Source organism: Syzygium oleosum, unplaced genomic scaffold, assembly GCF_021117445.2.
Source record: "Syzygium oleosum isolate NSW1041296 unplaced genomic scaffold, Sole_v2.1 Sole_v2.30, whole genome shotgun sequence".
In the NCBI taxonomy this organism is placed as follows: Eukaryota; Viridiplantae; Streptophyta; class Magnoliopsida; order Myrtales; family Myrtaceae; genus Syzygium; species Syzygium oleosum.
The window spans coordinates 3,761,491-3,833,579 of NW_026607514.1; the positions used below are offsets into that span (position 1 = coordinate 3,761,491).

Genomic DNA, 72,089 nt, shown 5'->3' on the forward strand with positions numbered 1-72,089 from the left:
AAGGACACTATAAGTGCCATAACTTGTGTACGGAGATCACTTTGGTGCCATAACTTTTTTTCGGATCACTTTGGTGCCAAGTCGGAGGAAAAACGATCACTTAAGTGTCATAAAATTTTTTTGGATCACTTCAGTGCTAAAATTTTTAAAAAACGATCACTTAAGTGCTAAAATTTTTTAAAATCGATCATTTAAGTGCTAAATTTTTTGAAAAATGATTACTTAAGTGCCAATCTCCGATGAACCACGTCAGCTTCAGAAATTAATAAAAAAAATGCCACGTCGGATTTCCGGCGAAAAATTGTGTACGGCACTGGAGTTGGCACTTAAGTGATCGTTTTTCAAAAATTTTAGCACTAAAGTGATCCAAAAAAAACTTATGGCACCAAAGTGAGCGCCGTACACAAGTTATGGCACTTGTAGTGTTGTTTTGCCCTTTTTAAAATTGAAATGCAAAAAGCAAGAAAATGAGTGGCTAATGCTAATTCAAATGCTAAATGACTCTTTTTGGTTGAGAATTGGGTTCCGTCGCGATCATAAACCCTAATAGCATCAGCTAAAATTCAGGTATCAACAATAGGGAGCCAATAATGATTGTGACCTAAATCGATCATAGGAAGATTGCCAACTTGATTTATCACGCGAGAATCATCCACCTTATCCCCGACCGGATCTATGAACTCTAGAATTACATCCACCCTGAGATCCTCAAAATGGTGGACTGGGTGAAGTGGCAAGACCGATCAAAGTATGGTGAATATTAGATGAAGATGACTCACTCGATTTTCGGAGAAATCGTTCTTCTTGGATGAGGAGGCGTGATCGTAGATCACCAAAGGAGAGAATGTAGGTCCGTTTGTGACCATGGTGACAAAAGGATCATAATCATATGAGAGCCCATTGACGGCTTGAATCACCAAGTCCTTATCAGGTTACATGCCTTGATAAAGGCATTTCAAGTTACAGCAGTATCATCAGGAAATACTATTCCCTTCGTCGCCTTCCACCAGTGACTGGTGTTACCCTGTAACTGGTACATTGCCAACATCACTTTATCTTTATCAGAGCACCTTAGAAGTGCAAATATCTTTTGTAACTCGTCGATCCACGATTCAGCTTCTTTGGGATCTCCTGTTTTGACAAATCTTAGCGGTTGCAGCTTTAGAAGCTGCTCAACTAGTCCCTGCATGGGACGTTCGCCATTTCCATTTCTATTTCCAGTCACAGAGGCATTTCCAGAAGCAGAGGCCACTTGTTGCTAAGCCTGCTGCTCGATTAGACTCCCAATGGTCGTGAGAGCTTGCGGAATTCCGTTTAGTTGGGGGTCCTGCTTCGACTTTCCTTTTGAAGTCGACTAGCCCTAAGTACCCATGCTATCCTATAGGCTAGCTTGATAATTACAAGAATTTTATAAGTAGCTTTTCTAAACCATAATCAAAGGTTAGTAGTCAAAATCTACAGTCACACAGGAATTCAATCAAACAAGCACATATGCAGGGTGTTTTCCTAACTAACTATCCCATGACTTTTAGCGCACCTTATCACTCTAGGTAATAACCCCTCTCAAATACCAAAACTGTAACGACCTCACTTCGGGGGTTATTGGTGCGACATGCCAGACGCGTCGCCGACCCAGTTCTTTTTATCTTTTTGTTACGATCATGCGGAAGCATGTACAATAACAAACGCCCAGACAACACAACAAACAAGCGGCTAGGAAAACACCATACATAACACACTACTTCTATATTGCCTCAGTACATTTACAAGCCCCTTTTTCTACAGGCTATTGTGCCGCGCTTTTGGTCTAAATTCGTAAATTAAGCCCGATTTTGACACATTTTTTTAGATTTAACCTCAAAATTGAATTCCTTGGCACATTTTGCATCAAAACATGAGATTTTCTCTAATTTTTGTCATAACTAAACCAACTATTCCCAAATTTTAAAATCCGAGTCACTAGGGTTCTATTCAATCCGATACCTAAATGACCTGATTGAACAAAAAATGATGCCAAAATTAGATTACCCATGACTGATTAACCCTAGAAATGATGGTACCAAGGTTCGACAATTTCAAATTGATCATGATCCCCAATTTGGGCTAAAAATCCTAATTTTCAATTGAATTTTGGGACTTTTTAATTTCTTCAGCAAATTGTGCAATTGGACTGACCATTAAGCAATTCAAGGTCCCAAAATCATTTGTTGTGAAGACACTATGACTGAAAAATGACTAGAAATAAATTAATTGAATTTTTTATTCAATTTGGGCTTGTTTTTACCCAAATTTGGGAAAAACACATTCCCAATTGAAATTTTCTAAAATTGATACTGTATTAATGAAATTGGATTGAAGATAAGACTAATGACTATTTTTATGGAATTTTTAGACTCCATTTGCTATTTTTCTTGATTTTCACCCTTATTTTGACACGAAGAAATTAAAGAAAAATTCAGAAAAATTTTTAAAAAATTATTTTTGGTTTAGAAATAGATTCCTAAGCTTGGCCAAAGTTGCTAATCCTAATTTTGTGATTTTTGGAAAAATCTGAAAAAATGAGCTAAAATTCAAGTGTCAATAGCCGCCCCTTTTTGAGATTGAGCTTGTTAGAGGTTGATCTCACAGACAAGGTGACACCTAAGCTTTTAATAAACTCTATGGACAAAACAAATGGAAATTTCACAACAACTAATTAGGAATCTTGCTTGAAATTCATGATCCAACCCAAATTTTCCTCTTTTGAATGCATCTGAGAGGTTTCTAATGATTGACGGATAGAGAAACTTATCTGTTTGCGAGCAGTTTCCTTGTTGATTATCTCCAAAGTGTGAATTGATGGTAGTGATGATAATGATTATGATGAATTGATTTATGATCTCGTGGTTTAAGGATATATCCAAGAACCATGAGCGCCCGAGGCTCCTCGCCTGAGTACTTGATGATTTTCCTAGTGGCTCCTCGCCAATAGGACTTGTGATTTGCCTAGTGGTTACTAACCATTAGGACTTGGATTTGCCTAATGGCTCCTCGCTAGTACGACTTGGATCTGCCTAATGGCTTCTTGCCAGTGGGACTTTGTATGGTTTTTAGTTGACTAAAAACTATTTGAAATGTGGTTTTAAGTTTACCACAAACTACTTGGTTTAAAGTTGACAAAAAACTATTTGAAATGTGGATTTGGGAAACATGCATTCTTTGTGCCAATGTATTCAAATAATCAAATTTCTTATCTGAGGAAGTATTTGAGCAAATTGCTTGCAATCTTTCAAGAAATGCTTGAAATAATCATTTGAAAAACCTTCATTAGAAAGGATTTATCTCAATCTATGAACTTGGTTTTTTTTGCTAATTGAAATGGGAATCATCTTGAGACCCTTAATTCATCTCTCTTAATCGATCCTCAGGTACTCAGAGATGTTCGCAATGTATATAATCCAATTGATCCAATAAGGTCTTTTAAAAGATTGTAATGTATGCTTGGTCAATGGCTATTCAAAGGATAAACATTTTGAGACCAAGAAAAGAATTTCATCATATTTCTTTCGACTCACTTCGGGTCTACAAGTTAAGAACCTTGAGGACAAGACAAGACATTATTGCATACACTCCTTTGAGTGATGACTTCTTGTCATACAATCATATTTTCACTCTCAACATCTCAATCTGAAGAGTCTTTGGGGAGAGGTTGTAATATTGGTATTGGGTAGGCTCAAAAGGCTCATTTATTTTTGCATTCAGGGCTTTTGTGAAATTGGTGATTTTCTTGGCATCACCACCTCTTTTCCTCTTATCCGCTAGGGATCTTTTTCTTTCATGACCATAAGAGTCCTCTAAACACTCATCATGATCTTTTTTCTTTTCTCTTTTTATTGTGCTGCTTGTGGTGATCTTTGATCATTTTGAGCTTTCTTTCGAACTGTCATTTTCTTTTCTTTATTTTCTTAGGCATTTGGCTTTACTTTTACCAGGCATACTGTTTTTTCATGCCCCTGATTCTTTCATATTTTCTAAATCTTTTGGCTTCTGACCTTTTTGAGTTCTAAGGACTCTGTGTCATGCCTTTTGTTTCTTATTTATCCAAAGTTGATCATATACTCATGCTCCAGTATGAAGAGATGATCACCAATTTAGGGTTCTGAAATGAATATTCAAGCTCAATCGAGCTTTGTAAAAAGGTAATGTGTTTAGGGGTAAGAAATGAAATGCTCTTCTTCTTCTTGGGATGTTGCGAGCTTCCATATGACTTTATCTAAAGTTCTCACATAAAGATTGATACAAGTGTATGCAATAAAATCTTTCTTGATCCTTTTCTCCGTAAACATCAATCACAAACCTCCTAATTTGCCCTAATGTGGGGTGGTTCTTAACAGGATTGTTTTGAAAAACTTATCCATTGTTTAGGCTCAAATTTAGTTTACAAGGGATAATCATATGTTTGGGATAGTGAAACGATTGCCTTGCATCATTTCAATCCATGTAATCATTGCGAACATCCCCCATGTCCTTAGGATGAGGTTTTTCTCACTTTTAGCACTTATTCTTTTCATTCCACTCGAGTGTATTGGGGACGTGTTTGGACATGGCTTACCTTTCATCATTTGAAGGTCTTTCCATTTAGTTTCATCCAAACGTTTTCTTTGAAATCTTCCAAAGCTTTTTGTCAAATCATCCTTTTTAGGGAATTCTGATGTTCAGTGCATGCTCAATGAATGTATGTTTCAAAACTTTTTTGGTTGAAACTCTTTGAGATGATCTTTTAAACAAATTGTTTTGTTTTGTTTAGCTTTTACGTCAACCCGCGTGGGGAAAAATAAGTTCAATCTTTCCATAATGGTAAACTCTTTAAAACCCAAACTGTTTTGTTTTTTTTTTTGTTCAAATACCCGATCACTTTGATGAAATTCCTTTTTGACTTGATGAAAGTCCTGCAAAATTAGAAATCAACTGTTAAAATTCATTTGAGCAATTCTTAACAACAATTGAAACGATTACCGCCAATTCCCTTGTATGTTTCCACTTTGATTCTACTGGGGGATTTTCTTTTCATTGCTTTCTATCTTTGAGCTCCTTGGGAATGACAAAAATGAAGAACATATTAAAAGATGACATCAAGGAAAGTAAATGGGGAACGATACTTTCCTTTATCTTTTGTCAACTCCGTTGGGGATTTTAGAGATCTTTGATCATCTTAAACTCCTTTTGTTTTATTCTGTAAAAATAACAAACATGTTTATGAAATGCATGATATGCACATGTTCTAGAGTGACCCAAATCATTTCATTTCATGGGAAGAATATCTTGACAGCATCTACATTTACAGGTTGGGCCAATTCTGTTCCATCCATATCTACAAGAATCAATGCTCCTCCAGGAAGAACTTTCTTGACAACGTATGGACCTTCATAATTTGAGGTGAATTTCCCACGGGGATCTGAATTATTGGGAACGACTTTTTTCATTACCAAATCTTCCACCTTAAATGCCTTGGTTTCACTTTTCGATTAAAAGATTTGGCAATTCTCTTGTTATAGGCTTGTCCATGACATATAGCCTTCAACCTCTTTTCATTGATTATGTTGAGTTGTTCACATTTTTGCTGAATCCATTCAGTTTCTGAAAGCTTCAATTGAGATAAAATCCTTAATGAAGAAATTTTCACTTCAATGGGTACCACTTCCATCCCATAAACTAGGAAAAATGGAATTGCTCCAATTGATGTTCGAATTGAAGTTCGGTATGCCATTAGAGCATATAGTAGCCTTTCATGCCAGTCACGATAATTCTCAGCTGTCTTAGATAATATCTTCTTAATGTTCTTATTTGCCGCCTCCACTACTCCGTTCATTTGTGGACGATACGGGGATGAGTTCAAATGTCGAACGTGGAAATGTTCATGCAAATCATCCGCAATCTTGTTATTTAGATTTGAGCCGTTGTCAGTAATGATTGCTTCTGAAACTCCATATCTGGTAATGATGTCTTGCTAATGAATTTGCGACATTCTTGGCGGTGACATTTTATATAAGAATTTGCTTCAATCCACTTGATGAAATAATCAATTGCCACCAAGATGAAGCGATGCCCATTCGAGGCCTTAGGATTGATTGAGCCAATCATGTCAATGCCCCACATCGAGAATCGCCATGGCTCTGACATTTGGTGCAGCTTATTCGACGGTGCATTGATTCTGTCTCCATAATCTTGACATTGATGACAACATTTCATATGTTGGATGCAATCTGTTTCTATTATCATCCAATAGTATCCTAACTTCATGATCTTTCGGGCTAGGAGATGGCCATTCATATATGACCCACATTCGCCTTCATGGATTTCTTTCATAATCTGTTTAGCTTCTTTAGCATCAACACATCTTAATAGGACTGAATCAAATGATTTCTTGTAAAGAGTTTGACCGCTGAGGAAGAATTTAGTGACTGAATCATAATCTATTTTTATGGAATTTTTAGACTCCATTTGCTATTTTTCTTTATTTTCTCCCTTATTTTGACACGAAGAAATTAAAGAAAAATTCAGGAAAATTTTTAAAAAATTATTTTTGGTTTAGAAATAGTTTCCTAAGCTTCGACAAGGTTCATAATACTAATTTTGTGATTTTTCAAAAAAATTTGAAAAAATGAGCTAAAAATCAAGTGCCAACACGGGCACTTCTTGTTTTCATTATCCTCATATCCAAAAATGTAGGCCGGGGGATTCCTATATCCTTTAGCAAAGCTACAAATTCAAAATCTGTACACCATGACGAATAGGAGGTGAGACGTCCATACCTACAAGTTTGAAAGACAATGGAGTGAGTCGAAGACTCAGTAAGTAAAATCACTAATCCTGAGTTAGGAGGACGTCTCATTGTCAAACTCAGCATGCGAACATCACTCGCACCACAGCATCAATGGCATATCAATAGCAATACATTGTTGTACCTCGACTATATGCATATGATCAATTCCGGCTTACAGTCAAGGTATGATTTACCTTCGGATTATCAATAAACTTAAATAACACACATCAAGATGCATCAAAGGTTCATTAATCGTCTCACACTGTTCTTCCCATACTTTTAGGGGCTTCCAGCCTCAGGCTGAGCATCCGGAATCCACTGGACATCCCATACTCTCACGGGCTTCCAGCTTTAAGCTGGGCATTCAAAATCCACCGAGCATCCCATACTTTCAGGGGCGTCCAGCTTCAAGCTGGGCATCTGAAATCCACCAGGCAACGTCCCCAAAATCCATTGGCGATGGCTATTTTCTTTATGTGACCACTCAATAAGTATTCACGCAAGCCGGATTCTTATCTTTGTTTCTTAGCCAATGCAAACAAAGCCCAAAGGCGTGCTCATACAAGTGTGTATATGTGTCATGGGTTATAAAATCACAGCTAAACTGATGAAACGAGTGCAACATGTGACTCGTGGCTTGAGCCGACATGCATTGATGTTGGTTCGAAGTTGAGCGAGTCTTGAATCGACACGCCTCAATGCCAATCTAATGCCAAGCGAGGCCCGAACCATCATGCCTCAATGCCGATTCCCATAACTGAGCGAACTCATTCACGACTCGGGGCGTGTTTATCCTCATGAATGCAAAACATGAGCAAACCATACAAAAACATTCCTCATTATACACACGACAAAGTATAGGTGAGCATGAGAGAGAACTTGATGTAAGCACCTACATCATCGGGCAAGAGTTTCTCGTGTTTATCCACGATCTACTACCCTATTCGGACCGAGATTCATGGCTAATTCGCAACTAGGCATAGCTGGATGTGGCTGACCCTAACCAACGTGGCTGGGTCCAGTGGTTGGAATTAGACAGGCGCAGGGTTGGATCCGTGACTTGAACTGACCGAGTGCACGATTGGATTCGTGGCTGGTCCATGATCTCTCGCAAAAGATCTAAGGCCTGGTTCATAATCGAACCATGATCGAGCATAGTCGATCCGTGGTTGACCCTTGGCTATCATGTAATTGCGCGGAATCGATCAATCCACAGCCGACACATGGTGGCATGGAATCGGTCCATGGTTGCCCGCAACTGATGCACGACCAAGCGGAATCACTAGCGGCCGGTGCATGGCCGCGCGGAATCGATCCATGATCTTCCGTCGATCGATCCGTGATGATACGTGATCGTTTCATGACCGACCCTCATGTTCGAGTGGTCGATCCACGGCCGAATAGCTCTGGTTGACTTGCATGATCAGTGGATCGATTCACCGCCAATCCCTTGGCCAATTCATGGCCTATCCTTTGATTGAATCATGGTTGGTCCTCAGTCGCCCTTTCCGACCAGGGCCTTTTCGACCGGGCCGATTGGTTCATGACTAATCCCTGGATGGGTTCATGGCTGATCCCTACTATCAACACACTAATTCCCTAGCTGTTTCCCACAATCGATACAGGGGCCAGACCCGTGAATGTTACAGTATTGATCTATCTTTACCTAGGTGGAATAGGAGGTATTGACCACTGTAGTGCCAGTTTGATCATTGATAAGCTTTGGCGGACACGGAAAACAACCATCCACATAGCCCAGCAGATCATTGCAGATTAAAATAGATTCAAACCGAGATTTCCACAAAAGATAATTGTCTGCATCGAGTTTGATGGAGACGAGATTTGTGATGATGGGAAGAACAAGATTTTGATGAGGATGATTGCACAGCCGTAAGTTGAGCAGCAGTAGCAGAGATCATAGCAGCAGAGAAGAGGGATGAAAAGGTGAAAGCGGGCGCAATATTATCGAGAGGCGATGGGAAATTGGGATTAACCAATAAAGAAGATGGCGGGTAAAGAAATGGTAGAGAAGAACAAAATTTAGAGACGTATTAGACATTGTTGAGATAGTAATTGGAGCAAAGGAAGGGTTGGGGGTAGAAATGTTGAAGAATTCAATCTATTTTCCTGCTTTGATACAATGTTGATGTTTTGAGTTAGAGAGAAAACAACGAGAAAGTGTTTATGGTGGCTCAACCTCAATTAGAGTTGTATGATATGTATTTATATGAGTGACTAATTACAGGAAGGAATCATAGTTACAGAAATACTCATAATACATATAAATTACACATTAATACCTAGGTGACCGGCGCTCCAGCGTCCGTCCAGCTCCTTTGAGCCACACCAATGTCCATCTAGCTCTAGATCCGCAAGTTGAAGATGAACAGTTGTAAGGGCAAGACTAGAATAATTAAATATAAGTTGGGAAAATTTTGGAAGGAAAAAAATCATTAACCTTGAAATCTGCCTTGAAAGCCCCAGGCAAGGGCTTTCAGCTTTGCCTATGCTATTATTTCCCCAAAGTGTTTCCATAAAAATTTGCCAAAACTCTAGCATTTATCTAAAGATCTTTGGAGCCCCAAAGCCCATTTGCAAAGCTAAACCAAATGCACCCTAAAGACTGTATGCATGGATATGAATGGCTCATATTATTTAAGTTAAATTCACAATAATGTTGGCTCATTTCCTATCTACTGAAGGGCTAATCAAAAGTATATCTCCTACTATATTTTGCTCGATGCAATCTCTGCAACATTGAGAAAATAATTCCTTTAGGTATATTATGGTAATTTGCTTTTGATTATCGAAGATTTGGAATGTCCTGTACTTTCAAAATTTTTGTTGTATATCAAATGAAATTTTAACTTTTATTATAGAAAAACCTCCGATTAATTCTTTATATACTAGAGATTCGGATATTTAGTACAGATGCAAACATTCTCTTTATGTGCATTGGGCAAGTATTCATGGTCGTTAGAGGTGATGATATGGTGGGTCAGATCAATTTCGATTTTGTTTATTTCAATTTCATATCCTATTTGGATACGAGACATTTTGATTAGAAAATTTTCAAGTATAGGTAAGTGTTGTATATTTTAAAACTTATTTGAAATATTGAAAGTTATTGTTTTTGTAATGGTTTTTTATTGTCATCAATTTGTAATGGTTTTTATCCGTCGTTAATCTATAACGATTCTATAAAGTTTTATAACGGTTTTGTAACTGTCTCAAATGCTATCAATTTACAACGAATTTGTAATGTTTTTCATTTAAATGCAATTATTGATAATGAAAAACGACTCTCTCTTTATTTTACCTATAAATTGTTACTCCGAACATAATTAAAAAGTGATATATACATATCAAAATAAGAGTATTCTTTTTTCTTTTTACATATCTTTTCTTTTTTTTTGCTGAGTTATACAGATAACGTTATTTTTATTCCTTTTATTATTCAGTATGGAATAAAGAAGAAGGTCCATTGTATCTTAGGAAGATAGCTGTTAGAGCCTATCGCACTGAGTTTCGTACTCCGAAGGATGAGATAATCATTAAGGACAATGCTTGCATACCTCAAATATTTTGATCTTAATGTTTCATCTTTTTCAACAGATTTCTAACAATTTTAATTTTTTTATCTAAAATTTTTCAACAATCTTAAGGATAATCAACTTATGGATTCCCAAACTAATACTGCCTCTGCTATCACCACTATTGGAATTGAATGAGGACTCGGAGATGTTGAAAGACTGTTGGAGAAACATCTCTAAATGATTTTGATAATACCCAAACTATCCTTGGTATAATATCTACATTGTCTAGATGCAAACATATTCAAAGGATTAAGTGACAATCATAATGTTATTCATTGAAGAGAATATCACAAGACTGTCCTTAAAGGATCGTGTAAACAACACCATCAATCTCAAAGATCAGCTAAATGACGATGTCTTGTTCAAGCTAAAGAGATCTAGTAATTGGTGATATTTAAGTAACGGTTCATTTAATATAACCATTATGTCACTATAATAGCTATTGGGACCAGATAGGAACAGCAGAAGATCCAGCAGAAAGGAGAAGAGTCGTTTTGACAAGTAGTCAGTATCACAGCTACATTAAAACAGTAAAAGCTATTTCAGGAAAGTCTGCAAAAGTTCAAGAATAGGTTGTATGGGCATTTAGTTCCGAGGACAGCAGCTCCAACGACTCTAACGGCTACTTTGCCTCTTCAGGACATTAGCAACAACTAATTTGAAGATGCCTATAAAAGAAAAGATCTCTGAAGCCAACAAGAACGAGTGAGAATGTGTGTGCTTACAAAGAATTCTGAAATCTCTTACTTGCTGTGTACTGAGCAAAAAGCTCCTGCTTGTCAATAGCACTTGCTGCATTATAATTGTGTTGAAGTTTCAATTGTACCAAGTGATAGTAGCATCCACCTCCTGGTAGTGTGATCTACAATATGATAAGAGTGGTGCTTGCTGAAGTGTAACTTGATCAGCAAATTATTAGTGCAATCCAGTCCAACTTGTGGCTGTTAGTGGTGAGAGTGGATGTAAGCTTAGGGATAAAGCTGAACCACTATATATCATTGTGTGCAGTTGTTTATGCTTCTGTTTATTATCTCTAGCATACAAGTGATACATTGTCTCGTGTTTTCCAATATCTTTTTGTTACACGCTTTTTTTTGCAAAAACTATAATATCTTTCAAAGCAACCTATTCACCCCCCTTTTAAGTTGCATAGTTAGTCCCAACAAAGACAAGTATCGGATATTTGTGGACGGTTTGTCGTGGGACATTACCAAGCATAAGCACAAAAGAGCTTTTTGGTCATTTCGATAAGGTTATTGAGTGTTATGTAAAATTGTTTTCCGAGAGGAAGTTGAACCTTGGGGTGTTGTTTTTCATGTTAGGTAATCCTCTTCATTGAGAATTTGAAAGCATAAAGTTTAGATGGATAACGATGATGATATAATGTATGATGTATGGGAAAACACTAAATCTTATTATTAAGAAGATAAACCCTACATTCTTACATTAGGGTGTATGCATCGAGTAATGTTCTTTCCCTGAATCTTCTTTGTGTTAGAGTTGTTTATATGATTTTATTCTTATCTTTTACTTCTGACTAATATCAGTTATTTCAATGTACCCAGTTGCTTTGTAACTGTTAAATTTTTGTTTTGTTCTAAAGTCTATGTGCAATCAATGCTACCTACATGCATATGTATAACTTGTGAAATGTGCTATCATGTGAGAATTGAGTGTGCTCTTTTATATGTGCGAATGTGAGACTAAATGAGCAAAAAGTGTTGGCCCAAAAGAAATATAAAGGTGAAATATGGACTTCAGAGTTGTAATTTTGTCACCATGTGAAAACTATGGCATTTTACATAGTGTATTTCTAGCTGTATTTGAAGGATGCAATGATGTTAATTGGATCTCATATTCAGATGAGACAAAATCACTATAGGATATGTGTGCACCCATGGTGGAGGTGCTATAACTCGGAAATCAACCAAACAAATTTGTGGGGGAAATAATAATCCTGCTAAACCAAAAGTCAACTTGGTTGAATCAGATGTATCTAATGACTCAATTGTTGTGGTTATTTCTCAAGCCAATATTATGGCCAATGTGAAAGAATGGATAGTAGACTCAAGTGCTACTATGCATATATTTACAAACATAGTACTTTATCCTCCTACATTCTAGTAGGGAAATGAGAATAAAATATTTATCATGGTGATTTGAGAATTGCTCAAGTTCTATAGAAAGGGAAAATTCTTCTCAAACTCACCTTTGAACATGAGGCTGAGTAGTTTAGAAACTTCTTAGCATATGTTCCTTTGGGATTGAAACCGACACCTTCTGTGTCTAGGTATTGTGATTGCCAAGAGGCAATAACCATTGAAAAGAATGAAGCTTTCAATGGTTAAAAGAGACACATCTAATTGAGACATGATGTGGTAAAGTAACTGCTTAATTAAAGATAGAATTATATCCATTGATTATATGAAGTCAGAAGTGGATTCGGTTGATCCTCTAACTATTCATCGAGGGGAATGGGACTTGAGCTAGTTGAAGAAAATCAACAATGATGGTAACCCAACTTATGTGATTGGCAACCCCATGAATTATATTCATATGGGTAATAATAAGTCACTTGTTGATCTAGTGATGCACTATTAAAAATTTCAGTCCCTCTTAAGTTGAGAGTAGTGTAAGACTACAATGAAAAAGAGGCCGAGCTAAGCTCTTAATGAATTCCATAACCATTATTGGTATTGTATTAAATTGTAGAGTACACTTAATGGAATTATCTATATTAGTGTGGAGTGGGGCCGTTCCTATGAGAATTATTGACAATAATCTTGTCATGCCCCGAACCCCGCGAGCGTGCAACATCCCACAACGGTCGTTATGATGCGACGTCCCAGGACTCGTTGCTGACCTTTTCATTTTTATTACACATGCGGAAGCGATAACAACCAACACCCAGACAACAACAATAAATAGGGATAGATAGGAAAACAATTCGTAGCAACTACACAACAACACTATTTTAATATTTACTTTATTAAACCCTGGGAAACATTTTCTTTACAAGCCCACTTTGGGCATTTCCATAAAAAGCCTATAAAAAAATACCAGGCTGAGGTCAATCTACTTCATCATCAATAGGTTAGTCCAAAAAGTATGGGGTGTCCTAACCAATCACCAACCCCTATGTGGTCTCGGTGGCGACTCTGGATCAATTATGTAATTTGGCTTGGGGTCCAAATCCTCCGAACTCGAATCAGACGGACCAGTGTTAGGATTGATAACCTACCCATCCGGGATATCGAGCTCCATGGGATCCCATAAAACCTCCTTGGTACTGCCTCCTAGGGGTCCATCAAAGCCACAGATCGGGCCAAAAATTTCATCACCCTCTCAGATATACCATGCTACATACTCACGAGCCTACCAAGCGCCTAAACCTACATCTACCCAAACAGTGGATACTAGTTTATGATAAGCTCTGTCCGGACCTAATGGATACTCTGTATACTCTGAATCTATGTCCATCGGGGCGCCAAAATATACGGGCAGGCGATTCATGCTCGAGGGTTTGAAATGTTTAATAAAACAACAATGAGATAAACATCTCAATAAGTTAATGGCCGAAGCCCCGTTTAGAAGGCCAACTCGCCTCGGGGTTCCTAGTCAAGCAACCACACATCATAAACGGGTCAAGCACATGCCGAATAACAATTACAAGCATCCTTACCTCGCCTTGGCACACATGACATTCATGACATCCGTCAACAAACATCACAACCATGCATACAACATAACACGTACTCGGAACACATAAGGAGATTTCCCATGCATCATGCATCCACACTCGCGCGTGTCTTGATTATAAGGTAAAACTACTTGGGCACGTCCCATACCATGCCTAGCGGTATTCACCCTATAATCAAACACTATGCAACATTCGTGTTCCAATTATTACGACCCTTCTGGGCCACTACACATCAAGCAATACGCAGCGAGATGGTAGTCTTTCGGCATGACCGGGCATCGTCCCGCCCCATTGGGCATGGTAACGTCAAACGATACACGTGATGACGGCATTCCAATACAACAGCATCAAACGATACGCAATAAGATGGTATCCCACAAGGAGCATCGAATCCGCTATCGGGCTACAATTTGGCATCCGAAGTATCGGCAATCCAGATAATCTCCAAGCATCCGATAAATCGAGTACGATATATAGCAGACCTCGATAAACCAGGCATCGTCAAGCGATACACAGCGAGACGGCTCCGACATGTGATCACACGAGCACACAAGCATTCCAGTCAATTCTTATCTTTTCAATTAGCCCGTGCAAACATGAATCGTGCTCGAATCAATGCCACATACAATTCCACGTGATCACCTATGCAAACAATCGCTCGACTTTGCAAAAACATCGTTTCAAAACATCCTTTACCTTTTCACGGCATCAATTTTTTTTTTCAAACATAATTATAAAAAAAATGATTTATTTTCAAAGATTTGAAATTTTTTCTTGAAAATAAACATTCAAATCATTTGGCCATATACGCTAATTTGTACGGCAAAATCCAACATTGGCGTTACAATCCAAGCATAAAACAATCACAATTCGGTACTAAAAATTATTCGAAAACACTAATATTTAATTTTCGGAATTTAAATATTTTATTAATAAATATTTCTTTGAAGAATAAAATATTATTATTTAATTCCGAAAATTAATTTATTTAATAAAATAAATAGTAATAATAAAATAATAGATAACTTATCGTCAAAATAGCGATAACTTATCGAAAACACAACAATAGCCTATCACACAAATAATCATAGCTTATCAAACAATTACTGATAATTAATCAATCAATTCCCAATAACCTATCACCGATCTCCAATGATAACTTATCCATCGACGATAACCTATCGTCAAAGGTTATCTAATAATTTACCGATAACCTATCACCTAATCCCACTTAACTAACCATAAACTTAACTTAAACTTAATCTAAACTACCCTAAGCAAGTTTAACACCCTAAATGAGGGATTAGGGGTTAACTTACTTGTCTAATGATGGCGATCTCACGAGAACGACGGTGACAATGCAGCAGTCCGCGGTAGTTTCTGGTTTGGGTTCGGCGGGCGGCGGACAGAGGCAAACGGAAGTGATAAAGAAGCGGCTGCTGGGGTGGCTGGTTGGCGACAGCTTGGAAACTGTTCCAAGCGTGAACAACGGCTGGTGGTGGCGGCTAGGCAGCATGGCTAGTGGTGGACCAGCAAAGGCAACGGCGGGCGCGTTCGGCGAGCGTGAATGGCAGTGGACAGGCGCAACGGAGGGGCGGTGGCTGGCGGCAATTCTGTCGTGGTTTGGGAGCTGAGTCGGGGACGGGATGGTGGCTGGTGATGGCATCTTGGTAGCTGGGATGGCGGCGAACGAGCGGCTCAACTGACGGGCGCAACAGGTGAGCGATGAGGCTGTCGTCCAGCATAAACCAACCGACGACAAGTGGCTGTGGGTGGCTGGTAGCGGCGCTGCTCTACCAGGGAGGAAGCTGGGGTGGTGGTGGTTCAACGGTAGGGTGGAGCAGTGCACGGCGGCGGCTGGCTCTAGCAGAAATGGGCTAGTCAGTGGGTGGGGAGCAGTAGAAAATGGAGAAGCCAAAGGAAGAAGAAGCAGCGAAGAAGAAGAAGAACAAGAAGAAGAAATGATGGGGGCTGGTGGAGTCAGTGGGGAAGTTAGCCAAAGAAGGGGGAAGGAGAGAGAGAGAGAGAGAGAGAGAGAGAGAGAGAGAGAGAGAGAGAGAGAGAGAGAGAGAGAGAGGTGGGTTCCATCATTACCCAAAAAAATATCTTCCCACAAATTTTCCTTTTTCTTTTGTAATTTTCTCAAATTTTGTCCCCTAAATTACCATTTTGTCCTTGGCCCTTGTACCGATTGTGGACCAATTAAACCTTATCGGGCCTTGATGGCCGACCTTTCTCGGGCGCGAGGCCCAACAGGCTTTGCTTGGCCCACTTCGGTATCTCGTGTCAAATTTCCGATTCCTCGATCCTTTTTCCGAGATTGAAATTTTTGACAAAAAACTCGTAAAATTTTGAGGCGACATCCTATAGTTTGGGTGTGAAATCCTTGAACATTCGACACTCGAAATTGGATCATAATTCGTGGCTGAAATCTATCAATCGCAGCTATAGTACATCTCAAATTAACGGGCGGCTGTTGGAAGTAAATTCCTTAATGGCCTTTCCCCTTTGGTTAGTATTCCTTGAGTGATCAGGTCAGGGCAATAATTAACTAATAGAGCGTCGAGGAAATCACCATTTCATAAATCTCCAAATCAGGTCGAATTTTCAGGATATCACAAATCTCTAGAGTGCTTATGAATAAATCAAGCATACACTTAGCCTATTAGCGCAAAACCGTGTTGAACAATGAAATTTGTGGGAGTGCAATGTGATTGGTGAAAATTATAATTCACAAAAAGAATTTCTTGGTTCATAGAAGTTTCAAACTTCATCAATGATTTCGTAAATTATATTTCATTCTTTCTGTGTCTAGTTCATAGCCTAACAAGCACCAATTCTGATGCATTACACTCAAATAACCTAGCATCATTATTTCATTTCTTTTCAAAACCTTTTGAAATATGTGGGGGATTGTTGTATATTTCAATAAGTTTTGAAATATTAAAATGTATTGTCTTTGTAACGGTTTTTTATTGTTATTAATTTGTAACAGTTTTTGTCGGCCACTAATCTATAATGTTTTATAACAATTTAGTAACGATCTTGTAGCGGTCTTGACTGCTATCAATTTGCAATGGATTTGTAACATTTTTCAAATAAATGCGATAATTGATAACGAAAAATGGCTCTTTTTTTTTACCTATACATTGTTACTCCAAAAATATTTGAAATATATATATATATATATATATATCAAAACAAGAATATTCTTTTTTTTCTTTTTACATATATTTCCTTTCTTTGCTGGGTTATACACATAATATTATTCATCTTCCTTCTATTATTTAGTGAGAAATAAAGAAGAATGTCTATTATATCTTGGGAGGATAGATGCTACAGCCTATTGCACCGAGTTTTGTACTCCGAGGGGCGGAATTATTCTTAAGGATAGTGCTTGCACACTTCAGATATTTTGATCTTAGTTTTTTCATCTTTTTCAATAGATTTCCAATAATTCTTTTTTTTATCTAATATCTTTCCAACAGTAACGTCAAACTTGGGTTAGTGTGAACTTAGCTCATTTCATGCTGTCTGGTTTCAGGATGCAATGAGTATGATTCGGGTCATGGTTAATTTCATATTGTGTTGGATAAGGATTGATTTCGATTTTAGTAGCCTCATGTCGTTTATCATATATGTTCTAGTTTGAACCAAGGGGTCAATTCTTTCAAATTAATAATGTGCATACTATGTCACATATGGATATTGAAGTTAGTTCTCAATGATTATTAGTCATATCTTATTTTGCGATACCTAAATTACAATAATAAATTATATGTAAGAAATCGAAGCTTGGGCTTTCATGTGTATGAAACACATTTGCACATTGCTCTAGTACTTTTTAAGAAAACTATATGAATTTTCGGACAATTTCGGATTACTTCAGTTCTACTTTGCATGCGTTTTGGCCTAGTCGAATTCAAGTTCACTTAGGATTTGATTTCGAGTTTCGTCAAATTCAAATGGTCAAACAAGTTGGATTCTTCTAATTTGGGTTATTTGGTCAAGTCGGTTATAAATTGTTGACTTTTCTTGATCAACTTGAGTTGGGTTAGATCGATTTTAGAAGGGTTGGATGGATACTTCGGATAGGTTGGGAGAACTTCAAAAACCCACATCACTTTTGCACACAAAGATCAAAACCCTCCTCAGTTTTCAAAACCTACAAAACCCATCCTAACTTTTGGGATCTCATTTCAAGATGCATTTCCTATCTACTAGACCTATCAAAATGGGTCATAAACCCATATATGATATGCTGAATTGTTATATAGGTTAGTTATATTCAATAAATAGGTTTAAACAATATGGTTGTTAAATGGGTCATAATTCGATCATAGATGGATCATAAATGATTTTACAACTTGCTTGATCCAACCCACCTCTATAACTCTCTCTTCATTCTCTATCACCATCACTCGATCTCGCGCTTGCTCACTTCACACTCTCACCTCAGTTTGGGTATGAGTTTTCCCAGATTTGGTCAAATATGGAAGTGTTTAAGTAATATGAGTCGAGTCGAGTATGGATCATTAGATTTGTATTGCATGGAAATTGGTCAAATCGAGTTAAATTTATCTTTTGGGTCGGACCATTTTGGACCCGACTCGACGCACCTGTTTGATAGGTGTACTATCTATTAATATGCCATTTTCCTTCCACACCACCACTCCAAACCCATCCACCACAAAACACCACCAAATCGAAACCCTAAGCAAATCCAAGCCAACCCCTCTGGACCGCCCACGACCATTAGAATGTCACTGTCCAATACCACAAGCCGAGCCACAATCTCGTCACCGACGTCCACCCCTAGTTGAGCTTGTCTTTCCCTTCTTCCCCACCATTTTGTGTCTCGGCCCCCCTATGTTTCCCTATGCCTCTCTCTCTGTCTGTCTCTCTCTCTCTCTCTCGTCATGACACGGGAACAACCACAAGAAGATTCTTCATAGTATGCGTGTCGTGACATGAAGATATTAATTAAGCAGGCAGCCTGAACATGCAACCTTATTTAAATGGAAAGAGAAAAGGAAAGGCGGGTCATGGTCAAGGCACACAAAATTGTAAAGGAGAAGGAGCGAAACCACTTACCGGAGACTGGAGAATCAGGTCAACAACAAGAACAATTTTCAACATTCTCAATTGCCTTTTTCATTGTGTACTATTAAAAAAAAGTGATGCATGTGCGGGACGAGTGATTCCGAAAATGGGGGATTTTTAGTTAAGTGTATGGAAAGGGCGTGATAAGTGATAGTGGAATTACGTGTAAAGGATGAACGATATGGGAGGTTAACCACCATAGCGTAAAGGCATAAGCCACCAGCCTAGATAAAGAACCAGATAGATGGTAGCTTACTACCAAGGCGTAGAGGATTGCTCCATCGGCCAATAATAAAGAACTGTTGATTCATTACCAATGACGTTCGATAAAGAATCGGGATAAATATTCATTCACGTATAGGAATTCTCATATATTCATCAAATCTGCATTACGATTGAGAACTCTCCTATATTTATAGAGGGACTACAACAAAGGAAATAGACAAACATTAAAGAGACATGAGGACTCCCCAAAAATTACTGACATGGGAACTAGAAAGTAATTAAAGACCTAGGAACTAAGAAAATGCATTAATGACATGGAGACTTGAAATATTAACTCATCAGCCTTGCGGTTCATCTTCAAAAATTCGTTCACCAGTCTTGACCAATAAATAATCATCTTAGAAAATTGACAAATATCAAAGGAAATTGCTCAAAATAGCCTCCCATCGATATGTTGTTGAACCGTGTTGAAATCGGCAATTAGTCTTGGTGAAACGGAACTTAATAAGCAAAATCAAGGATCGACGACTCCTTAATCGATAACTTAGTTGATAGCCGTCATGTCGATAACTTTATTTCAACCCATCGAAGCAAGTTATGACCAAAATTTGTCTTAGCTTGAATGAACATCGATTGTGCTAGGCTTGTCGACGAAATCAAGTTGGAACTTACGGATTGTTTGATTGAATCGAATGCTCCAGCATCATCCTCCACAGTTGTTTAAGATTTGCCCTCAAATTTGATAAGTCTTCATCCTCCAAATAAGGAGAAAGGTCTCCCACATTAAAAGTTGGCGATACGCCAAACTCTCTAGGAAGATCGATCTTATATGCACTCTCATCGATTCTCTCAAGAACTTTAAATGGGCCATAAGCTCTTGACATAAACTTGTTCTTTCGACGAGATGGAAATCTTTCTTTCTCAATAGTAACCACACAAGATAACCTGATTGAAAATGAGCATTCTTTCTATGCCAATGAGCTTTCTTCTTATAAGCTTTGTTGGCCTTCTCGATCTTGGATCGATTTTGCTGATGAAGCTTCTTCATTGATTCAGCTCTTTCTTTGCTATTAAAATTCACTTGTGAGTTGAATGGAGTTGGAATCAAATTGATCAGTGTGAAAAGATTAATTCCATAAACAACTTCAAAAGGTGATCGACCAATGGTATAGCTCGGTGATCGATTATAAGCAAATGTCAGCATTGCAAGCTTCATATCCCAATCATTCAAAGACTTACTCACCATACCTTGAAGGAGAGCGGTGAGTGTATGATTGGTTATCTCCATTTGACCATTAGTCTGGGGATGACAAGTGATGCTGAATAGGAGTCGAGTACCGAGCATCCTCTATAATGTTTTCTAGAAATAGCTTAAGAATTTGAAATCGTTATATGACACAATGGTCTTCAGTACTCCATGGAGGCGAATGATCTCCTTAAGATATAGCTTAGCCACATGAGATGCATCATCCGTCTTGTGACATGGAATGAAATGTGCCATTTTAGAAAATCGATCAACAACCACTATGATGGCATCTTTTCCCCTTTGAGTCCTAGGCAGAGCCATAACAAAATCCATAATCATATCTTCTGGGGGCTGCATTGGGACGCAAAGTGGAGTATGTGTCCAAGATGGAAATGACTCTTGCTTTTTGACAAGTTGCACACCTCGAGATGATAAAATGTACATCTCCATTCATCTTTGGCTAATAAGAATGCTCTTGAAGAATCTCATGATTTTTGTTAACGCCAAAGTGACTAGCCAATTCTCGACCATGCACCTTCGGATCAATAACTCTATAAAGGAACTCGTTGGCACACATAAGTTCCATCATCGATCGAATAAGTTCCCTGAATTCCACACTTATAGCTGATGATGGATGAGAACTTCGGATCTTCATAATACAACTCTTTGATCAATTGGAAACCAAGAATCCCAAAAGACGGCTAGCATTGAATATCTCCTCGATAAAGCATTCACTACAACTTAGTGTGGTCAGGTTTATATTTGGAGACAAAAGAAAAAGATTGAAGATATTCTACCCATTTGACATGTCTCGAATTGAGCTTGTGTTGACCGCTAATAAACTTGAGAGCCTCATTATCAAAATGAAGAACAAACCGTTTTGGCCTCAAGTAGTACCTCCAATGATCAAGAGTCCTCACAATGGCATAAAACTACTTGTCATAAGTTGAATGATTCTTCTTTGTATCTATCAACTTCTCATTGAAATACGCCAAAGGCTTTTTGGCTTTGACAAGAACAGAAAGTTTCTATTTAATTAATTCAAAAGTGTTGTAAACAGCCTTTGTCCATTTGAAAGATCCCTTCTTCATGAATTCGATAATAGGAGCCATGATGGTATAGAAATCCTTCACAAATCGCCAACAGAAAGATACAAATCCATGAAAACTTCGCACATCAGAAATGGACTTTGGAATTGGCCCAGTCTTCATCGCTTTCACCTTAGATTGATTGTCAGAGATCTCATCTTTTGAAGTCACATACCCAAGGAATACAATACTTGAAGAGAAGAACCGGCATTTCTCCATTTTAGCACAGTGCTTCTGTTTGTTCAAGACTTTAAACACCTGCTTCAAATTAGATATATGCTCCTCCTTGTTCCTGCTATAAACAAGAATATCGTCAAAATATACAACAACAAATCAACCAAAAAAGGAATGAAGAACCTCGTTCATGAGTCCCATGACGGTACTCGGAGCATTAGATAGTCCGAATGGCATAACCAGATACTCATAGAGGCCCCTTCAGTTTTAAAGGCTATTTTCGACTAATCTTCTTCTCGCATCCTAATTTGGTGATAGCCACTCATCAAGTCTATCTTGGAAAATATGGTAGAACCATATAATTCATCAAGCCTATCATCAAGTCTAGGTTTGTGGTATCTATACTTAATGGTGATGTTGTTCATGGCTCGACTATCCATGCACATTCTGAATGAACCATCCTTTTTTGATATGAGTAGAGTTGGAACGGAACAAGGACTCATGCTTTCTCGGATATATCCTCTACTAATAGTTCATCGATTTGTCTTTTTAACTCCTTTGTTTCTTATGGATTGCATAGATAAGTAGCTTTGTTCGGTAAAGGAGCACTCAGAAGCAAATTGATGTGATGCTCATTTCTCCTTAATGGAGATAATCTAAGTGGCAATTCCTCCGGAAACACATCTGAAAATTCTTTCAACAAGAAATCTGAAAATTCTTTCAACAAGAAATGCATTTTTGGATGTAGGGGTCTCTCTATCTCACTATTTTTTTCTACCATAAGTAAACCAAATACATTATTCTCTTTCCTAATGGCTCTCTCAATCCGAGTTTCACTCAAGAAAAGATTTTCCTTACTTGTGTTTTCTAACCCAAGTTGATTGTTAAGAAACAAGGACTGATTCAAGGGTGCAAGAGTAATGCATTTTTGTTATTTGTGAAATGAATATGTGTTTTTACAGCCATCATGCACAACGTTTCTATCATATTGCCAAGGCCTCCCCAATAACAAGTGGCATGCATCAATGGGAGTGACATCACTCATAACTTGATCTTGGTAATTCGTCCTAACTGAAAACGATATGAAAGCTTGTTTGGTTACCTTAAGATCGCTTCCCTCATTGAGCCATTGAAGCTTATTGGTTGGGGATGCTTAGATGTTGGAAGCTTTAATATGTCGATCAAGGTTGTCAAGACGACATTGGTGCAACTCCCGCCATCAATAATCACCATACACACCTTCTCATTAATTGTGCAACGGGTGTGGACGATATTCTCTCTTTGCCCATCATAAGCTTTTTCCACAATCTCCTTATTCTCTTCAGATTCGGAACCATTCTGGCTAGAAACGTTCTTAGCCTCTTGAAGCTCTAAATTGATCTTCTCAATGTCTTGAAGAGTCATTACTCTCCAGTTGGGACAATTGGCTTGCAAATGCCCATAGTCATGGCACTTGAAGCATTTCCTACCTACACGATCGGTCTTCTTGGGGACTTCTTTGACAAGCCTTGCAGACTTCTCTTTCTCCTTTTTCGAAGTATTTTTAGTCTTGCTTGAGGAGCCACCCTTAACGTAGGATGTGCTCTTCGTCGAGGTTTTGGAAGGAAACCTCCTGTTGCTCTTCAATTGTTTTTTAACCTTCATCACCAATTTACATGTGTCTTCAAAGGACCAATAAGGTTGAAATTAAACCAAACCACCAATTTCCCGACTCATTCAGTTGAGGAGTCGAGTGAAGGTTTGCTCCGGAATTTGTGAAACTTCACACCTCATCTTGAGTTGTTCAAATTCTCTGATGTACTCATCACATATTGTTTTAGGAAATTCAGCTTGAGAAACAATTTTTACTTGAAGTTGTTGAGCAAAATCTCTTCTTCATCAGTTTCTTGAGTTTTTCCCAAGACTTGATCTTGCATTTTCCCTGAATTGTTGATGTTTTAGACTCTCCCACCAAAAAGAAACATATTTCGTCAATTTCAAGATAACTACCTTACTTCTCATCTCATCTGAGTATGACTTGAAGTCAAAAACCCATTAGATCGCATACAGCCAATTGACAAATTCATCTAAATTGAGACTACCCTCAAATTCGGGTGACTCCACTTTGATTTCACGATCATTCTCGTTATGCCTCCTTCTTCTCCTCTGGACTCAGTATTCTAAAGTACTAGAGTTGCCTCAAGTGGAATCGGATTCATCACTAGAACTTCAATGAGAATCTGAATTGTCATGGCGATGTCAATCTTTGCTAGTTGTCCTTGTCTCGTTGGACCTTCCAAAAATTGAGGACTCGCTCCATTTGTTGCTGTAGATTTTCTATAGAATGGTCTCGCCTTTCGTTGCGTGCTTACTCCAAGGTCAAGCCTCTTGGAACTAGGTCATCCATTTTTAGAAAAAGATGAATAACATGATGAATCACTCAAACGAGTTCATCCTTGTGCTCTAATGCCAACTTGATGCGTGCGTGGGACGAGTGATTCTGGAAATGGAGTATTTTTGGTTAATTGTAAGGAAATGGCGTAATAAGTCATAATGGAATGATGTGTAAAGGATTAAGGATATGGGAGGTTCACCACCAAAGCATAAAGGCATAAGCCACTGGCCGAGGTTAAAGAACTATTTGATTCACCACCAATGACGTTGAATAAAGAATAGGGATAAATATTCACTCACGCAGAGGAATTCTCATATATTCATCAAATCTGCGTTACAATTGAGAACTCTTCTATATTTATAGAGGGACAACGACATAGGTTATAGACAAACATTAAAGAGACATGGGGGCGCCCAAAAAATGAAAGGCATGGGAACTAGAAAGCAATTATAGACCTAGGAATTAAGAAAATGCATTAATGACATAGAGACTTAAAATCTTGACTCATCATCCTTGCGGTTCATCTTCCAAAATTCGTCCACCAACCTTGACCAAGAAATAATCATCTTAGGAAATCAACAAATATCAAAGGAAATTGCTCGTAATAGCCTCCCATCGATATGTTGTTGATCTGTGCTAGAAATCGGGAACTTGTTTTGGTGAAATGGAACTTAATCGGCAAAGTCAAGAGTCAACTACTCCTTAATAGATAGGATTAATATGACGAAAAACCCTAAACTGGTACACCTGTGATAAATTTATTCTCTGTTAGTTTTCGTTAAATTTTACCGTCAAATTGTTGAGTTGGATACACGTAGCAATTAACGGGTATACCAGTTTGGGAGTTTTACCCTCCGTCTGTTACAGGTGTATGAGTTTGTGATTTTTTGTGGTATTAATCCAATTTAACAGAATCTAACATAAGGTAAATTGGTCACAAGTGTACTAGTTTATGATTTTTTATGGTAAAAACATTAGTTTTTGGTAAATTTGTTATAAGTGTACCGGTTTGAAGTTTTTGGTGGTCAAACAATTAGTTTTTGGTAAATTTATCACATGTGTACCAGTTTGAGATTTTTCATGATATTAACCCTAATAGATAACTTGGTTGATAGACGTCGCGTTGCTAACTTTATTTTCAACCCACCGAAGCAAGTTATGACCAAAATGCGTCTTGACTTGAATGAACATCGATTGTGTTAGGCTTGTCGATGAAATCAAGTTGGAACTTACAGATTGTGCGATTGAATCGGATGCTCCCGCTGGAATATACTAAAGTTTTGTTTTGGCTTCAAAGCACCCAAATCACTGAAAAATAAAAATAATTGCACCGTAAAACTGCAAAATCCTTGCTCAGCCTGGTTATACATCAACCTATCCTCAAATACAGAGAAGCTCTTCCAAATTTCTTTACTACGAACCGATATCGGAAACTGCATCTTGATATTTACTATTAGAAACCTAAGATACATTGCAACAGTTTATTGAAATAAAATAACTTTAGTATCTCAGAAATTTGTGTTTGAATGAATACTACTGCTTAAATTGAGTGCAAGAGTACCACAGAGAAGTAATCTAGAAAGATATAGGTATGGTACGAGCCATTTGTTCCACTACTATTGATTGAAGTTATCATACAATATTGCCTTGTCCCTGCTGTGAAAATGCAATCTTGAAGATTGCCAAATGTAATTTATTCGATCAAAATATACATAGACTCTGCAAAGAACACCACCGCGATCTCTTTCCTCAACTGAAAATTCCCACCCACGAAGACATCTTGATCGAAACAAGAAACAACAAATTTCTTACCATGAAACTTCGAAAGCCCTAAATATGCACTTGACAACCTGCATTTACCCTACATGTTGCTGTACGGGCTCAGTAGTTCGTCCAACAACTTATCGTCCAGATACTCGAACTCAATCACGTCTCTGGACGGCTCTGCGGGAGCTGACACATTGGACAATGACGAACTCACTGAAGAGTACAATGATGATGACGACAGCGATGGGGATGCTGAGAAAGAACTGCGGTGGCCAGAGACATAGTGGTAATTCTGAGCGTCGTATTGTTGCTCGTTGGGGAAGTTGAGGATGGCCAAATGGCCTCGGAAGACAAAGGCAGCCCAGTCGTAGGCACGGGCAGCCACCTCTGCCATTTCAAAGGTGCCGAGCCAGAGGCGGGCGCTGTTCCTCTAGGGGTCCCGGATCTCGGCCGCGAACTTGCCCCAAGGGCGCCTCCGGATCCCTCGGTAGCGGGGTTGATCACATCGTAACTGCGATCCCCTCTTGTTCCAGGTCTCTTCGTTGTTCTCATTGTTCTGATTCCCTCTTGAAGAAAACCCTTCCATGGCCAAGTGAGTTAAATCAAATGAGGAAGTGAAGAGTATGATGATCTGCGAGTAAGCTTTTCTGGTAAAGTTTAAGAATATGGATTTCAAATTTGATGGCAACAAACAGATGATGCAGGTTGGTGGGTATATATATAGGGTTTGGTGAGAATAGATCGGAGGCGTTGAAAAGTTCAGGGGGGCGGTCGTATCTGACGGTGGGGGCTTCGTGTTTGTTATATCTTTTTGTAAGAAAGTTGGGAGAGAGACGAAATGAATTTGAGCAAGTTGAGGCCCAGAATGCCTATTGGAATTCCGCTATGACGAACCCCAGGTGATCGGCCTTATATTCAAATTATATGTAATTGCTATGTCTCGGACATGTTTATGTATTGTCGGCCCGGGTGGGTCATAAGTCATACGTGTGCATGAATGTGCATGACTCACTGGATGAGGTAGGAATGTCGAAAGCAATAATCACAGCATGGATCTGAACTTTTTATATCTTTAGTTAGATGGGTAATAGTAAATATTACTCTACACTATTGAATTAGGCATACTTTTTGCTGGACTCAGAGAGAGACTCGTCAGTGCAATCGGCCTTGATTTGTCATCTATCGTCCTCTTATATTGTGTCCTAGGGGTGGAAATCATCTATCATCCTTTTATATTGTGCCTCAATTTGTATCGATATATTGAAGATGTCAACATTTTATCCAACTTAATTGCAATTTTCGAAAGCACCACTGTTACGTGTCTTTGTCGTATATAACAAATTCCATATGATCTCCTTTAACGGTGATGTGGTGGACAGGATCACAATTCCTATACAAGAAAATGATATCTGTATAAATAGGTGATTATTCAGTATGAAAGTGAGTATGTGTCTCGATCCCAAACTTGTTTGTCAAAGGAAAAAGTAATAGTGATGGTGTTTCATAACAATTTGTAGGTCGGGATATGTATTACAGACATTTTTTAAGCGGAACTTTCTCTTAGTGAGGGAAAAGAGAGATAAAAAGTGATATTAAAAGAGATTTACTACATAGTCTGTTGATGAAAATAGAGATCAAGAGTAACATCTCTCAATAGCGTCAATATTCAAAAGTAAGGTTGTGACTTGCAAGACTCACTATAACAAATTTTGTTTTTTGAATCCAAAAGTTAAACTGGGCTAGCTCTAGAGTAGAATTAGAAAACAGACCAAAACTCGCTAGTAAGGAATCGAGGAACTGCTGCTTCGATTCCCTATTTCAATCCTTTGGAATCATGGATCATAGGGTCGGTTCCTAGTTCTAGATTAGGAAGCAAATCAACTCTAGTACCGAATATCTCTGGTCATAAGTTCTTTATCATATCTCATTTACCACATGTGATGACGATCCTATGACCAAAAAGAAAAGAAACATAAGCGCGAGGATGACACAAGCCTTGTCCATGCTGACTTGGCCGTCCTTGTCCAGTCATTTTATGGGAGGGCCGTGAAGGCACACGAATGGCCGATTAATTGGAATTTCTCTGTGGGTCCCAACGGGACCATTTTTCTAATATACAAGAGTATGTTCCTATGTTCCAATGTTGTGGTACCGTAGAAATCATATTAAATATCTGTGACATAATCGAACAGCAATCATGACGTGGCACTCGGGAACGTGACTAGGCATGACCATAGTTCGGAACCGGCTGGTTCCGGTTCGTGGCCATGTATGAACCGGAACCGGCTGTTCCGGGCCGATTCGGGTTCTGGGCCGATTCAGGTTCCGAACCGGAACCGGCCGGTAAAAATTAAAAAAATAAATTATGAAATAAAAAAATAATTAATTATCAAATTATGAAATAATGAATTATTCAATATAAAATGTAATCAAAATATACATTGTAATCAAATTTGGGGAAAAAAAGAGAAAGAGATGGGGCTTGAACTTAATGAATTATCATTAAGCGCCTTACATATCTTATTGGGGATAGAAAAATCAAAATCCATGTAGTTCTTTTACCCTTAGTCGTCGCTACCCGTTCCGGTACTGGTACCGATAGTGGTGGTATCTCTGTCGTCAAAGAATTCGGATTCATTATTCCGATCTATCTCTTGTTGTCAATATTGAGCCTTCGTCCAGTCATCGATGCAAGCTTGAGCCTCCACTGATTTCGGAACTAATCTTGAACGTTGTTCATCCCAAATATTACCTCCGGCACTGAATGCTTGTTCGATCGCAACTGTCGAACATGGCGTTGCAAAAACTTGTTTTGCAATAAGAGAAAGGATTGGGTATTGGCTTGTGTGCCTCTTCCACTAATCCAAAATTAAAAAACCTGTACTACCTTCGGATTCAGAAAACTCAAAAGAAACGGTTAGATATATCTCTAATTCAGAAATGTTTCATATTACTCCCTTTTGCTTTTTTTGTCTATGTAATAAAAGTTGGTACCCTCTACTAATTTTACCTGTACTCTCACTTTGTGTCTCGGTAGATTGAAAAGATCCAATATCACCTCCCTTAGTACAAAATTCATTATATAATTCTATTACTACGTTTTTAACCTCCATTAGTATGCTTGTAACATCTATCGTATTATAATGTAAACATTGATAATACATATGCAAATAATCACATAAACCATCTAATTTGCAACGTGGATAAAAAACACAAGCAACTAAATAAATAATGGGAATTTCGCTATAATAATGTAGCTACTTCTTTCTCATTGTTACTATAGTATTTTGTAATTCAACATCATTTTCATATTCCTCAAAAACTCCGACAATATTAATACACTCTATAAAAAATAAATGCGTAGTAGGATAATAAACACCGAACAAAGTATAATTTGCATAATTAAAAACCTTTAAAATATCTAAATTTTTTTTGCAAATATTCCAATCTTGTGGGTATAAATTAATCTGAGGTATATTATTAAAAATGAATGCACATAATAAATCTTTATATACAAAAGATTCATTAAGCAAGTGGAAGTAGAATTCCAACGAGTTGGAACATCTCTTGGAAATCTTCTTGGCCTTTTTCCATTTGCTTTACAAAATTTACTCCATTCTTTCATTTTTTGGGGATATTTCCATAAAAATTGAATCGTTGTTTTTATTGGTTCAAGAAAAATATCAAGAGTTTTCAAACCATCTTGTACACATAAATTTAAAACATGACAAGCACATCTAACGTGAAAAAATTTTCCGCCAAAAGCGGGTTTACAAATATTTTCTAAATTGGCAATTGAAGCGGTATTTGCCGCGGCATTATCAAAACCAATTGAAAAAATTTTGTTAAGCAAACAATATTCTTCTAAAATTTGTCTAATTATTCTATAAATATTATTTGCCGTATGCCTACCATTGAAAACTCTAAATGCGAGGACTCTTTTTTGAATATTCTAATTGTCATCTATCCAACGACATGTTATGCCCATGTAAGAATGAATTTGCCAATGATGACTCCAAATATCACTACCTATATGCACACATCCATTAAAATGCACAAAAAAGTTTTGTAAATCTTTTTTTTCATTTTTGTAAAGTTCTTTAATTACTCGTTTAAGTGTATTTCTAAGAACACGTTTTGCTTATGGAGCACAAGTTTTTTGTACAAATTGATTAAAACCAAATCTTTCTCTAAAATTAAATGATAAATGCTCAACGGAAAAAATTTACCCAATTCTTCCTTATAAGTTTTCTCATTAAAACGAAATAAAGGAGAAGTGTTAGGATTGACGTACCCGGAAATTTGTTGTTGCTTGGTATCGATTCTCGCTTCGGTTGGATGTTTGCTCATAAGATGTCGTTTGAATGTTCCATATCCTTGTCCGCCTGTATATTTATATATTGCCCCACAATGTTTATAAATTATATCATACCTTTTTGGATCAATATCAAACCTTTTCGTTTTTGTGAAGTGGTCCCAAATGTCGGATGTAAGTTTCCGCTCCGCCTCCTTTGTTGTTGACATTTCGGCATGAAGACTTTTTTGTGTTGGGACGCGCTCCACATCGGGAAAAATGTTGATTTCATCATCTTGAAAATCTGCATAATCACGAGGATCAAAAAAATGTTCGAATTCCGTTATTCTATTCTTACCTTTGCCAGTTGCCGATTGACTTCCACTTGCCATTTTTCGAGTGGATTGAGAGAATTGAGCAAATTGATTAGGAGAATTAAGAGAGAATTGCGCGGATTGAAAAAATTGAGAGAATTCAGATTGAGAAAATTGAGGGAATTTCAGAGAATTGAGAGTATTGAGAGAATTTTAAAGAATTGAGAAAATTTGATAGAATTTATAAGAAAAAAATGAGAAGAAAATTTGGCCGTTGGAAATTTAGCCATTGGGAATTTAGCCGTTGCCAAGGCCCCAACGGCCCTTAGCCCTGGCCTGCAGGTTGTAGCAGGGCCTGCAGACATGCAGGCCCTTCTGCAGTTTTTTTTTTTTGGAATCGAAACCGGGCCCGTAGGCCACGGGCCGGTTCCGGTTCCGAACCGTGGGCCCGATCAATGGGTCGATCCCGGGTTTGACCGGGCCCGGTTTCGGACTGAAACCGGCCCGTGGTCATGTCTAAACATGACGGAATCATACTGTCACTCTTACGATGCATCGAACAATATTCACTGAAAACGAAAGTTGACCAAAGACCATATGCATAGTTATGAAAGACTTAATATATTTAATTTAAAGTGGCAATAATGTGGGCTCATTTCCTATCCACACAAGGGCTAACTCTCGGATTATATTTTGCTCGGTATTATCTCTGCAAAATTGAGAAAATAATTCTTTATGAAGTATTATGGTCATTTTTTAAGGTTGAGTATGGTTCTAGGGTAGAACTTGAAACTTGAGAACCGAACCGGTAGGAACCTGTCCAGTTTCAAGTTCCAAGGTATGCAGGGTAGGTTCCAGATTTCAAAAATTAGAAAATCTGTTTCGACAGGTAAGTTCCAGATTCTAGACAGGTGAAACCTGGAATCTATGTTTTTCTTGGTCTATATCTTCGCGCGATTTTCTAGTATTTCATGGCGTCCAATGATGAGTGTAGAATCCGGAACCACTACTTTGAGCTTCCATTTTACAACTGAGACTTTTACTTTGTTAATGTTTTATATTTTCGTATGTTTAAATATAAGTTGTGATTAGTGGATTATAGTAACAAGTGATGATCATAAAAGTTGATGATTCATTGCAATCGTTTGATTAATAATACAACTAGAAACTGGATAGACTTGAAATATGTGATAAGGTTGGTTCTAGATTCCAAGGTATGCAAGATATGTTTCAAGTTCCAAATAAAAAAGGAACATGTTCCAACGAATAGGTTCTAGGTGCAACCTATAAAGAATTTGGAACCGCTCACTCCTATTCTTTTTTTTTTCAAATTCTCGTTGTTTATCATATGAAATTTGACTTTTATTATATTAAACCTCCGATGAACTCTTTATATTGGATGAGGCATATGAGGGATCAACTAATTTTCATGGATGCAAACAATTTTTTGAGGTACATTGGATAAGGCTTCACAGTAGCTAGATGTGGTGATCCGACGGGTTGGATCAATTTCGATTTAGTTTTGTTACAATTCGGAATCTTAAATGGATGTGGGTCATTTCAATTTGAAGAATTTCAAGTGAAGGCCTGGTCTAATTTGGGTCAATGCGAGCTCAACTCATTTCAAATTGTTCGATTTCCTGATGCAACGAATTTGATTAGGGTCTGTTGACACCAAAATAAGAATCGGCATAGACGCTGAGTCGGCTTTAATGCCGAATCTGGTATATAATGGAAATCAGCCATCTTCCGAAATACGTTTGGATAAAATTCGGAAACATGCTGGGAAGCAAGCATGGATAGCATCATATCCCGAATTCGATAATTGATGAAGATCGGGATATTTACCGAAACATGGAAAGTCATAGTTCGGGAGTTATATAAAAAAAAAGGCATTGGAGCCATTATGCCTTGGGACGTTGACTCTTTCCCGAAATTCGGGAAGTCTATACTTCGAGAATATACCGAAATTACAGAAAATCGGTAAAGATGAATCATGGTCCAGCCACGTAAGTCATGATAGCAGGAAGTTATGAGCAAAAAGCGGAGATAATGAGCACGAGCAGATTGTGGGAGTTACTTGTCCAAATTTGAAGTCGTCCCAGCGGTTGAGATCAAGTTTTGGCGGACAATGAAATTGGAAAAACGTGGTTAGTTAAGGCAGTTATTGGAAGCGCCATGATTCAAAGTTTGAAAACATAGAAGTAACCGACAAGCAGTTACAGGATATGAGGAGATACAAATACTTAGAAAAAAGAAAGAGGAAGGGAGATCAAGAACAATGCAAAAACGCTCAAGCTTATCTGCACTTTAGTTTCCTCTATACCTTTACTTCCTGCATTTACAACTTTCTGCAACTCTAGTTAACTTTCAAGTCCTTTACAGCTTTCATAGGAGTATTGTAACGTAGCTTGGAACTTTGTTGATCTCAGATCCATTTTCAATCCATTCGAATTCGGCAAAAGAACACTACAAGTGCCATAACTTGTGTACGGCGCTCACTTTGGTGCCATAATTTTTTTTTGGATCACTTTAGTGCTAAAATTTTTGAAAAACGATCACTTAAGTGCTAAAATTTTTGAAAAACGATCACTTAAGTGCCAACTCCGGTGCCGCACACAATTTTTCGCCGAAAATCCGACGTGGCATTTTTTTTATTAATTTCTGAAGCTGACGTGGTTCGCCGGAGATTGGCACTTAAGTGATCGTTTTTCAAAAATTTTAGCACTTAAATGATCGTTTTTAAAAAAATTTAGCACTTAAGTGATCGTTTTTCAAAAATTTTAGCACTAAAGTGATCCGAAAAAAACTTATGACACTTAAGTGATCGTTTTTCCTCCGACTTGGCACCAAAGTGATCCGAAAAAAAGTTATGGCACCAAAGTGATCTCCGTACACAAGTTATGGCACTTATAGTGTCATTTTGCCATTCGAATTCTATCCGTTCCATATAACCTTGTGCTACACTCTATTTTCTTTTTTACCACAACTCTCCTAAAAATCAAGCCACAGAACCTATCTTAATAAAAACCGAAAATCAAAGTTTCGGTGAAAGGTATTCCTCGTTGTAAAATGAGCGAACATCTTTTTGGCATGCCCGGTGGGACTCGCGTGGTAAGATTTGGAGAAATGGTGAGAACTAGGCAATCTGAAGGAATACCGGTGGGTAACGTCAACAATCCAATTGATGGAGCACGTTCTAAGCACTCTGCAGCTAATCAAGTATAGGAGAATGCCGACATTCCTCGGCAATTAACTGAAGAACAAGCCCGCGCGTTGGCACCGGATAACACCTTGGTAGCCACGATGAAAAGGATGTTTGAGGAACAGCAGAACAAGCTTACCAACCATATGGTGCGACATGTGACAGATGTGATAAAACCCATGGTGATAAATGCTATAAATTAGGTAATATCGCGTCCCAGTTCATCTTCTCAAGTTCCACCCTTTTATACAAATCCTCTTGGGACAACATCATTTCCACCAACATCGGGACCTCCTCATGTTGATATAACGGTAATGGGGGATCAAATTCGCAACCTCCTATCAGAATTATACAAAGGCCAAAGAATCCTACCCCTATAAACCTTATGAATAGTGTGAATGCTTACAATTTCCCTCAAAATGCCCCAAATGATGTTAATTTGGTTAATCACATGGTCACAAATGCACCACCAGTGCTGAACGTACCTTCGCCAGTAAATATGCCCAATGTTGACCATATCAGACCACCTGCGCCTCAGTCGTATCCTCATGTGATAGAAAATCCTCTTTATAGGCCACCACTACCCGTTAATTTCAACATGGAACAGCAGGGGGTGAATAGACCTCAACAGTTTGATCCTAGAGGTCAAGATCCTTGGTTAGGCCAGCAAAATTTAAGACCATGGAACCCAAATAGAGTTGCAGAACTGGTAATGCAACAATTGGGAGCAGAGAGAGCAATGCCAAGGCCAGTATATAGGAAGCCACATCCCGATTGGGTTGACAACATACCATATCCAAGGGGTTTCAAGATGCCAGATTTTGCTGTATTTACAAGAGAGGAGGATCAGTCAACTGTGGAGCATGTGGGTCGATTCTTGGCACAATGTGGAGAGGCTGGAACTAATGAGTATTTAAGGTTAAGGTTATTCCCATTGTCTTTGTCAAAAACAGCATTCACTTGGTATACAAATTTGCCTGCAAATTCTATTCAAACATGGGCCGAGATGGAGAGGCAGTTTCATTCTCAATTTTACCGAACGGTACCAGAGGTAACGGTAGCCGATTTGGCCAGGATGTATCAATATAGTACCGAGACAGTAGATCAGTTTATTGCACTTTTCAAGAAATCCAGAAACCGATGTTTAACATTACTCACTGAAAAGAGTTCACGGATTTGGCTTTTAATGGTTTAAGGTTTAACCTTAAGGAAAGATTTGAAGGACAAGCCCTTGACGATCTCTTTCAGTTAAACGCTCGGGTTTCCAAGTACGAACACTTGTTGAAGGAGAAAGATAAGAAGCCGAATAAGGACAATCGGCAGACAGTGGCATTTGCTGAAAGTACCGAACATGGTGGTATATCCGAAGAGGAGAATGAAATAGCCGTAGCAACTATGGTGCTTGAAAAACCGTATGTGTGCCCAGCACTTAAGCCGGCCAGGGTGAGAGATGTATCCAAGTTCAGGGCTAAGGAGACAAATAACTACTCCTTTGATATCTACAAGTTAGATGAAATATTTGACCTTCTGTTAAAAGATGGAATGATGAAGTTATCTGAAGGACAAGTAATCGCGTCAAATGAGGAAATAACAGATAAGAGATATTGCAAATGGCATCATTCTATAACTCATGATACGGTGAATTGCATTGTGTTTAGGAAGACTATCCAAGAGGCAATTCGCCAAGGCAAGATTAAATTTGCCGAAGACAAAGGCAAGGCCCCAATGGAAGTAGACACAGACCCTTTCTCGAATATGAGCAGCATGGTTAGTATACGAGAGACGACGGGCGATGACAATAGACAACTTTGCACCCGTTGTCACCAAGAGCTGACTCGTTAAGATCGGGAGATTCCCAGGTTCCAATACATGAGAGGAATGAAGGGGAGATACAGATCGGGATCGTTTGTCCGTAGGATAGGTAGACCACAGGTTAGATCTGAGATTGTAGCTACCGAAAACTTTTCGGTACAAGCAAGAGAAGAGGAAGTTCAACCAAGACAGACAGCACAAGTGCTTGAAAGAAAAAATGTTGGTCATAGGTATGAGAGGAAGGAATACTACCCTGATTTATCTCAACTAGCCCTTCCAATTCGGGAATTGGTTACGTAAGTTCATGAAGAAAAAGAAACATTACCAAAGCCTGCAAAGAAAAAGAGTTTCTGGCAGCGATATAAGGAAAGTGACCCCAAAGCTGGATTGCTTGGAGAACCTAGCGGGAAGTTTGACTATGTGGTCTATTACGGAGATATGGATGATTGTCCACCTTCATTATTGCCAGTTGAGTCGACTGGCTGGGGAGATGAGTTTGATGATCCACCACCATCAATTTCTCAGGAAATCCACAAAGGAAAAACAATTAAGGTACCATATAATCCTCCCGAAGGAAAATAGTCAATAGTTAAATCGTTGGGACAGGCGTCTTACAGAACCATCAAGAGGCATTTCCAGCGGATGAAAAATAGACAAAGGAATTTCGAGAGTAGCTGAGCTAAAGGTACGACAAGGCAGAATTTACCTTTCACGTCTGTCAGTAGGAAAGGTAATTGGGTCTGGAAAAGAAACCCTGATGAAAAAGATCGAATTAAATCAGAACCAGGTGATTCGGGAAGTAGCTCTCACGTTGAAATGAAAAGGGAGAAGGGAGTTTCACAGGTTCCCCAGACAATTAATTTTGGGCAGATCACCGTAGCTCTCAACCCAAAACATCAGAGAAAGGTGGAGCAAAAGAACTTGGGTCCTAAATTATCACAAAAAGATGGCAAAAGTTACCGAACTGGCTACTCCAAGATATCAAAGGAATATGGTTCTCCAATACAGATAAACATAGTCCATGCTAAACTTCTAGCAGAGTATGGAACTAATTTGGTAGTGGAAGAAGACATCAAACACATTTTAGAAAAGGAGATAGCCATGGCAGAATTTCAGTTCCCCGACAAAGAAGCCATTAAGTTTGATAAAGTACCTTCTGAAAAAGCAAAGCATTTAAGGTCTTTGGTTATTTCAGGCAGGGCCAATGGTAGGTCTGTCGATAAAATCTTTGTAGATGTTGGAGCTACTTTGAACCTCATATCTTATAAGTACTTCAAGAAATTGGGGAAAAGATGACGACGACATTATCTCGTCCAATGTTCAGTTGTTTGATTTTCTTGGGGAAGTTACCGAAGTCAAGGGGGCAATAGTGCTTGATTTAACTATAGGGTCCAAGTCGTCCAAAATGACTTTCTTTGTAATAGAGTCTGATGGTTCATATAATATGTTGCTCAGAAGAGATTGGATACACTCTAATCAGTGTGTACCCTCAACTTTGCATCAAGTCTTGGCATTTTAGAATGGCGAGAAAGTAGAATATGTTTAGGCAGATTCGGGATATGCTTCAATCGGGTGGACTGACATTTGTCAAGAATATCGGGACTGTTCACATGAGGGTTATGCTGTCGAATCACCAAGGACCAATCTACGGTCCTTTGCTTATTGCCGCTTCGGGGATATGTAAGCTGAATGGATCCCCAAGTCAAGCTTGGCATTAGAAGAATTACACACTCTTTATGGAAAACGAGTCCATATTGCAAGAAGTTTGTGAAAGGTACTTCACACACTTAGCGGAAATGGCGCAGCAAAATGTTGAAGCCTCAGATTGTATTGATGAATGGGAAGAGTTATTAGTCAAAGAAGACAGAACAATGGAGGCTCAAGATCCATTATTAGAGGATGATATAGGAAAGCCTGGTTGTTTCCGTCCAGTGTATGTAAGTACGTTTTTGCAAGGGGGCATGAAAGAAAAGTTGGTTAACCTGATCAAAGGGTACAAATATTGCTTTGCATGGGACTATCATGAAATGCCTGGTTTGTCAAGAGATATTGTAGAACATCGCCTTCCAATCAAGAAAGGATTTCTTCCGCATAAGCAGTTAGCAAGAATATTTGCTCCAGATGTAGTTGATAAAATCAAAGAGGAAATAGAAAGGCTACTGAAAGCAAAATTTATTGATACAGCCAGGTATGTAGAGTGGCTTTCAAATATTGTCCTTGTGAAAAAGAAGAATGGAAAGCTGAGAGTTTGTATTGATTTTCGGGATCTAAATAATGCCACTCCAAAGGATGAATACCAAATGCTCATGGCAGATATGTTAGTAGACTCAGCGGTGGGAAATAAGATGTTATCCTTGATGGATGGTCATTCGGGTTATAATCAAATTTTTATTGCTAAGGAAGACGTCTTGAAGATAGCATTTAGATGTCCTAGTGCGATCGGGACTTTTCAGTGGGTAGTTATGCCTTTCGGATTGAAGAATGCAGGAGCTACATACCAGCGGGCAATGAACTTTCTTTTTCATGATATGATCGGTAAATTCTTAGAAGTTTATATTGACGACGTGGTGGTTAAATCAGCCCAAGAAGATCATCTGGATTATCTCGAGCAGGCATTTATTAGGATGAGGAAGTACAAATTGAAGATGAATCCAACCAAGTGTGCCTTTGGAGTATGAGCAGGAAATTTCTTGGGATTTTTGGTCAATCAGAGAGGAATTGAAATTGACAAGAACAAAACAAGGGCTATCATGAAGCTTTCCCATCCTACGTCAAAGAAACAATTGCAGATAGTGATTGGAAAAATAAACTTTCTTAGAAGATTCATTGCCAATTTGTCTGATAAAACGGAGCTGATGACACAGCTCCTGCGTCTCAAAAATCAGGACGAATTTATATGGGGAGAGAAACAACAAAAGGCGTTGATTTGATCAAAGCCTATCTAATAAATCCTCCTGTATTAATGCCGCCGAAAGCAGGCAAACCACTGAAATTGTACTTATCGGCTACCGATATAACTATCGGGAGTATGTTGGGACAAGAGAATGAGAATGGAAAAGAACAAGCGGTATATTATTTGAGCAGGGCGTTAACTAATGTTGAAAAAAGATATAGCGTAATTGAAAAATTATGTCTATCTTTATACTTTGCTTGTATGAAGTTAAGACATTATTTATTGCCAACTACAATGCATGTGATTAGTAAGACTCATATAATAAAGTATATGCTATCCCGACTTGTTATAAAAAGGTGTATAGCCAAATGGGCATTTATCTTGTCTGAGTTTGATTTGATATATGTGCCGATCAAAGCAGTAAAAGGCCAAGCCATTGTTGATTTTCTTACCGAATACCCATGTTTACAAATGGAAGAAAATGAGCAAAGCCTCAGTCAAGTGCTACCATGGACTATGTATTTTGATGGATCGTGTGTTAAGAGTAGGGCTGGAGGTGGATTGATAATAATTTCTCCCGATGGGAAACTTACAAGGTGCGTCTGTAAGTTAGATTTTGAATGTTCAAATAATCAAGCTGAATATGAAGCATTGATTATTGGCTTGGGAATATTGATTGAGTTGAAAGCACAGTTTATCAAAGTATTTGGTGATTCACAATTGGTGGTAAAACAGTTAAAGGGAGAATACCAGTGCTCGAATGAAAATTTGATTAGTTATTACTATCTGGCCAAGAAACAATTAGAGCAATTCAGAGAGTACGACATAGTCCATGTTAAAAGAGACACAAATTTCGAGGCTAACGAGTTGGCTCAAGTAGCTTCTGGATACCTAATATCAAAAGAGTTGGCAGACATCACAACTACTATAACACTGTCGGTACCTTCTACTGAACAAAGAAAGATACCGATAGCAGTTAGCAACGTAGTTCGAGAAGAGGATTGGAGACAAACTATCATCGAATATTTGAAAAGTCCAGATTCAAGAGATCGAAAGCTGAGGAGACAAGCCCAGAAATATGTCATATTAGGAGAAGAATTATATCGAAAATCCTCATATGGATTGCTCTTACGTTGTCTTGATGAAGATAATGCAAAATTGGTTATGGCAGAAGCACATGAAGGCATATATGGAGTTCATCAAGCAGGAATCAAGATGAGATGGCTGTTAAAAAGGTATGGATATTTTTTTCCAGCAATGATGCAGGATTGTATCAACTATGCCAAAGCATGTCTTTCGTGTCAAAAACATGGACCGTTGCAACATGTACATGCTATGGAGCTCCATTCTGTTATAAAGCCATGGCCATTTAGAGGATGGGCAATGGACATAATAGGTAAGATCTATCCACCTTCTTCTCATAATCACAGTTACATTTTATTGGCTATGGATTGCTTTACGAAGTGGGTGGAAGCCATTCCATATAAGAGTATTACACAAAAGACCGTGATCAAGTTCATTGAAGAAAACATAATTCATCGGTTTGGCTTGCCTGAGTCAATTACTGCGGACCAAGGAACAGTGTTTACTGGAAGTGAAGTAATGGAATTTGCACAATCAAGAGAAATCAAAATGATCTATTCCACACCATATTATCCTCAGGCAAATGGACAAGCTGAAGCTACTAATAAGGTTGTTATTGGTCTGATCAAGAAGCATCTAGAAGAAAATCCAAGGGAATGGGATACTTTACTATCAACAGTATTGTGGGCATACCGAACATCACGAAGATCAAGTACAGGTGTCAGCTCTTATATGCTTACATATGGATAAGAAGCAGTTTTACCAATGGAGATAACAGTACAATCTTTAAGAGTCCAATTGTAGAGTGAAATGTTGCCCGAAGATTATAGAGATTGGATGCACATAAATTTGGATGAACAAGACGAAGTTCGTGCGGCTTCTTTGGATCAGTTGATTGCACAAAAGAGAAGAGTAGCCAGAGCTTTTAACAAGAGAGTTAAAGTTAAGTAGTTTGTTGTGGGGGATTTAGTGTGGAAAGCAATCTTGCCATTTAATCTCCAAAACAAGGAATTCGGTAAATGGTCATCAAATTGGAAAGGCCCATATTTAGTTACCGAAGTGCTTAGTGGTAACGCATACAGGTTGATGGATGTCATGGAAAAGAACTATCACGTTCTATAAATGGAAAATTCCTGAAGAAATATCATCCATCAGTCTGGGAAACACAAGGAGATTAGTCCATTCATTAGAAATAAAAGTACATTCTAATCTTGGTTACAAAGATCTCCAAATTCTTAACAAGTTTGAGGTTCTGGGCTACACGATTAGAATGCAAGGCAAGATCCTAGTGGAGTTTAGATTGTTGCTCCTCAAGACACTCCATGCGACGAGAATGGAAGTGAACAATTTCAAACCTCTCCCAAGCTTCTTGAAGCAACTGCCTGTACCTGTTTGAAGAAACTTCAACCATAGACTTAACATGAGAAATTTCATCTCTGAGTATCCTCTGCTCCACACGATGATGATTGGAAAGGAAATTGAGAAGTCGACGTGTCATCTCAACGTCATCTCTAGCTTGAGTACAAGAGTACTGAGCTTGAGCATATTCTTCTTTGGAGTTTCGCAATCGAGAAGACTCCTCCTCAATTTGAAGTTGAAAGCGTCAGCTTCCACAATAATAGGCTCCAAATTCCAAATCTCCCTCACATTATGTTCGAATTCAACAAAGCTAGTAGAGAATAAAGAGCATAGCTCCCAAACCAGATCCAAAAAGGTAGAATCTGCAGACAGAAACACTTTAAATCTGAAGAGGTTTGTCAAATCGGTAATTTCTACCTTATGCTTGTGGTTCAATAATAAAGCATGGTGTCCTTGGGACAACAATTCATGCAGTCTCCTCCATAAGGATCGATCACCTATAGGTAGTTGAATAAACAAGTTGTCCATGTTAAAGGAAACGAAGAATGGTTGTCAAAGCTCAGACCTGGTAATGTTCAATGGAAAGTTTACCTTCATGGACAATACGACATCTTTGTGATTGAGACCAAAGAAGCAATTGAGATGAAGAACCATGCGAAGACATCATGAGCATGACTGTAAGTTCGCAGGAAAGATCTGGTAAGCTTGAGCAGTTATAAAGATAAAGGATATGGAGCAGATCGTGGGCAGTAATGTGCCAGAGTTTTTCTCGGGGAAGTGAGATAGAGGCAAAACGTGGTTCATGCGTATGGATAAACGGTTATTAAGTCAGTAGCCAGTAATTTCAGAGAGGAGAAGTGAGAAGGAGGCGTCGGGAATTTGCACTGTTGGGATATTCCACAATTAAGTAAATGCAAAGGAAACCAAAAATAGAATCCAGCAAGTGGGTCTTTCATTTCATTCCCATTTGGCCAATAAAGCCTTGGCCTTTATTACAAAATTTCTCAACTCAGTTTCAAGCCTATGGTTTTCATCCATAATTTCTGCTCTCTTCTTCTCATGGACCCTAACCAGTCCAGTAGTATCATCAAATTCTTTCTCCAACTCCCGACACTGCTTCATCTTGTGCCTGAGTGTAGGACAGAAGTTCGAGATTGTGAGCTTCTACTCTTCTATTTGGGTAACCACCATCCTCAGCTCTGCCTCAAGCTCTTCTTTCCTGGTCTCCAAGCGTTGAAGTTTGCTCGCCTCAGCTTTAAAATGGTTGTAGAAAAGACAAGCATCTTCACGCTTATGGGCTAACTCATCTTCAATTGCCAATCCTCGGTTTTTCCTAAAGAGAAGACGGGGGAGTTGATCAAGGTTGACTCTAATTGTAGTTTTTGAATGCTTTTCTTTCTTTTCTTTTGCTCATTTTTCTGGGCATTGGCCTTACTTTTACCAGGCACACTGCTTTTTCATGCCCCAGACTCCTTTGTCCTTGATCTTTTTGCATTCTAAGGACTCTATGTTCTGCCCTTTTGCTTTCTATTCATCAAAGTGGATCATATGCTCATGCTCCAGTGCGAAGAGATGGTCACCAACTTGGGGTTCTGAAATGAATATTCAGGCTCAATTGGGCTTTGTCAAAAGTAAATGTGTTTGGGATATGGAAACGAAATGCTCTTCTTCCTCTTTGGATGTTATGAGCTTCCATATGAATTCATCTGAAGTTATCACGGAAAGATTGATGCAAGTGTATGTAATAAAATCTTTCTTGATCCTATTCTCCATAAATATCAATCCACAAACCTCCTGATTTTCCCCAATGTGGGGTGGTTCTTAACAGGGTTGTTTTAGGGAAAACTTCTCCACTGTTTTGGCTCAAATTTGGTTTGTAAGGGATAAGCATGTGTTTGGGATAGTGAAATGATTGCCTTTTCATCATTTCAATCCATGTAATCATTGCGAATATCCCCTATTTCCTTCGGATGAGTTTTTCTCACTCACTTCTACACTTTGACTTTGAGTGTATAAGGGACGTGTTTGTATATGGCTTACCTTTCATCATTTGAAGGTCTTTCCCTTTGATTTGATCCAAACTCTTTCTATGAAATTTTTTCAAAGCCATTTGTCAAATTATCCCTTTTAGGGAATTTTGATGCTTATTGCATTTTCAAAGAAAGCGTGTTTCAAAATCTTTGATTGAAACATTTTTGAAGTATTTCTCTTTGCAAAACACTTTGTTTTATTGTTGTTCAGCTTTAGTATCATTCCGCTTGGGGAAGAAAAAAGGTTTGATCTTTCTCTTAAAAAGGTAATCTCACATGCCTTCACGATCTAGGGATACCTGTCTAATCAATTTATCGAGATCCCTTTTGTTTGCATGCCTTCGCTTTGGTTATATTAGGTACTCCTCTGTTGTTGCTCCATTTCCTTTATTTCCCTGGGGATGATAAAACAGAAAGCACATTAGAGGATATCAACGGAAAATAGAATTGAAAGCGATACTTCCCTCTATTATTTGATAACTCCATTGGGAATTCTGAAATTGTGAACAGGTTCATATTCAAACTTGCTTTCTTCTGCAAAACAGATAAACATGATCATGAAATACATTGTATGCATGATATGCATGATATGCACATGTTCTAAAGTGACCCGAATCTTTTCTTGAATGTTTGTCTTCATTTCATGGGTAGAAAATCTTGACAGCATCTGCGTTTACAGGATAGGCCAATTCTGTTCCTGTCATATCTACAAGAATCAATGCTCCTCCCGGAAGAACCTTCTTGACAATATACGGACCCTCATAAATCGGAGTGAATTTGCCACGAGGATCTGAATTGTTGAAGATGACTTTCTTCACTACTAAATCTTCTGTTTTGAAATTCCTCGATTTCACCTTTCGATTAAAGGATTTAGCCACTCTTCTCTGATAAGCTTGTCCATGGCATATAGCTCTTAATCTTTTTTTATCGATCATGTTGAGTCGTTCATACCTTTGTTGGTTCCACTCAGCTTCTGAAAGCTTTAACTGGGACAGTATCCTTAATGAAGGAATTTCCACTTCAACAGGTAGCACTGCTTCCATTCCATAAACCAAGGAAAATGGGGTTGCTCCAGTTGATGTTCGAATTGAAGTTCGGTATGCCATCAGAGCATACGGCAACCTTTCGTGCCAATCACGATAATTTTTTGCTGTCTTGGCCAGTATCTTCTTGATATTCTTATTTGCCGCTTCAATTGCTCCATTCATTTGTGGACGATATGGAAATGAATTCAGATGTCGGACATGGCAATGCTCAAGTAAATCATCTACAATTATGTTGTTTAGATTTGAGCAATTGTCCGTAATTATTGCTTCTGGAACTCCATACCTAGCAATAATGTCCCGCCTGATGAATCTTGTAACGTTCTTGGCAGTAACATTTGTGTAGGAGTTTGCTTCAATCCATTTAGTGAAATAATCAATAGCAACCAGGATGAACCGGTATTCATTTGAGGCCTTGGGGTTGATTGGACCAATCATATCAATGCCCCCATCGAAAATGGCCATGGCTCGGACATTTGATGTAGCTCATTTGGCGGTGCATTGATTTTATCTCCATAAACCTGACATTGATGACAACATCTCACGTGTTGGATGCAATCCGTTTCCATTATCATCTAGTAGTATCCTAATCTCATAATCTTTCGGGCTCGAAGATGTCCATTCATGTGCGGTCTACATTCACCCTCATGAATTTCTTTCATGATTTGTTCAGCTTCTGTAGAATCCACACATCTTAACAGGGTTGAATCAGATGATTTCTTGTAGAAGATTTGACCACTGAGGAAGAATTTGTTGGCTATCTTCCTTATGAATTTCCTGTCACCCGGTTGGCTTTCTTCAAGAAATTCTCCTGATTGAAGATATCTTTTGATGTCATGATACTATGGTTCATTGTCGAATTTTGCTTGGACCATCATGCAATGAGCTGGTTGCTCAAGAATATTGATTTTCAATGATTTTACATCCATACCATCTTCAGCCTGTAGTAAGGATGGCAAAGTTGCAAGAGCATCTGCAAAATGATTCTGAGCTCTTGGGAGATAATCGAATGTTACCTCTTCAAAACTTTCTATCATCTCTTCTAAATATCTGTGATAAGGAATCAGCTTGGCATCTCGAGTTTGCCATTCACCAGTTGTTTGCAATATGATGAGCATAGAATCTCCATATACTCGCAACCTTTTTACCCTCATTAAAAGGGCTAATTGTAAGTCGAGAATGCACGCCTCATATTCAGCGATGTTATTGGTGCATGGGAATACCAGTTTTACAGATACTGGATAGTGTTGGCCTTCTAGGGAGATCAGTACTGCCCCAGTTCCTGATCCAGATAAGTTGGTTGCACCATCAAAATACATGGTCCATTTGTCATTGACCAATGTCAATATGTGGTCATCAAGTCGTTCTTCAGAATTGGCGATATTCTGCGAATTTTCTGCCAACATGTCTGCTATTGCTCGCCTTTTGACTGACTTTTGGGATGAACTTCTGATGTCGAACTCAGATAATAAGACTTGCCACTTTGCTAATTTCCCGACCAAGGAGGATTTCTCAAGAAGATACTTGATCGGATCATTTTCAGTCACTAGCAAAATTTGGGGAGGATTTCTCAAGAAGATACTTGATCGGATCATTTTCAGTCACTAGCAAAATTTGGTCACTAGCAAAATTTGGTGATGAAAGGTGTACTGTCTTAATCTGTGTAACACCCAAATTAATGCAACGCATGTCTTCTCAACTGCTGGATAATTCACTTTTGATGTTGTGAATTTCTTGCTCAAGTAATAAACGGCTTGTTCTTTATCGTCATTTGGTCTTCTTTGTACAAGCACTGCTCCTAATGACTCATGGTGAATCGTCAAATATAAGATCAGCGGGACTCTAGAAATTGGTGGTACCAACACTGGTGGGCATACCAAATATTCTTTGATTTTGTCAAAGGCTTGTTGACATTTTGCATCCCACTTTACTTTGGCGTTTTTCTTCAATAGTTTGAAGAATGGTTTAGCAGTCTCAGAAAGCTGATAGATGAAGCGGGCAATGTAGTTTAATCGCCCCAACAAGCTTCTCACTTCTTTTACCGTAGAAGGAGTCTTCAAGTCATGTATTACCTTGATCTTGGAAGGATCGATTTCGATTCCTCTGTTACTGACCACAAATCCTAGCAGTTTGCCAGATTTTGCCCCAAATACACATTTGTTGGGGTTTAGCCGCAACTTGTACTTTCTAAGTCTTTCGAACAATTTGTGAAGCACATCAACATGGTCTTCTCCTTGTTTGGATTTTGCAATCATGTCATCCACATATACTTCGATTTCTTTGTGCATCATATCGTGAAACAGAGTTACCATTGCCCTTTGATATGTGACGCCAGCATTTTTCAGACCGAAAGGCATCACCTTATAACAAAATGTGCCCCATGGTGTTATGAAGGATGTTTTCGCCTTATCCTCTTTCTTCATAAGGATTTGATTATATCCTGAGAAACCATCCATGAATGAAAACGTTTCGAACCGAGTAGTGCTATCCACTAATACATCAATATGTGGAAGCGGGAAATCATCCTTTGGGCTTGCTTTATTTAGATCGCGATAATCAACACATACCCGCACCCGACCATCTTTCTTCATTACGGGTACTTTGTTGGCAACCCATTCTGGATATGGCACTACTTCGATGAAACCGACTTTGAGTAATTTTATCACTTCTTCTTCTATTTTCTTTGCCAATTCCGGCTTTGTTCGCCTCAATTTTTGCTTCTTTGGTGAAATACTTGGATCAATTGGCAAAGCGTGTTCAACTATACTTGGGTCAAGGCCTGGCATGTCAGCATAGGACCATGCGAATATATCTTGATATTCCTTGAGCAAATCTGTTATTCTTTCTACTTCTGCTGAAGGAAGACTTTCTCCAATCTTAACCTCTTTGGGGTTCTCTTTATCACCCAGATTAACAGTAATCGTTTTCTCTAACGTGAGTGGCTTTGATTCTTCATGACGGATCCATTCTCTTCTGATCCATTCGTCATCTTCATTATCTCCTTCAATATCACAAGTGATCTCCTCGGAGAGATTTGGGTCACTTATGAATCTATTATGGGTGTATGAATGCTCATGCCTTCCTACTCCAGTGCGTAGGTGTTTTCGTCCTCAGTTATAACGACACTGATAATGTTCTCTTCCTCAAGCCTACCCACTTCATCAAGATTAATCAATAGTGGTGTAATCATAGACACCATGCTTTTGTTAGCTTCAATAGTATCCATTCCACCCCAACCGTCAGGCACAATATTTTCATCTTTGGATACCCATGAAGGTGGTGTGTATTTGACACGGTAGTTATACCGGCCACTGTCTTGTCCTAGATAATCCACAATTTCGCCTTGTCTTCGTGCTTTACGAACAAATCGTCTGTCTCCTTGGCGAGCCTTTTTCTTCATTTTCTCATCTTGATCTTCTTTCTCCTCAAGACTTAATTTGTTGATTGAGATTTCATCTATGCCTCCCTATCCATCAGGCACAATAGTTTCGTTTTTAAAAGCACAGGGTAGAGGTGTGTACTTAACACGGAAGTTGTATTTTCCACTGTGTTGACCATGGAGGTCTACAGTATCACCTTGCTCAAATGTAGTTTGGGTAAATCGCCTTTCACCCTGCCGAATCCTTTCTTTTTGTTCTTCAAATTGATCCACTTCATCTCCGGATAGAGTCTCATTTTGTCTGCTAAGCTCATTGTCCATGCCACCCCAACCATCGGGCACAATCACTTCACTTTTAAAAGCCCACGGTGGTGGAGTATACTTTACTTGGAAGTTGTATTTACCAGAATCTTCTCCCAAGTTGTCCATAATTTCCCCTTTCAAGAATGCTTCACGACGAAAGCGAGCATCTTCTTGTCGAGCAGACTTTAATTTGGCCTCATATTCATCTTCTTCGTCAGGCCTTATTATTTCTCATTCTATAAGGACCATATTCACCACTTTGTGCTCAGGAAGCGGGTTCTGATGCACATTTGGTTCTGGTTCTTGAAAACTTAATATCTTCTTGTCTATGAGTTGCTGAACTTTGTATTTCAAGACTATACAATAGTCCACATCGTGTCCTCTTTCTCCCGTGTGATATGTGCAAGTCTTTGACTCATCATACCAGGGGAACCTTGCAGGATTATCTCTTGGCACTTTTTTGGCCACCAAATACCTTTCCAACAGCATCGATAGTAATTTCGACAGGGGCCGTGGCAACGGAGTGAACTGCTTTACGGGTCTTTTCTTCGACTCAAACTGTTTTGGATTTCTCCAAAGGACATTAGACTGTTTTGGAAACGAAGCCTGATTAACATTAGGGCTAGATACCATAGCCACGTCATGCACAGGTTCTTTATCCTTTCTTCCAGTATACGGTCTCCGTGCTGTCACTTCTTGAGATTTCTTTTCCTTTAATGTCCATTCGATTCTTTCGCCGACCTTCACCAACATGGTAAATGTTTGGCAGCTTGATATATGCAGCTTGTCGTAGTACTCAATTGGTAATGACTTCAAGAAGAGTTCAATAAGCTCATCCTCATTTATAGCCAGTTTAACTTGTGAGGCTACAGCTTTCCACCTTTGAGCGTAAGCTCTGAATCCTTCATTTCTTCGTTTCTCGGTTCTGACTAAGTCTTCCTGGGTTGGAAATACTTCGACATTAAATTTGTATTGGCGAAGGAATTCTCCCGCCAAATGGTCCCATTCGGTAAAACCTTCTATGTCAAGAGCGGTATACCATGCCAAGGCTGCTCCCTTCAAACTATCTTGAAACATGCTGATAAGAAGTGGCATATTGTCTGAATATCTTGCCATCTTGCGGAGATAATATTTCAAATGGCTTTTAGGACAGCCAGCTCCATCATACTTGCTCACGAACTCTGGTTCTTTGTAATTTTATGGAACAACCACCTTCGCGTATGGCGAGAACTTGTCGAACCTTTGAAGCTCATAGCCCTGACTTGCTAAGCATTCTTCAATTTTGGCCAATCTCTTGGCTTCTTCTTCATCTTTTGTTTTGGATGCTTTCTTGGTTTGATCATCATCTTCCAAATTCACTATCTCAGGCATAGTCTTTGGAGGATTTTCTTGAACCAGTTCTTTGTTTCTGACTAGGTCTTCAACTGGTGTTTCAGTAGCATTTGAAGTTCCTACATTTGGAGTAGTAGGATAAGACCCTCGAGATACGAGAATAAAAGCCTTCATTTCCGCCATCATGGCAGCCATTTGCGTCATCTGGTTCTCCACTTCAGCTAGTCGAGTGCGAGTTTCTTCCTTGGCCATTTTAATTTGTAAACGGGTTCGGGGTCTTTTAATTGGTGAAAACCTGTCTTCATGAAAATCATCAGGATATTAGAATTGGTGAAATGAATATGAAAACCCACATTCTTTTAATTGTATGGTTTCTTGTGATTTACAAGGATAAGAACTTTTACACAAGCCTTAGCCTTGTATAAAACTTCTCATCAATGTTTTTCTCAAGTAATCATACCATTCAAAGAATTATAATCCATGGTGATCCCTCTTTTTTAATCATGACTTTGAATTTATCCAAACGGATTTTGAAAAATGAGTATTTCATATAAAATCCAAGATTGCTTTACAAAATGATTTTAAACTCGAATGGGAATTCTAAATCATCCAAGTCTAGGCTTCTTGCTAAGTAAGGTAGCTTCCGCCCCGTGGTAATCCTTCCATTCCTTGATTCGAGATTCCCATTCTTCGACATCGATTGCGATTTCTTCAGGGATGTAAGGCTCAACTCTAGGCACGTGTGGGACAATGTATTCTGGGACATACTCTTCCTCGGGATCCGTTATAATGCTCAATGGAACATATAGTTCCATATCAATTGGTCGTTTATTTTCCATCCATTTGATGTATTCCTTGGATGCCATATAAATCTTCATGTCTCCTTCTAAGTTCTTTGGCCATTCCACTACTTGTGAAGGTGAATTATCCAAAGAAAGGATGATTTTGTGAACCTTGGCTTGAAGGTCCTTCTTCTCTTCTTCGGGTATAATTCCACTTGGAATGTTAAAAGCAAACTCCTCAGGGTTCCATGCCGGTGGGACTTGTTGAAGCATCCCAAATTGTCTGACAACTCGCAAGGGACAATAGGCGGCTCCCCCATTCAACCCGAGTAATGGTACTGCGTTCCCTTCTTGGTTTGTAATCCTTGCCTTGCTAATCTTTGGCCAATTGATCCGCCATTGGATTTGATTAAGAGTTAAGGCTCTAATGAAGTTTGCCCAATCTAAGAAAGATTACTTGGGCAATTTATGTTGAATACGAAGGTATCGTTCTATGGAATTTATCATTGGGCAAATCTCACGAATACTCATGGAATGGCACCATGGTCAAATATGTGAGATGAACCATAGAGATAGGAGACCCGTATAAGCTTGAAAGATTCCCTTTCCACGATTTTGATATGTGTTCAAGGAAATGATGATTTGGGCAAGGAGCATGTTAGAGAAATCCCATTTGAGACATGCTTGCCTCGTGATTATTGCAGCTAAAGGGTAGAATCCCGTTCTAGATACGGGGAATAGAACGAAGCCAAAAAAGGCTAGAATGAAAACCCGAGCCGAAGTGTTTCCCGTTTCCCTAGGAAGTTTGGAAAAATTGGCTATTAGAAAAGATAATGGAAATTTACCGTGTTTGACTTGATTAACTTTTCGATTTTGGAAGCTTTGAGGTTAAGGAATTCTGCAAGAATGCTTATGGGATTAAGTCTAACGGGTGGCTCTACGACCCTAGGCTTGGAATCAATTCCAATGGCGGCTTGATATTCTTCCAAAGTTGGTGTCAATTCATACTCTCCAAATTGGAAGGTGGCGGTGGAAACTTCCCAAAAATGCGCCAATGCTTGGATCAAACTGACTTGATGTTCCACATGGATCAAGTCTGAAAGGTATCACAACCTATCTTGAACATAAACTTGGTTATCTTTTGTCATGTCCTTCCACCAAGCCATGAGCTCTTTTCGTGGAATGAGAATCATTTAGATGTCTAGTTTTCCCATCAAGCCTAATTATGCAAAAAAGTTCATTATTAATCACCATGGATTACACATCAAATTTTAAATGCCCCCATTTTAATTATATGTCCTTTTACGGAAAAAAATGGAGGTAAAGTACATTTGCATTCTTATGACGTAATATAAATGCCACTTCTAATCCATTTATGCCTTGAAAGAGCATATACTTGAAAATGTGAATGAAACCAATGTTTAATGCAAATGTCTTTTGTCATGCTCCATTTTAACCATAAAGTCCTATCCCATGGTTTATAACTTTGAATACATCGAAAATAGACTTTCGGCAAATGGGATTGTACTTGTCACATCTTGAGTATTCAATCTACTTGAATTACATTGAAAATCATCATGGACCTATACATTCCATCTAGGAATGAAAAAATGTGACAAAATGGAGCATGTCACCCTATTCATTCATTCTAGTATAAAAAGGCATTTTGATTAAACATTGATTGTCATTTGGGCATTTTTACAAAATTGTGTCAACTAACTTTGCATAATTTAAAAGATGAGAGAAGTGGAACGACACTTACTTACCGACACATTTTGCGCTCATCACTCATAACGTGGCACTCGGGGACGTGACAGAATCACTGTCTCTCTCTGTCACTGTATCGAACTGAGTTGCCCCTCGCGCCATCATTATTCACTATAAATGAAAGATGACCAAAGACTACATCTATTAATATGAAAAGAGCTATATATTTATTAATTGGGTCAATACCACGAAAAATCATAAATTAGTATATCCATGACAAATTTACCAAAAACTATTTTTTTTATCACAAAAAACTCCAAACTGATACACCTGTGACAATTTCACCCCCAAACTATTTTTTTTACCACAAAAAATCCCAAACTGGTACACCTGTGACAATTTTACTCCGAACTATTTTTTTGACCACAAAAAACCTCAAACTGGTATACCTGTGAAAATTTTACTCCGAACTAATTTTTTAATATTATTTTTTATTTTTTCAAAAATTTTATTTATTTTTTCTTTTCTTTTCTTTTTCCTTTCCTTTTCTTCTTTTTTTTCCTTCATCTTTAAACCTCTGGGCAGTCGCTGGTCCGGCGACCGGCCAGAAATGGGGGTTGGCGAGGTTGGCCTTGCCCGCCCTTGGTGAGGTTCGACCTCGCCAGTTGCCAGAGAGGGGTCGTCCTCGCCGTCGCTGGCGAGGCTCAGCCCTGCCAGCAACTGGCGAGATCGGCCGAAGCTCAACCTCGTCGCTTCTGGCCGAAGCTCAATTTCGATTCGGTTTATTTTGATTTCGTATCCTATTTGGATATGAGTCATTTCGATTAGCAAAATTTCAAGTATAGTACTAGGTCAACTCGATTTAGTGCCAATTCACTTCATTCCATGCTATTTGATTTCCGGATGCAATGTATATGATTCGGGACATTGCTAATTTCATATTATGTCAGATTTTGAAAAGTTCAGATAAGGATAAATTTTGATTTCAGTGGCCTCTAGTTTGAACCATTGGGGCAATTCTTTTAAATTAATAATGCGCATACTATTTCACATTTGGGATATTGAAGTTAGCTCTCAATGATTATTAGTTATACTTCTTACTTTGAGATACCTAAATTAAAAAAAAAATAGATGTAAGAAATTTAAGCTTGCAATTTCATGTATATGAAGCACGTTTGCACCATTGCTCCGCTACTTTTTAAGGATACTATATGAGCTTTCATGGTCGAACAAGTTGGATTCTTCGAATTTGGGTTACTTCGTTTACTTGTCAAGTCGGTTATAAATTGTTGACTTTTCTTAGTCAACTCGAGTTGGGTTAGATCGGTTTCTAGAAGGGATGGACGGGTACTTCGGATTGGTTGGGAGAACTTCGAAAACCCACGTCACTATTACACGCAAAGATCAAAACCCTCCTTAGTTTTCAAAACCTACACAAACCATCGTGACTTTTGGGATCTCATTGCATCCTCCTACTCGCTAATATGTCATTTTCCTGTCAAATTTATCCCATGCCACCCTTCCAAACCCGTTTACCACAAGACACCACCAAACCAAAACCCTAAGCAAATCCAAGCCAACCCGTCCTCCCGCGCCGCCCACGACCATTGGAATATCACCGCACGGCACCCCAATCCGACCCACACCCCGTTGTCGATGCCCACCCCTGGTCGAGCTCATCTGTTTCTTCATCCCCACCTTTTTGTGTCACGGCGGTCCCCATCTCTTCCCCTACTCTTCTCTCTCTGTCACGCGAGGACGCGGGAGCTACCACAAACAAGATACTTCATAGTATGTCGTGAAACCTTGTTTAAATGGAAAGAAAAAGGAAAGGTGGGTCACATTCAACTCAAGGCAGCCAAAATTGGAAAGGAGAAGGAGCGAAACCGCTTACGCGAGACTGGAGAATTCAGGTCCACATGAAGAACAACTTTCAAAGTTCTCGGTCGCCATTTGAATCATGTCCTATTCAGAAAAAGGAATCCAATAATTTTGGAAAACACTAAAGTTCTGTTTCAGCTTCAGAGCACCCAAATCGCTACAAAACAAATAGTTGCACCTCAAAGCTGCAAAATCTTAGCTCAGCCTGGTTTTACATCAACCTGTCCTCAAATACAGAGAAGCACTTCCAGAATAGATTACTACGAAATGATTTCAGAAACTGTATATTGGTAATTAACATTAGAAACCGAAGATATATTGCAACAGTTTATTGAAATGAAAGAACTTTAGTATCCCAGAAATCTGTGTTTGTATGAATACTACTGCTTAAATTGAGTGCAAGTACTCAGAGAAGTACTTTCGAAAGATATAGGTATGATAAGCCACTTGTTTGGCTAATATTGATCGAAGTTATCATACAAATTACAATATTTCCGAGTCACATTAAGCCCCTGCTGTGAAAATGCAGTCTTGAAGATTACCAAATGTCATTTATTCAAACATAATATGCATAAACCCTGCAAAGGAGATGCCACGCCATCTCTTTCCACAAGTGAAATCTCTCACCAATGAAGATGATCGAAACAAGAAACCAAAAAAATATTCTATCCATGAAATTTCAGAAAACCTAAATATGCACTCGCCTTCCCGCATTTACCCTACATCAGTAGTTCCTCCAACAACTTATCGTCCAGATACTCGAACTCGATCAAATCTCTGGATGACTCGGCGGGAGCTGACACAGCGGATGATGACGAACATGCTGAAGAGAATGACGATGACGACAGTGATGGGGACGCCGAGAAAGAACTGCGGTGGCCAGTGACATTGCCGTCAATTTGAACGCAGTATTGTTGCTCGTTGGGGAAGTTGAGGATGGCCAGATGGCCTCGGAAGGTGAAGGCAGCTTGGTCGTAGGCGCGGGCGGCCTCCTCCGCCGTCTCAAAGGTCCCGAGCCAGAGGCGAGTGCCTTTCCTCGAGGGGTTCCGGATCTCAGCTGCGAACTTGCCCCAAGGGCGCCGCCGGATCCCTCGGTACCGGGGTGGATTGCATCGCGACCGCAATCCCCTCTTCTTCCCCGTTTCTTCGTCGTTCTCATTGTTCCGGTTCCCTCTTGAAGAACATCCTTTCATGGCAAAGTGAGTTAAATATCAAATGACGAAGTGAAGAGTAAGATGATCTGTGTGGCAGCTTTTTCGGTAAACTTTAAGAAGATGGATTTCAAATTTGGTGGCAACAAACAAATGATGGAGGTTGGCGGGTACTTATAGGATTTGGTCTGATAAGATCCCTGGCGTTGAAAAGTCAGGGGAGAGGTCGTATCTGACGGTGGGCAACGTGTTTTTTTTCAGCCCTCTTGTGAGAAAGTTCGGAGAGGGAGACAGAATTTGAGCAACTCCATGACCAGGATGCGTTTTGGAATTCTGATTAGACGACGGCCTTATTTTCGACTTATCTATTATGTTATGTCTCTCTCATATATTTATGCATTGTGTTGTGGGCCAGGGTGGGGCAAAAACTGAGATACGCGTGCATGAATGTGCATGACTCGCACGATGAGGTAGCAAAGTTAGAAGCAGATTATAGCATGGATCTGATTTTTCTTTTTCTTTTAGTGAGAGGGGGTGATGGTAAATATGCATCTACTCTATTGAATTAGGCATACTTCTTACATACATTTGGTGGACTCTATATGAGGCTCGTTAACACAATTGGCCTTAATTTGTCATCTGCCATCGTCTTATATTGTGTCCCTTACGCAAGGGGTGCAAATCATTTATCATCCTCTTATAATGATACCTATAGAAATAGGTGGTTATTTCGTATGAAAATGTGTATGTGTCTTGACCCCAAACTTGTATGTACGTGAGAACGGTGATATTGATAGTGTTTCGTAAATTTTTTTAGGTAAGCATATGTATTGTGGACATTTTTTGACAGGAACTTCTTGCTAGTGAGGGTAAAGAGAAACAAAAGTGGGACAAATGGAGATTTACTATATAATTTCTTGATGAAAAGAGAGGTCTAGAGTGATGCATCTCGATAGCATCAATGTTCAAAGTAATGTCATGACTTGCAAGGACAACGTTGTAAGGTTCAATTCTTGTCTAAACTCAGTCCATGATATTTAATGATTTGAATGCTTAATTCCCATGGACGCTAGATGAGACTCACATATCTGACTATTTAGATTAATCAGTCCATAATATATCGAGAAGCCGACATCTTTGACTACTCGAATCAATTGATCCGAAGCGAATTAAGGCTAGGCGACGATTTATCTACTTCAAGGCTTTCTATCTCATCAAAGTTGGAGAGAATTTTTGAAATTTTCTCAAAAAAAATGGATAGATTAATTCTATAAATGAAATAGGAACACGGCCGATCACAATATAAAAAATATTATATTTTTGGTGGACCCTAATGTGGATTGGAATGTTCCTTTGTGAGATTAATAAGGACTTTTTAGACTAAAGTACACCCAAAAATTTCTCTGACGAGTTACTAGTATTTGTGGGCCAATTTAGTGCAACAAAATCAACAACTACCAACGAATGATGGCGCTCTCTCTCTCTCTCTCTTTCTGTCTCGGTGCTCTGCATTCCGATTGGCGCTTCCTTGCACGCCGACGTCACCCGCAGCAAGTGTGCACCCAAATTGGAGGTTTTTTTTTTGTCAGTCACCCAAATTGGTGTTTTTTTTTTTACCGAAACCCAAATTGGAGTTCAAATGACGACATTTTATTTTCTTTTCTTTTCTTTTTGTCGAACAACCTTTTCTTCTTGGACCACCGAAGAAAAAGCATTGATCTCGTGTCACATTGGCACTTGATGGTTGTGTGCGGCGGCTAACCAAAGTTCCCCATTTATTTGATGCTACCGAATTACTAACTCGTCTATTTAATTTCATTATAGAATTTGTGATGTTCATGTTACGATGAGATATTCCAAGTTGATGGCTACACACAACATCCAATTATCATAAATCAGGTAAAAGTTTCTTATATAAAAGCTCCGTTTGTTCCGTTGGAAATGATCGATTTGAAAAATATTCATGAAAATGATCATTTGTATTGCTTAAAATAATTAGTCAAAGAAAAATATTTTTATTATCAACAACAATTTATGTCTAAACATTTTCATTGACGATAAAATTTTTTTCGATCTTTTTTTATTTTTGTAAGCAATATAAATGATAATTTTTATGAAAAACGTTTTCAAATCATTTATTTTCCACAAAACAATCGTAGCCCCCACAACCATAACCATCGTTAAAATCGTTACCCTTACCTTTAGCAACCACCAGCAATTGATCCCGATGCGTGACTGGGATTTTCAAAAGAGGACCTTTTTAAGTATGTAATAGCTTAAAAAATAAATAAATAAACATAAATAAAAGTATGTAATAGCTACCTCTTAAAGTATTTTTTTGTTTGCCAAAAAACAGTATATTTTTTGGGATAAGAGCACTAGAAGTTCTAAAACTTGTCACAAAGTGCAATTGAATTTTATAACTTTTAAAAAGTACAATTAAGTCTTAAAACTTGTCAAATTGGTGCATTCAAATCCTTTCGTTAATTTCGTCAAACTTGGCTAACGAAAAATGCTGATGTGACTTTTTTTAATTAACTTTTTTTAATTATTTTCACTTTCCTACGTAATGATAACATGGCTAAAACATGAAACTTAAGCCTCAAATGCCGATGCTTTGGTCAAAATCTAATTTTTCAATATTTTTTTAAAATATATTAAAAATAAGCAAAATTTGAAAAAGGGATAAGTGCACTGGAAGTCTTAAAACTTGTTACGAAAGTGAAATTGAGTCTTAATATTTTTAAAAATGTAATCAAGTCCTAAAACTTATCACGAAAGTACAATCGAATCTTAAAACTTTAAAAAAGTGGAAACAAGTTCTAAAACTTGTCAAATTGATCCAATCAAATCCTCCCGTTAAATGCACTTTTTGAAAGTTTTAGGATTCGATTTTATTTTTGTAACAAGTTTTAGGACTTGATTGCACTTTTTGAAAGTTTTAGGATTCAAATACACTATCATGACAAGTTTTAGGACTTCCAATACACTTATGCTTTTAAAAAATATATAAAAATGAAAAAAAAGGAGAAAGAAGAAGGCCACCGCCACGGCCCCATCATCGCCGGGCCGGCGATGGCCCGGGCCTGGCGACCTTCACCGATCGCACACAATGGCAACCCTCGACTAGACTTGGGTGAGGGTCGCCAACCCTTCCCCCACCATCACCGGCTCAAGGATGGTGGGGCGACGGCGGCAGAAAAGGCTGCAAGCCCTCACTTGCTTCTTCCTCTTTTATTTATATTTTAATTTGTTTTTAAATTATACTTATTTTTAATATAATTTAAATTAAATTTTTGTTAAAAATTATATTTTCAGCAAAACAACGTCGTTTTAGCCACGTCAGCGCGACATAGAAGAGAGAAATAATTAAAAAAAAAGCCACATCAATATTTTTCGTTAGTCAAATTAGGCGGAGTTAACAGAAATACTTGATTGCATCAATTTGATAAATTTTGGGACTTAATTGCATTTTTTGAAAATTTTAGAACTCAATTGTATTTTCGTGATAAGTTTTAAGACTTCTAGTGTACTTATCCTAATTTTTTTTTATCTGTAACTCACCAACAGGAAATCAAGCACTACCGTGAGCTCTTGTTGAGCAATATAAGAGTCTAAGTAAAAAGAACAATATTGCATGTACTAAATTCTTTTTACTAAAACTTAGCTTTTTTTTTTGGTCGGATCTCAGCTTACAATTGTACTTGATAGACAAATTTTAGTAAGTTTTAGTGGTAATGCCACAGGCGTTTCCCCAATTGTTCTCGTGATTTAATGTTATTCGTAATTTTTATTCGTTTAATTTAGTCCTTGTACTTTTCAAAATTTATTTAATGTGATTTTTCCGTTAAATTAAGCCCCTTGTCAAAGAAATGCTTTTGGCTGACTTGGGACGCCGCCGACAGACATGGATCGTCATCTCATTTCTTGTTTCCTTTTTCCATCTCACGTGTTTTCACTTTCATTTTATTCTTTTCCTATTTTTCTTCTTCTTCTTCTTCTTCCACCCTTCCTCCTTTACGTACACTTGCAGAGACTGCCGCTGCATAGGTTCACCGTCTAAACCCACCGCCCGTTGTCAAAGACTCATCACTCCGTTACAAAGACTCGTTCACTTTCATTTTAATCAGGGTCTCGCGTATTCGAACTGAGGTCTCTGAGCGCGAATCGAGGCTGTGCAGCCAAGATTGAAAGTCAAACTTAACTTGATTGGGGTCACAAGTCTGAGAAAAACAGAAATAGATGATGGGCCCGGTGGTGGCCGACATTAGTGAGGGGATAAATGATACGGTCAAGTTTGGTGGCGTCGGCGTTTACGTCCATGGACTGCGGTGGATGGAGGCGGTGGTGGGTTGCGGTGGCTTGATGGTGTGACTTCCCCGTGCCAGAGAGATGTGTGCTCCCCTTGCCTCCCAAAATATTGCAAAGAACTATGATGCCACCTCATTTTTAAAACACTCCACTCAGATCCACGTGTCAGGTTTGGATGTGGCAGGTTTCTCACCTTTCTGTTCTTTAGAAACTGCCGAGGCGGCTTATCGCTTCTTACTAGCGCCCTTGGTAGGAGTGTTACGAGAAGATTTAGACCCTGCAAAAAGAGAAGGTGATGAGAAAGGCGGAAAAGAACAACAGATATCATACAAGTACAGGGATAACACAAGTAAGTACCTGATGTCCTTGCCCCTTTTGAGGTCTTATGAGAGTTGGGCGACTTCTTGGTTTTGGGAGGAAAACGGTTCTTGGTCTTCACCCTTTTGATACTTCTTGGTTTTGGATGTGGTAGGCTTCTCACCTTTTTGTTCTTTGGAAACTGAAGAGGCAGCTGATCGCTTCTTACTAGCGCCCTTGGTAGGAGTATTATGAGAAGATTTAGACCGTGCAATAAGAGAAGATGATGAGAAAGGCAGAAAAGAACAGCAGAAAAGAACAACAGATATCATAAAAGTACAAAGATCACACAAGTAAGTACCTGATGTCTTTGCCTCTTTGTGAGGCCTTATGAGAGTCGGGTGACTTCTTGGTTTTAGGAGGAAAAAAGGTTCTTGGTCTTCACCCTTTTGATGATGGAGCTGAAATCCTCATCGGATATTTCCGCCTGGTAGAAAGTCCACCAATTGACAAACTCGTTGGTAACACCAGGACAGGGTCTGAATTCTCTAACGTTATATCCATGAAAGATCTCATCGGTTGATGCTAGCATTGAAAAGGGGAATCGCTGGTTGAGACTTAATGATTCATCCTCCAAAAAGGATACTCCGTCGAATGCATAGTGATTCAAGCTGAATTTGATAATGAACCGTGGTTCACGATATCAAGAAGTATCTCCAAACTGGAGAATTTCCCGAAGGAAGCCAACCAGGAGACAGAAAGTTTATAAAGAAGATAGCCACTAAATTCTTCCTTAGCGATCAAACTCTTTACAAGAAATCATTTGATTCAGTCATATTAAGATGTGTTGATGCTAAAGAAGCTGAACAGATCACGAAAGAAATTCATGAAGGCGAATGTGAGCCACACATGAATAGTCATCTCCTAGCCCAAACGATCATGAGGTTGGGATATTATTGAATGACCATAGAAACAGATTGCATCCATCATGTGAGATGTTGTCATCAAGGTCAAGTCTATGGAAACAAAATCAATGCATCGCCGAATGAGCTGTACCAAATGTCAGAGCCATGGCCATTTTCGATGTGGAGCATTGATGTGATTGGCCCAATCAACCCCAAGGCCTCAAATGGGCATCTCTTTATTTTGGTTGCAATTGATTATTTCACCAAGTGGATTGAAGCCAATTCTTACATAAATGTTATCGCCAAGAATGTCGCAAAGTTCATTAGGTGAGACATCATTGCTAGATATGGAGTTCTAGAAGCAATCATTACTGACAACGGCTCAAATCTTAATAACAAGATTGTGGATAATTTGCTTGAATATTTCCGCATTCGACATTTGAACGCATCCCCACATCACCCACAAATGAACGGAGCAGTAGAAGCAGAAAACAAGAGCATTAAGAAGATATTATCCAAGATAGCTGAGAATTATTATGACTGGCATGAAAGGTTGCCATATGCTCTAATGGTATACCAAACTTCAATTCGAACATCAACTGGGGCAACTCCATTTTCCCTGATTTATGGGATGGAAGTAGTATTACCCATTGAAGTGGAAATTCATTCGTTAAGGATTTTATCTCAATTGAAGCTTTCAGAGGCAGAATGGATTTAGCAAAGATGTGAGCAACTCAACATGATCGATGAAAAAATGTTAAAGGCTATATGTCATGGACAAGCTTATCAGAAGAGAATTGCTAAATCCTTCAATCGAAAAGTGAAGCCAAGGCATTTTAAGGTGAAAGATTTGGTAATGAAGAAAGTCATTTCCAATAATTTAGATCCCCACGAGAAATTTACCCCAAATTATGAAGGTCCATATGTTGTCAAGAAAATTATTCTTGGAGGAGCATTAATTCTTGTAGATATGATTGGAACAAAATTGGCCCATCCTGTAAATGCATATGCTGTCAAGATATTCTTCCCATGAAATGAAATGATTTGGGCCGCTCTAGAACGTGTACATATCATGCATATCATAAACATGTTTGTTATTTTTGTAGAATAAAACAAAAGGAGTTTAAGATGATCAATGATATCTAAAATCCCCAATGAAGTTGATAGAAGATAAAGGAAAGTATCGTTCCCAATTTACTTTCCTTAATATCATCTTTTAATATGTTTTTCCTTTTTGTTATCTCCAAGGAGCTCAGAGATAGGAAGCAACGAAAAGAAAGTCCCCAATGAAATCAAATGGAGACATACAAAAGAATTGGCAGTAATCGGTTCAATTATTGTTAAAAATTGCTCAAATGAATTTTAACACTTGATTCCTAATTCTACAGGACCTTCATCAAGTCAAAAAGGAATTTCATCAAAACAATCGGGTATTAGAACAAAAAGCAAAATAGTTTGGGTTTTAAAGAGTTTACCTTTCTGGAAAGATTGAAGTTCTTTTTCCCCAAGCGGGTTGACGTGAAAGCTAAACAAAACAAAACAATTTGTTTCAAAGATCATCTCAAAGAGTTTCAACAAAAAAAGTTTTGAAACATGCATTCTATGAGCATACACTGTGCATCAGAGCTCCCTAAAAAGGATGATTTGATAAAAAGCTTTGGAAGATTTTAAAGAAAACGTTTGGATAAAACCAAATGGAAAGACCTTCAAATGACGAAAGAGAAGCCATATCCAAACACGTCTCTTATACACTTGAGTGGAGTGAAAGAATGAGTGCTAAAAGTGAGGTAACCTCATCCGAACGAGATAAAGGGTATTCGCAATGATTACATGGATTGAAATAATAAAAGGCAATCATTTCACTATCCCAAACACATGATCATCCATTGCAAGCCAAATTGAGCTTATACAGTAGAGAAATTTTTCAAAACAACCCTGTTATGAACCATCCCACATTGGGGCAAATTAGGAGGTTTGTGGTTGACACTTATGGATAAAAGGATCAAGAAAGATTTTATTGTATACATTTGCATCAATTTTTCTATGATAATTTCGGATGAAGAAGTTCAAGATATCCCAAGAGGAAGAAGTACATTTCATTTCTTACCCCTAAATACATTATCCTTTGCAAAACTCAATTGAGCTTGAATATTCATTTCAAAACCCAAATCGGTGATCATCTCCTCACACTGGGGCAAAGCATGTGATCCACCTCAAAAATTAATAGAAACAAAAAAAGCATGACAATGAGTCCTTAGAGCTCAAAAGGTCAGAAGCCAAAAGAATTAGAAATGCAAATGCAAAAAGACATAAGGGCATGAAAAAGCAGTGTGCATGGTAAAAGCAAGGTCAATGTCCAGAAAAAGTGAACAAAACAAAAGAAAGAAAAAAGAAGAAGAGAAACATTCAAAAAATAATGATGATGACAAGGGTTATGACAAAGCAAAGCAAAAGTTGTGAAAGATCAAATATTACAATAAGCTAGAAGTTGAAAAGAAAAAGACCGTGATGAGCATCTAGAGGACTCTCATGTTCACGAAAAGAAAAGATCCCTAGTGGACAAAAGAAAATGGTGGTGATGCTAAGAAGATCACCAATTGCAATAAAAACCCTAAATTCAAAAACAAATGAACCTTTTGAGCCTACCCAATACTAACATTACAACCTCACCCCAAAAACTCTTCAAATTGGGATGTTGAGAGTGAAAGCATGATTTCATAACGGAAGCCATCACTTAAAGAAGTGTGTGCAATCTTGTCTTATCTTGTCCTCGAGGTTATTAACTTGTAGACACGAAGTGAGTCGAAAGATGTTGAAATTCCTTCTTGGCCTCAAAATGCCTATCCATTGAATTGCCATTAACCAAGCCTACATTACAATTCTTCAGAAAAGCCCTTATCATATCAATCGGATTGTATACATTGCGAATATCTCCGAATACCTAAGGATTGGTTATGTGAGATAAATTGAGAAAAACAAAGCGAGTCCCGTATGGACGGATGAAGAGAGAGACCAAATTCATAGATTGAGATAAATCCTTTTTAATAAAGGTATTCCAAATGATTATTCTAAGCATTTCTTGAAAGATTTCAAGCAATTTGCTCAAATGCTTCCTTTAAAAGGAAACTTGATTGTCAAAATGCATTAACACAAAGAATGCATTGTTTCAAAATCACCCAAGATTTCAAATAGTTTTTTGTCAACTTTAAACCAAGTAGTTTGTGGTAAACTTAAAACTATATTTCAAATAGTTTTTTGTCAACTAAAAACCATACAAAGTCCTACTGGCGAGGAGCCGCTAGGCAAATTAAAGTCCTACTGATGAGGAGTTGCTAGGCAAATCTTAAGTCTTACTGGTGAGGAGCTACTAGGTAAATTCAAGTCCTACTGGCAAGAAACCACTAGGCAAATTCAAGTCCTACTGACGAGGAGTCACTAGGCAAATCTCAAGTCCTACTAGTGAGAAACCACTAGGCAAATCTTAAGTCCTACTGACGAGGAGCCACTAAGCAAATCTAAGTCCTACTGACGATGAGTCACTAGGCAAATCTTAAGTCCTATTGGTAAGGAACCACTAGGCAAATTTAAGTCCTACTAACGAGGAGCCACTAGGCAAATTCAAGTCCTACTGACGAGTAGCCACTAGGCAAATCTTAAGTCCTATTAGCGAGGAGCCACTAAGAAAATTTCAAGTCCTACTGACGAGGAGTCACTAGGAAAATCTTAAGTCATACTGGAAAGGAGCCATTAGGCAAATCCAAGTCCTACTGGCAAGGAGCCACTAGGCAAATCATCAAGTCCTCATGCGAGGAGCTTCAGGCGCTAATGGTTCTTGGATATCCTTAAACCATGAGATCATAAATCAATTCATCATAATCATCACCATCACTACCATCAATTCACACTTTGGAGATAATCAACGAGGAAACTACTTACAAACAAATAAGTTTCTCTATCCCTCAATCATTATAAACCTCTTAGATGCATTCAAGAGAGGAAAATTTGGGTTGGATCATGAATTTCAAGCAAGATTCCTAATCAGTTATTATGAAATTTCCATTGTTTTGTCCGTAGTCTATTAAAAGCTCATGTGTCACATTGTCTTTGCGATCAACCTCTAACGAACTTAATCTCAAAGAGGGGCAGCTCTTGACACCTGATTTTTAGCTTATTTTTCAATTTTTTTCAAAAATCAAAAAATTAGAATTAGGAACCTTGGTCAAGCTTAGGAACCTATTTCTAAAACAAAACTAATTTTTTAAAAATTTTCCTGAATTTTTCCTTAATTTCTTTTTATCAAAATAAGGTTGAAAATCAAGAAAAATAGCAAATGGAATCCAAAAATTCCATAAAAATAGCCATTAGTCTTATTTTAAATCCAATTTCATTAATACAGAATCAATTTTAGAAAATTACAATTGGGAATATGTTTTTCCCAAAATTGGGTAAAAACAAGTCCAATGGGGTGATTGGTCGAGTGGTTGAGAGTTCCTGGCCTCAGACAGCTAAACTAATAACGTCCCAGGTTCAACTCCCGCCGATCACATCTTGGGGGCTTACCCGGTGGCATTGGTCTTGTACCCCACCACCCCGAGGAATAGTCCATTGCACGTGGGATACCTCGGTTATCAAAAAAAAAAAAAAACAAGTCCAAATTGAATAAAAAATTCAATTAATTCATTTCTACTCATTTTTTTTATTGTAGTATCTTCACAACAAATGATTCTGGAACCTTGAATTACATAACGGTCCATCCAATTTCACAATTTATTAAAGAAATCGAGAAGCCCCAAAATTCACTTGAAAATTAGGGATTTTTAGCCCAAATTGGGGTTCATAACCAATTAGAAATCGTCGAACCCTGAGACCATCATTTCTAGGGTTAGTCAGGTATGGGTAATCCAATTTTGGCACCAATTTTGCCCAATTAGGTCATTTGGATATTGAATTGAACAAAAACCCTAATGATCCAAATTTACAATTTGAAAATTTTGGGTTTAATTGCAATAAAAATTAGGGCAAATCACATATTTGGGTGAGAAATGTGATGAGGAATTCAATTTTGGGGTTAAATCTGAAAAAATGGGTCAAAATCGAGCTTAATTTGCGAATTTAGACCCACCTGGGTTTGCCGGGTCGACCATGTTGACCCGACTCGACCCGGGTTAGTCTCCTTCTACACCCGACTCGCTTGAAGCATACTAAAACTAGAAAAATCGGCTCATGCCCGCCTTTTTGCTGACTTAATCCAACCTAATGAGTACGTTTTAAACTTCGATTCCAACTGGAGAATCTCTAGCTAGCATCGGAGATTCGATCCAACCAACCCCAAGTCGGTGATAACTAACTTCAGGTGGGAAAATTAGGTGATAAAAAGGGAGAAAGAACATTATCCCGCGCATAGAACCTGCTCGAAAAAATTCCAGAGAGAAGAGAGAGAGAGTTAGAGAGAGAAAGAGAGATTTCTAGAGAGAGAGTGAGTCGAGGATCCCAAGACCGAGTGATCGGTGCTTTTCCAGCTAGAAAAGCGCCGGCGAATCGGCCTAAATGGTGAGCTTCCTCACTTGAGACGATCGGTGCAAACTTGGTCGCCGACGCTTGAGAATCGAGCTCGACTGGCGCGTCCAGAACTCCTTTGGCGAATCTAAGACCATCAGCTCGTAGTTAAGTGTCAAGGAAGAGTTCCACAAGCTTCGATTAGCCCGGGGACAACGTTTCAATCCCGAACGAAGCAGGTAAAGTTCGATACTCATCACGGTTTTTCCAGAATTCCAAAGAACACGATTGAGTTCAATCTTATTGATTATGCGGATTTCTCTTTAATTTTGAGGTTCTAGATGTTCAGAATACATTTTTGATCACATTTTCGTTGCTTGTTTTCATTTGGATTGGTTGAATATGCATAAAACCGAGTCAACCGCCATTGTTAACCCTCACCGGAGTTCGGGGACCCTTGCCGGAGTACTTTCCGTGGCCCTAGGCCACTCAAGTTAGTCAATCCTTACCTTATTTAATGATTTTATGTTCATTTTGAGCGATTTAGACGGCTAGGACGATTAGAATAATGATTTGAATTATGGAAATGCTAGTTTTAGACAGAAATGATTTAGGTTTTTAAGCTTGAATTTAACCGGTCGGTGATGATCCAACGGCGAATCTGCGAGTTGATATTAATAGACGATGATCAATCAGGTCTTGAAAGCCATCGGAAGGTCACCGGAGGAGGGTTTGAACAGGCGGCCGTGAAAACCCCAAATGAAGAAACATGCATATCACCTGTTCGGGGAAATGCCCTAAAGAACAAGGGGCCAAACGACGCCGTTCGGCGTTGTACTCGCCGGAGAGTCGGCCGACGCCGGCGATGCCCGGTTCAGTTCGGCCGAAGCAGATTGAACCGACCGGTCCGGTTCATTCACTCCAGCGGGAAAATTTAAAAAAATTAAAAAATTAAAAAAACTCTAAAATTCCTAAAAAAAATTCTAAAAAATAAAAAAAAAATCAGAAAATTCTAAAAAATTTGAAAAATTAGAAAATTTTAGAAATTTATAAAAACTCTAGAAATAGAAAATTCAGAATATTCGAAATTTTTTTTGAGAAATTTGGAAAATTAGAAAAAATTAGAAAAAATTCTATAAAAATTTAGAAAATCCAGAAAATCAAATAAAAAACGTGAAAAATTAAAAAAATACAAAAAATTGAAAAATTAAAAAATCCATAAAAAATTTTAAAAAACTCTCAAAAACATAAAAATCAACTCTCGAGAAGGACATTTCTAATAAAATTATTTTTCAAAAAAAAAGAAAAGAAAAATTCAAAATTTCACGGAATGAGTCAAAAACATTGTGGCCAACATTTGCAAGTGAAATTAGAATTTTTAGAGGTGCCTAAACGGCATTTTTAGAAAATCCTTAGTTTAGGGGTTTTTACCTCTAAAAAATCCTAAAACCCTAAAACAATACCCATCACTGAATGAATAAACCTTTAGGCTGCGTTTGGTCGTCCGGATTTCTAAACAGGATAAGACTGGATAGGATAGGATAAGAAATCCCGGGATTTCTTCATATCCTATCCACTGTTTGGTGGACTACGGATTTAAAGTCGGATAGGATAATTTTTTTTGTTGCTATTCACGGGTCCAGAGGAGTCGGTGAAGGAAAAAAAGCCGAGAAATTTTTTTGGTGAAAGCGCACAAGGTGTGGGGATGAAGATGACGGCGAGTGGAGCGTAGGGTTTTTGGAAAAATAGGCATTAGAAATCCTATCCGGGTCTATCCCACTTCCCCCCCTCGGATTTTTTTTATCCAAGCTATATCCAGTCTATATCCGACCTTATCTTATCCTGGACCACCACCAAACACAGGATAGGATAAAACATATCCTATCCTGGCTTTTATCCGGTCGACCAAACGCAGCCATAGGGCTTTACTAGGGTTGGATATTTTTAATTGATTTTCATTTTAGAGACCCAAATTAGGATTGTACTGTTTGTTTGCAATTGGTTGTGTTGCTTATATTGATTGATTGAATTTCCACGATTAGGATGATTAGAATTAGTTGATAAACCTCGGAAACTCGTATAACACGTTAGATACATCATATCGTTTTCAAAAGGGCGTTAGGAATCTCGATTTGGGATCATTAGCATAACCAAGTCCTCGTATTTAGAATCTCTTGTTCGCAAAATCGTGATATTTTTCATGTACCCCGATTAGGTTCCTAGTCAACCTACCAATAATGACTAGTGGCGACTTCAAATCAAAACTCAGACTAAGTAAAAAGATAAAAAAAATCACAAATTGTCCTATACCCCGATTAGGTTTCTCGTCCATGGCGTCCGTCGACAGGCAGTGGTCAGCTTCAGATTACATCTAGCTAGAGAGATTCAATCTAGAGATATTTTTGACTTGCCGGTGAAGTGAAGGAGGCGAACAGTTTCACCATTATTCTTCAAATTGTGGTTCAGAGAATAAGACAATAAATATTGCTTTAAATCCAGTCAGCAAGCAAGGTGGATTTATTGCTAAGGTGGAATAGTTAAGGTCGATAATCAATAGTTTTAAGTCAACGGGGGTCAGATTTGGGATTTAAGTGAAAGTTTGTGCTTTTTTACTAGACAAAAAAAAGTTCGGGCCAAAATTATCCCTTGACTTAAAGTTGGTGCTTTTTTATGGGACAAAAAAAGTTTGGACCAGAATTGTCCCTCGACCTAAAGTTTGTGCTTTTTTTTGGAATTAACCCACCTTATGAATCTTACTTCTTCTAAAAATTTTTGTTCATTGTTGCTATTTGAGAGTGTCGCCGATGATCATGAATGATTCGATCTAATGGGACATTGCTAGAAAAGCAAATTGAATAGAGATTAAGAGATTTAAGGGAAGAGGAAGATCAATTTGTGATTGATGTCACATTCCAATTTTGTACTCATTGGTCGACCAATTATGATTATTAATGTTTGTTCGTAATTGTGAATACAATATATAAGTAAAACATACTTAAAGAGATCAAGAGAGATATAAATTTGACTGATTGATCTAGGGTACTGCATACTGTAACTACTTGACCGATAATGTCCAATATGAGCTGCTATATAATCCTAACAGATGTATGTCAATGAGCTCTTGCTGTATGTTGGTAGCACAGATTATCTGCTGATATGAACTTTGCAAAGAAATAAGAGATAAACTTAGTCCATCATGGGTGAGTAGGAGATGATGGATATTGAGTTTTATGGGTGGGCTGCCTATGTTGGGCTAACCCAGCCCATGACCCATTATGAGGGACAATCTCAAGTAATTGCTTAGGCAATTAACTGTGGATCGTGTAACTGCTTTTAATAGTTTTAATGAGGGAATAATATCTTATGAGATATAAAGAGTAGGAAATCAATAGAGATAAAATGCCAATTACAGAAAGGAGATAGATGTTCTGAGTTTCTGTGAGAATACAGTGTTGTTGCTCTCTATTCTTCATCCCTGACAATTAATCTGAGGAACTCTCAAGTCTGCATTGACGGCATATAATCCGTGAAAACAAAGTACGTTCTGTTGAGTGATGTACCTATACGATTACTATTTATAATTTTCTTAGGCATGATTCTCGTTTGTTCAAGTCTCGTTTTTTAAATTGTTTCTTGACTATAGGAGATTAGGAATTTGTTTCCGTAATATGTGATTAGGAATCAATTTCCAACATGCACAAATAACACAAGACAACCTAGAGCACAATGCTTGCCCTCAGCAAGGTAGAAAGCCAAATTGGGTAAACTATCCGCCGTCACTTAGCCTTGTCGAGTTTGGATCTGACATTGGCGAGCATTGTCGGCTCAGATCCAGTGTTGTCCAGTGTTGCATGTTTCCGTTCATCACAAACCCAACGTCGATCGGCCAAGATCGGACGCTGGTCGAGCTCGCATCCCTCCCTGTAAGCTAATCTACGCTTCATGATCGCCGATCTGAGCTCCTTGGTCCTCTAGGGTTCGTTCGTGTGTTTATTGTTGTCGCGACCTACTTCTCGAGGGCCGAACTCGATGAAGCGGGTTTAGAGGTAAGTGTTCATAAAACAGTACATATGGCACATCATAAAAGATAGCTTTACCGAAGTATCGACCTTTTAGCCATCCATACGGTCCACATGGCACATCATAAAAGACGGCTTACCAAAGCGTCAATCTTTTAGTCATCCATACAGTTCGTTTGGCATATCATAAAAGACGGCTTATCGAAGCATCGATCTTTTGATCATCCATACGGTCCATTGGTCATGAACGTGGATTTTCCCTAAATCCATACCTCGCCTGACAGTGGATCGATTTTAACTTTTTTAGGAGTCGCCACTAGCCTAGGTCGGGGGTTGACTAGAATACCCAATCGAAACGCGGGAGTTTCGCTTCGATTTCTACGAAAACCAGAGATCATGAGTTCGGGAACTAGCTTACGTTAATATTTCTATTAACGTCCTTTTGGTACCACTAAACTTATCATGGTTGTTATCTAAGTCGTCATGCATTTATTTTTTTACCATTTTCATGCCGAAGTCTTAGTCCACGAGATGATCATGCATCTTGTTTTTGTGTTTTCATTTAAAATTATAAACTAATCCTATCTTAGACTAGAAAAGAAAGAAACAAACAATTATATCGAAAAGCATTACGTAAAGTAAACAACCAAGGTATTGAAAGAACTAGCTAATTCTAAGTACAAGAAAGAAAAACCAGCAACTCGTTAGGTGTTTATACAATGCATATAAGAAACCCGAGACATATGTCGGGTAATGAATGAATTTTTACAAGAAAATAGATCGAAATGGACATCAACCATCGCCGTATACAAAGAATAGAGTGGGAATGGACATCGACCTTCGCCATATTCAAGACCATCGTCTTTTTGGACCTATTCTAACCCTAATCTAAAACTGAAACTAAAGAAAGAACAACAACAAACAATATAGAATCACAAAGTACACAGCATCACAAGTCAATCAAAGATAACAAACAAGGCACAAAGAATTTCAAAGGTGGCCAGGGTCAGCCTTTGTTCAAACATGCATCGATACCTTTTATTATCTACCTATGTTCGTTTTAGACACAATTCATGGTTATTAACTACCATTGGTATTTGCCAATAGCAATTAATGCCATGAATCCCTAAATCAGTTTCTATATGTAGTCCCTAATTTGGACCCACGATCATGCACCGTCCCTAGGCATCCATCTAAAAATCACATGCATAGCGATGAATTGAGCATGCATGCAAACAGGTCGAAAGACCTTGATTCTCATCCAATCACTAAAATTAGTGAACCGACATCGGGTCACTTCATTCAATTCATCACGCGCCAATCATAAGTACATGCACTAGAAAATCGATAAATTGTGAGAATTAAAACTCGTGAAGGCATTAAAAAACTGGTTCAGCATGCATTATTTTCTAAAAATCCTAAAACAAAGACAATTCATAAACGAAAAACAAAGGACAGCAGAACAAGGGATACAAGATGCATTCAATTGGACCCATTGTTAAAATGTTCTGGAAAATTTATGATACATCAAGCACACAACAACGAACATTTTTTGTGAAGAAAACTTTCTAAGATAAGCTACACATGAATTTACAAAAATCACAGAACATGAAGAAGTGCATTAGAACAGAACATAAGAGCAGATTTTCAGAGCAACCTCATGAAAATTTGGGCATGTTAATGATGTCCAAAAATTCTCAAATTTTGTCATGACCTAGGTCTGGGAATACAATCAAATTCCATGAAGAACTCATCATCAAAATCTTTACCAAAAAATTCACACAAAATCAGTAAATCGCAAACACAGATTTGGCGCATCAAGCATTCCAAATTAACAATTTTCCAGATTTCAGGGAAACCTCATAAAAAATAATAAAGGGGCCTATGGACATGCAAATGAGACAATCTTGGCATCATTAGAAAGCTTAAGACGTTCTCTACGACTTTCTAGAAGGTATCGAGTTTGATTAACATCAATTTCATGATCAATTGAAAGGGTTTCTACAATGATGCATATCAGTAATGAATTGCAGCAAATGAGCTCACAATATACATGTTGTTTACTATCCTCATGACATGGCAAAAAATGTGATACAAATCATGTGAATAGTATACAACATGATGAACATTTTTCATGAGAAATCCAAACCTAATTGTGATTCTAAAGAAGAAAAAAAATGGGAAAACAGATCGGGTTCCTTGAAATCAACAATTACAGAACAAGGATTCAAGATTGAGCATGCAATTGATCATGCAAATGATGACCGAATGACATGATTTGTACCTTTTTTGAAAAGGTAATGAACTATACTATGACTTTCATGAAGACATTAGGATCAAGAAATCACAATTGCACATTCAATTTTGAGCAAATCCAATTCGGGTTCCAGTAGAAGCAGACAAGACATGAGGTCAGTT

At 38.3% G+C, this 72,089-nt stretch overlaps 1 protein-coding gene and 1 pseudogene across 1 annotated transcript; both read right to left on the bottom strand.

Moving 5' to 3' along the window:
• Nucleotides 1-26,169: 26,169 nt before the first annotated feature.
• LOC115677506 (ethylene-responsive transcription factor ERF098-like) lies at nt 26,170-26,661 on the bottom strand (annotated as a pseudogene).
• Nucleotides 26,662-53,926: 27,265 nt separating this feature from the next.
• LOC115677582 (ethylene-responsive transcription factor ERF098-like) lies at nt 53,927-54,776 on the bottom strand. The gene has a single exon (XM_030600769.2). It carries the CDS (start codon nt 54,683-54,685, stop codon nt 54,212-54,214), a length of 474 nt encoding a protein of 157 aa, XP_030456629.1. The 5' UTR covers nt 54,686-54,776; the 3' UTR covers nt 53,927-54,211.
• Between the last annotated feature and the right edge of the window lie 17,313 nt (nt 54,777-72,089).

What these genes read in the sequence shown, in the direction of transcription:
- LOC115677582 (XM_030600769.2), bottom strand. Translation starts at nt 54,685, where the DNA reads ATGAAAGGATGTTCTTCAAGAGGGAACCGGAACAATGAGAACGACGAA.